Source organism: Castor canadensis, chromosome 4 (assembly GCF_047511655.1).
Source record: "Castor canadensis chromosome 4, mCasCan1.hap1v2, whole genome shotgun sequence".
Taxonomy (NCBI): Eukaryota; Metazoa; Chordata; class Mammalia; order Rodentia; family Castoridae; genus Castor; species Castor canadensis.
In genome coordinates, this window is record NC_133389.1 from 115,302,321 (window position 1) to 115,374,409 (window position 72,089).

General features: G+C 39.6%; 1 pseudogene; it reads right to left on the reverse strand.

Moving 5' to 3' along the window:
- Nucleotides 1-28,870: 28,870 nt before the first annotated feature.
- Nucleotides 28,871-49,741, reverse strand: LOC109679862 (ATP-dependent RNA helicase DDX18 pseudogene; annotated as a pseudogene).
- Between the last annotated feature and the right edge of the window lie 22,348 nt (nt 49,742-72,089).

The window sequence follows — 72,089 nt, forward strand, 5'->3', positions numbered from 1 at the left end:
TCTCATCACAAAAATGAGAAAAACCCCACAAAAATCTTCCATATAATTTTGGCAGTTCAAAAACTGTATAGAACTTATTTCTAAGCCCTGGGTCATAAATCACTATTTAAAAAAATTTTTTTAAATCTTAATTTCAAGAGGGGTATAATTTAATTATCTGATTTTTTATTTTTTAAAAAGATAGCTTATTCCTGTGAAACACAATTCCAGACAAATGAGGTGTCCTGGAATTCACTGGCCTCTCCCCAATCACCACCCCATCACTGGTTAGAATGGGTTTGCAAAGAGTAATGGTATTCCCATCTCCAAAGATTCCATGGCATGCTGCACCTCTCAACTTGGTTCTTTCAAGCTTTAAGTTTATAAGCACACAGTGGTTGAATCATTTTTCAACACTCTTAGAGTCCTTGCTTTCATGTCACTATTTTATTGCTTGTTGGAAAAATAGAAACTCATTGGATCCATTTTCTTTCTTTCTTTTCTTTTTTTTAACCACATCTACTCCTTTACTTTAAGTCCCATCTTGCGTTTGCTTAGAGAGACTCCTAGTTTGTGAGTAGTTATTATGTTTTTCATCTCAAGTTCCTGAACATTTATTTTGACAAGACCTTATTCTTGCATACAAAAAGAAAAGAAACCTGACAGTTATTGTTATAGATATCACAACAATTCAGTGTTTTGCAGCTGTAATTGGTAGACCTTAGGATCAAATTTACAAATTTTTAAAAACCAAGGTAGAAGTATAGCAATTACTCTTAATAAAATTATTAATGCCATGGTGCCATCACTATTAATAATAGTACCTTATTATTGTATCTTCAAAACACAGTTGTATTTTCAAATAAATGGTGAGCAATTATGATATTTTCCCAAAAAGGGAAAGAAATAACATGTGTTGTGTGTCCAGCATAAAATTTGACTTCTTAAAACACTTATTTCATTAAATCCCCAAGTCCCAAAGCACCTAATAAGCTAAGGAAAATCATCTCCACCTTATAGATGATGAGCATGAAACCAAAGGAATGAAGCAACTTTCCCAAACGATTGCACAAAAATTTAAATCCAAATCTGTCTCATTCTCCTACTCTTTTTTTCCTTTTGAGAATAGAAGTGAAAAGAAGGTTTTGATAGTCTATTTGAAAAAAAAAGATTGTTTTTAAAATAATCCAAAAGATGGGATTTATGCCAATGTGTAACTATAATAGAAGGCAGATTTTTGTTTAGTATTAGAATATAGAGGTAGTTTAAAAGGAAACCGGGCCTAAATTTTCAAGTTGCCTTATTTTACCACCACTTGTTGGAGTTCAGAGTTTTAGGCTCTTTCAGGGATACATTTTTTATTTTTTCTGGACCTTTCTGGAATAATTTTGCTTCAGCACCTCACCAATGGAGTCTTCAAAAACGTTTAATTCAGTCTTGACCCCAGAGTCTTTTCAGATGGCCTACAAAGAAAATTCTCCAAGAGAGTCAGTGGGCTGTCATCCAGAAACCTTGGATGACATAACTTGACCCTCACCCTCCTACCAGGCTCCCTTCCCCTCTACCAAAGGGTCCAGCCCAAGAGCAGGACAGAAGTGAAAGGGTCTTACAGGAGACTAGAGGGGACACTCCCTACAGGCAGAGAGGGGTCCAGACATTGTTATCCACAGGGAGAGAGCACCTGGCCAAGTTGAGAGCTCTCCAGAGCAACAGATACCCAAGAGACACAATTAGAAGGACTCAGAGTGAATCATTCCGTGTGCCACTCACATGTACCTGAAGTTACCACCTGTACCATGGCTGGGATCCTTCTGAGAGTGCTAGAATAAGGAGTGGTTATAACAGAGAGTAGAGTAAATTTAGGCTTAAATCTTTTTGTGGGGGTGGAAGGGGGTGGGACTTGGGTTTGAATTTAAGCATAAATCTTATACAGTTTTCCTTCTGGTAATCTAATGCAGCATGTTGAAAGCTATATACCACTAATTTTGAATAACCAATGTATATGATATGACCTTGTGTTTTCTTTCATCTCTTACTTTTATTTTCACTTTTTTTGGTATTTTTGGGTTTTGTGGGGGGTTTTGTTGCTGGTGGTGATGGTGGTGCTAGTGATCTTTTTCCACCTCTATCAATAACTTATAAGGAATCTGTGAAGTTTGTATATGAAAGAGTTCAAAATACTTTATTGTATATTTTGATTTGGCCCAAAGAAGCACTAATAGGTCTCAAGTATTTGTTTTAGATGCCTAAAGTCTGTGAAATGAAATATAACCTGAAGGGATGTGAGATCATGTGGTAGTCCGAGTAGAGTGTAATAATTTGGGTAGGTAATTATATTTTCTCATTTTTAAATATTTGGGTTGCTATAAAAGGAATTTCTGATGTTATTTTAATTTTCAGCATCAAATAAATCAAATAAAGGAATCAGCATCAAATAAAGGAACTTGTAAAAAATATTAGAATGTCGATAAGTGATGAAGGTCCCTGAATGGGGATATTATGCTCAGCAAGTCCTGAAGTTGATGGAAACAAGCCTTCTCATACACCAAACTGGGGATCCAAGCTGACAGAACAGCCTTATAATGACTGCCTTCTCAATGTCACCACCTAAGCAACCCAAGGAAAAGCAGAGATTGTACCAAGCTATTGGGCATTAGGAGCACAGAGGAAGATTTTCAGATTCCTAGTGCCCTCACCATATCATGGGGAATAAACCAGTGCATTTCCCTAAGTCCAAGGACAAGAGTTTCTTTTTCTTTTTTTTAAGTTTTAAATTTACTTTTTTTTTTATTGTTTTATTATTCATATGTGCATACAAGGCTTGGGTCATTTCTCCCCCCTGCCCCCACCCCCTCCCTTACCACCCACTCCACCCCTCCCTCTCCCCCCCACCCCCTTGATACCCGGCAGAAACTATTTTGCCCTTAAGGACAAGAGTTTCTAAGACTGAAGAGAATTCTGCATGTCTATGCCAGCAGTTATCAGTGTGCTTGCTTCCCAGGCCACTCCAGGGGTCACCAAGACCCACCCCCAGAATCCACAAGGTTAAAAGCATTTTCATAGTAATACTAAGAGTTGGCTGCACTTTTCATGCTGTTGGTATTTCCACTGATGATACTAAAGCAAATGTAAGTTAAACTGCTGGTTCTTTGTACAAATCAAAGCAGTGATATCAAACTCTGCTATTCATTGCATCCTTTATTACCACATACTTGCATTTTTCAAAATGCCTGTTGACTTAAGAATGTCTGATGATACAGCACAAATTGTTAATTGTATTAATTCTAATCTCTTAGGTAGAAGTGTTTTTAATATTCCATGTGACAGAATCCATAAGATGCATAAGCACTTCTGCAGCATTTCAAAGTATAACAGTTGTGTCAAAGAAAAGTGAGTGTGCAACTGAGTTGCAAGCTCAACTAGCTGCCTTTTCCATGCAAGAATCCCCAAGAAAGAAAGACAGATTATGATTCTTTAGATTTGAATCTTAGTTTTTGAGTATTTTCAAGTATTTTCTCAAAAATGAAGCAAATGAGCCTGACATGTTAAAGAAAACAAAGGGACAGAATTAGTTGTCCATAATTCAACCTTTCAAACCAAAAATAGAACTTTGGAAACCTTGTATCTACCACTGTAAGCTTGACAGCACCCAAGTATTTAAAGAGTTTTCTCAGGAAATAGATGAGTTTGTAGAAGGAAATGTGCCAACATTTAGAAGATCCACATCACTCAACAAACCAATTTTTCAAATGACCTGTGAATGTTATGAAATCATGCATGAATAAAAGATCCATTCAAAGTGCAAGGTAAACTACTGCATTTGAACATGACTGAATATGAAAAAGTTTACTTGTTGACTTTTGGCATACTATGAAAGAAGAATAAGGATACTTATCTGAAAAGGCCATTAAATTTTCCTCTCTTTCCAAATACTTACCTGTATGAGGCCAGATTGTCTTTAGATGCTTTAACCAGAACAGCGTACCACAGCAGGTGGAATGCAGAAACAGTATGAGAAACTAGTTGTCCTCTACTAAGCAAGATACTGAAGAGATTTGCAGAAATGTTTTAAAGCCACCTTTACCGTTCATTTTTTAAAATTTTCCAAAATAGTTATTTTCATAAACAATGTTACTTATGCAAAAATGTAATAGTTTCAGTTTTTAAATAAAGCAATGGGTAAATGTTTCAAAATTCTCTGTTGTAACTTCCAATACATAAATATTGATAGAACACCCCAAAAATAATTTGGCTCTGAATATTTTTAAGAGTATAAACAGTTCCTGAAATCAAAAAGGTTGAGAACTACTGGTGTAGGCTGATGATCTGACAAAAATTGAACATCATATTGGGTACCAGTATAAAAGGGGCTGTTGTCAGGAACAAGGCAGGTGCCAACACAGTGTGTTTCTCCAGGACCAGACACCTCCCAACTGCTTGACATTATAAACATGCATGACCTCAGGTCTGCCACCAGAGATGAATTTCATTGAAATGGCTGAGTTTAAAACTTGAAATGACTAAGAATCCTGAATTTTCCTTAATTATTTTTTCTGTCACTCAGTAGGGGCATAAGAGCGAAACTCCTATTCAATTATTGAGGAAACAAAAAAGTTATGTTGTTTATAGACCTCACATTACAGATTAAAAGCATCATACTCACTGGAATTACCAGCAACCTCCAGACAGAAGCAAATGACTTCTGGGTGTAAATAATGCAGGGCTTCCAGCCTGGGGAAATCTTTAGACTATGGGTTCTCAAAAGTCCTTTCCCAAATCTTCAGAATTTTATGTATTCTTTTGTTTGATGTTACCAAAACCCTGTGAAAGAGATAAGACATTCCTGGAGAGAGACAGAAAAGGAAAGTGAGGAAAAGCTCAAGACGCAGAAGGCACAGGATAGCAGAGGAAGAAGCCAAAGTAACAGATCCACCAAAGTCCCCGTTAATTAGACAGGAAATGTATGATCAGCTGGGGACTGCAAAGCCTGTGAAATAACTTAATTCTCTCACACTTTAGCTGAACAAATGTTTACTCATACTTATCAAGAGCAGAGAGAAAATTAAGATGGACCAGAATGGCCACCACACTGGAGAGGTTCTTGGCTCAGGTTAGACAAAGGATGTGCTCCACTAAACAGAGTAATGTGCTATAGGAACATGGAAAAAGAGGAATTCATCCTGACATTAAGAGTCCCACCCAAGCTCTCTCCAGCCAAGGCTAACTTTCAGTCCTGGGTCAAATAGAAGCACAGGATCACTGCTCCGTAATCCTCCAATGGTTGGTCCCTGAATTGGCTTTACACTCGCAAGAGTTCTCATGGAATTTAACAGAACACAGGTCTTTCAACTAGTGTCTCTGGAGAACCCTCCACAGAACTTCACTGCAACCCATCATTCACAGCCCACAACGACATTGGTACCCAAAGTAATTGGTGCAAGTAGTTATTTTTCTTTACATGCTCATGAGAATTGGAAGGAAGGTAATATATTGTGCATGGGGAAAATAACTGTTTGTTAAACCAAATTGCCTCAGCAGTAAGTCTGTGTTTTAGGACCTCAGGCTTTGTGACCTTGGTTGCCAAGCAGAGTACATTCTTTTCCTGGGATGAGTTACTGTTTCCCAAGTCCACCTCCCTCCACTTACCAAGGGTAACCAGCTGCTTTGTGTTCTGAAAATATGCCTCCTGGCTGCTGTCCCACCCAAAGGTTGCTATTCTTTGCTTTTCCAAGTGCAATTAATATTAAAACTATGAGTGTCATAGATGACTGACTGCATTAAGTTTTATGTTTGAGTCTTGGACACAGTAAATAAATCACAAATTTTCCTTTTGTTCACTAAAGCATAATTTGTGTTAGGAACCTTAGTCAGTCATCTGAAATATATATACATATATACACACACATATATATATGTGTGTATATATATATTGCAACAGCTGTATATTTTATATGTTGATTCAACCCACCCACCCTCACCTCTATCCCCACAAAAGAAAAAAAATGACTTGTGCATAGGTAACACAGTGAGATGAAGAACATATGCCCGTGGCTAATGGTATACCAAAAGAACACTAATATACATCTAAGAAAAAAAATTACACAAGATTTACTATTCAACTTTAATTGAATATTTGAGTCCCAAAAGTGTAAACTATGTTTTAATAAATGGAAAGAAAAAACTTCTTAGAATGGTGCCCTCTTTCTCCTTCAGATGTGTAAGAATCTAAACAGTTTATTTATACAGAGTGCTATGTATTGGTTACTTTATGTTGAATGTGCTAAAGTACTAACTACATTCTGATTTCTTCAAGTTGTGTTTGGTGCCCAAATAATCTCCGTTTTTTCAAATTCTGATGAAGTAATCCTATCAAAATTGAATTATATGGTTGAGTTAAAATTGAATATTTGGTTCCAACCTAGAACAAAATATTCCAAAAATACTGCCATAAACTATGGTTTTGATACGCATCTCTCTAATGACTAATAATATAGAGCATCTTTCCATGTGAAGATTAATATTTTAAGACACTAAATTTTGGAGTTATTTATTATGTAACATTATCCGACAAAAAAGTATACAAAATTAGATGGTCCTTTTATGGAGATAACAAGTCTAGCCAAAATGAAGCACTCTAATTTAACTGTACAAATAAAAGTAAGGTTAGAACTGTGGTAAGTTCTATGGGGAGGTTGTCAGCGCTGTGAGAACACAAATGAAGCTAAGGTAGAATGTCCTGCCCGAAAGAAAGAACCATTCAACTAAGATGTAAGGATGAGTAAAGGATTTAAGCAGATTGAGAGGAGAGTAAAAGGAGCATGCAATAATGCTATACTGTGAGGGAAGTTGGCAAGTTGGAAAGGTGGAATGAAGGTTACTGTGACCAAAGAAAAGAAACCAAAAAGTCCAAGATGTGACAGAGAATACACATAGGACCAGAGTATGTGAGGCCTTTATGGTCTAAGAAATTTTACCTATTCCCAAGAGCAATGGGACATTATCAAAAGTTTTTAAGCAGTGTGGTGATACAAAACAAATTTATGTTTTGAAAAGACCACTGCCATTTCAGGGTGGAAAGTAGATCAGAGATGGAAAGAGTATAAGTTGGGAAATCTTTTAGAAGATTGTTTTAATAAGGGAAAAGATTTGGTTTGGTAGAAATGGTAAAAAACAGAGAAATGACCGATGAGAAAATTCAAAAGATATTTCTATAAAATTGACTGACCTTGGAGATGAGTTAATAGAAGTTGGAAGACGATATGAAAGATGATATCAGCATTTCTGGCTTGAATAAACAGGTGCAAGCTGATGGTCCTCATTGAGTTGAGAACACAGATTAGGGATTTGGTTTGGGTCAGATATAGAATTTGATTTTATACACATTGAGTTTGAAGTATCATCTAATTGGAGCTCTAAGGTAACAACTGTACCTATGAGTCTGATGCTTAGATGAAAGCTTCAGCTAGAGCTACAAATGTGTGAGTTATGTCCATGGTAGGGATAATTGAAGGTACGGATGTAAATGAGGTCTCATAGGAAGACAATGTAGAATATCAACAAAAAAGGGCCAAGACTGAACCGTCAGGGACCAAATATTTATTATATAGAGGAAGATGAACCTGAAAAGGAGTCTGTAACAGAGTACTTAGAAAGGTGTAAAACTGGGAATGACAGAAGACAGAAAAAGAAATTGAGAGGCATCAGTATTCAACAGCACACGTGGATGAGATGCCAAGTCAAACAGTGGCAAAATATGTTTATGGATTTGTGACAATCAGGTATGGATAGCCTCGCCATGAGCTCTTCCTGGGGAGGGGGCCAGGAACCAAATTGGAGTGAGTTGAGAAATGAGTGCAAGCTGAGTAACTAACTCTCTAGAAGTATTGCATAAGTTACAGCTTCTTTTTCCTGGGCTCACAATACCAACCACTCCAAAACTAACTAGTCAGGGTCTGTTCTGAGATTTCCTGCCAACAACACCCTCTGAGACCAGCCCAGTCTAGACTTGACTGGAAGGCTGCAAGACAATCTTATACCAAGTGTCTTATAATAGAAGACTGTCATGTGCTGGGGAGCAAGTAATTTTAGTATAAAAGATTATGAGGGAAATTTGGTCTGAAAAATTAATTTCATCTAAATAGAGTCTGGCTAGAAAGAACACAGAACCCCTAAATGAAACACTGTCAAACAGATAAATTACCTGAGTATTCCAAAAGTTATCTAGACTACAGATAACTTTGGCCAAGTGTGAATTACCTCTATTCATTCAATAAGACATTGATTGAACTTCATAAAATTATCTCCCAAGAGATAGGGACTCACAGTAAATAAATCACAGGCCCTTTTTCCTGAGGAATTGATAATCTAGAAAGGAAGACAGAGAAGTAGGAAGACCAGCAGTTACTGTGTGAGATGATAACTTTCTGAGAACAAACACAAGGAAGGGGCAACTAAATCAGAGTAGGGTTTTAGAGAAGGCTTCTGAGAAGACATCACTCTTGGATGCATTTTGAATGGGGAGTAGGATGAGATAGGAGGCAAAAGAAGAATGGTGAAAAGCATTTGTGGCAGAAAGTACCATGTGTGCAGGACCCAGAGGCTTAAAACAGTGTGGAGTACTGGGGAACTCAACATAGCATATCAAAGGTGCAGGAGATGAGTCAGAAGCAGCAAGCCCATGCCAGAACATGGAGGACATGGCATGCCAGAGAGCTAAGCGGAATTTTTTTTTTATTTTGAGTCGTAGAAAAACAATACAAATAGCAAAAATAAGAACATTTATGATATAGAAAGGGAAAAAACACTGTCTAATTCATTTTATGGAGCCAATACTACATTATCCCAAAACTGAACAAGGACACATCCAAAAAGGAGAACTACAGGCCAATCTCCTTAATGAACATCGATGCAAAAATCCTCAATAAAATAATGACAAATCAAATCCAACAACATATCAGAAAGATCATTCACCATGACCAAGTTGGCTTCATCCCAGAGATGCATGGATGGTTCAACATATGCATAACAATAAATGTAATACAGCACATTAATAGAAGCAAAGACAAAAACCACATGATCATCTTAATAGATGCAGAAAAAGCCTTTGATAAGATTCAACACCACTTCATGATAAAAGCTCTAAGAAAACTAGGAATAGAAGGAAAGTACCTCAACATTATTAAGGCTATATATGACAAACGTACAGCCAACATTATACTTAATGAGGAAAAACTGAAGCCATTCCACCTAAACTCAGGAACAAGACAAAGGTGCCCACTCTCCCCAGCCCTATTCAACACAGTCCTGGAATTCCTACTCAGACCAATAAGGCAAGAAGAAGAAATAAAAGGAATACAAATAGGTAAAGAAATAGTCAAAATATCCCTATTTTCAGATGACATGATTCTATACCTCAAAAACCCAAAAAACTCCACCCAAAAACTTCTAGATACCTGCAATGTAGCAGGATACAAAATCAACTTACAAAAATCAGTAGCCTTTCTATACACCAACAATGAACAAATTGAGAAAGAATATGGGAAAACAATTCCATTTACAATAGCCTCAAAAAAATAAATCAAATACCTAGGAATAAACTTAACGAAGGATATAAATGACCTCTACAAGGAGAACTACAAACCACTGAAGAAAGAGCTCAAGGAAGATTATGGATTGGCAGATTATGGATGCTTATGGATTGGCAGAATCAACACAGTCAAAGTGACTATACTACCAAAAGCAATCTATATGTTCAATGCAATTCCCATCAAAATCCTAAGACATTCATCACAGAGATTGAAAAATCTACCCTAAATTTCATTTGGAAACACAAAAGACCGTGAATAGCTAAGGCAATACTCAGCAAAAAGAGCAATCCTGGAGGTATCACAATACCCAACTTCAAACTATATTACAGAGCCATAACAATAAAAACAGCATGGTATTGGCACAAAAACAGATATGAAGACCAGCAGAACAGAATAGAAGACCTGGATATGGATCCACACAGCTATGTCCACCTTATTTTTGACAAAGGGGCCAAAAAACATACCTTGGAAAAAAGACAGCCTGTTCAACAAATGTTGCTGGGAAAAGTAGCTATCTGCCTGCAGAAAACTGCAGAAATCCATGTCTATCATCCTGTACTAGTGTCAACTCAAAGTGGATTAAGGACTTTAATATCATACCGAAACCTTGCAGCTAGTACATGAAAGACCAGGGGCTAACCTGGAAACAATAGGTATCAGCAGGGACTTCCTCAGTAGAACTCCAGCAGCAGCAACTAAGAGAAAGGATGGACAAATGGGACTACCTGAAATTAAAAAGCTTCTGAACAGCAAAAAAAAAAAAAAAGGTCTCTAAATTAAAGAGACCACACACAAAGTGGGAGAAAATATTCACTGGCTATAATCAGACAAAGGACAGATAACCAGAATGTACAGGGAGCTCAAAAAACTAAACTCCCCCAAAAATCAATTAACTGATAAAGAAGTGCGCAACTGAACTAAACAGAACTTTTCTAAGGAAGAAATCCAAATGGCAAAGAAAACACATGAAAAAATTCTCACCATGCCTGGCCATAAAGGAAATGCAAATCAAAACTACCTTAAGATTCCACCTCACGCCTGTTAAAATGGCTCACTCCTGTTAGAACAGCTATCATGAAGAACACCACCAACAACAAATGTTGGCAAGGATGTGGGGCAAAAGGAACCTTCATACACTGCTGGTGGGAATGTAAGCTAGTACAACCACTTTGGAAAACAATATGGAGGCTTCTTAAAAAATTAAACATAGATCTTCCATATGATGCAACAATACCACTCCCAGGGATATAACCGAAGGAATGAAACTCAAGTTATTACAAACGCACCTGCACACCCATGTTTATTGGAGCACTATTTACAATACCCAAGCTATGGAAACAGCCAAGATGCCCCAATACCGACAAATGGATCAAGAAAAAGTGGTATTTACACACTATGGAATTTTATTCGGCCACAAAGAAGAAGGAAATTTTGTCATTTGCAAGTAAATGGATGGAACTGGAGAACATCATCTTAAGCAAAGTTAGCCAGGCTCAGAATGCCAAAAATCACATGTTCTTCCTCGTATGTGGATTATAGACCCAAAACAAATGCAGTAATATTATTGGACATAGATCACACACTAAGGGGAGAATGTACATGAGAGAAATAGGGAAAGGGAAGGAAACTTAAAACTTGAATGTGGTTGATGCGCTCACTGTAGAGGAACGAATATAGTAATCTTAAACTGGCAGAGGCCACTATGGGAAGGGGACTAGGAAATAGTAAAGAGGTCAGGTAGAGATGAACCAATGTGGTTGCAATTCACAAGTGCATGGAAGCAATGACAGGAATCTCTCTGTATGCCTACCTTTACCTCAAACTAGCAAAAATGCTTTGACTTTCTTATTATCTCTTATGTTTTCTCTTCGACAAAATCGGAGAACAAGAGGGCAGAACAGGTTCTGCCCTGAAGGGGGCAGGGGTAAAGTGGCACAATGTATACACATGTAAGTAAATGTAAAAATGATAAAACAAAGGAGGGGAAAAAAAAAAAAGAAAATTTATGAGGTAGTAACTTAGTTACTGAAGAGTTAGAGTTTTCCAACATGGTTGGTTACAGGAGTTAGCTCATCAGCAGGAATCTCTCTTCAACTCGAGCCTGACTCACATTGCCTGATTTGGATCTTCTGCTCAACCCTGAATAAACCTCTAGAACTTGATCACCCAGGCCTGGGTCACATGCCCACCCTTCAATTCAGGAATTTCAGTCACATTCACTCAAACTCAATGGGCTGATAGAAGTAAAAGACAAAATACTGGATGTCCAACTTATTATAGACATAATTTTTTCTTCAGAGCAAGGGAAGGCATTCAGGTTTGTAAGCAGGGCAATGAAATAATCTGATTTTGCATTTCAGAAAAATCCGTATAGCAACAGCAAAACAAATGGGTCAGAAGAATTCACATTTGAGACAGCTAAAACTCCTATAACTTTTTCAGAAGATACTGGTTAGAGACCAAGTGAAATTTCCTGGTTCCCTTCATTGGGTTATTATAAAGTCCATCAGTCAGTCATAATTTTCCAGTTTTTTCTTTTTATGTAAACCTTAGGCAGCAGGAATCTAAGCAAGCAGAGACAGAAGTCAGAAATCATTCCTCTTTGCTGGCAGCCAATTCAAAGAAATAGAACAGATTTTAAGTCTTTCAGATCCCTTGACCCTATGTCTCTGTGGGCCCAGGAAAACTCAACCACCATGCATATGCTTCATGTTACCAATGTGAGGATTCTTGACATAAGACCACAGCATTTCTCTATACACATTTGAAGTGCTATCTTCTAATTTGTTCAATTGGAAATAGAAACTGGAGCAACTGAGAGTCATTGCCTATCACCCAGCATGCTCCCTGAGTATGATTTTAGGGCATCATCCCATGAAATGCTGCCTTAGGTTTGGGGAAAAGGCAAATGCTGTACATGATGGTGTACAGCATTTTCCGCTTATAAAAGCATTTTCTATATGATGATTCATTGAATCCTCCAACAGCTCTATGAGATAGGCAATAGTATCCCCACTTTATAGATAAAGAATCAGAAGCTCAGGGTGGGGGAAGTGAGTTGCCCAAAGTTGCACACAAGTACATCTTTGGGCATTTAAAATCCTAATTCTTCATGAAGTCTGCTAGTTTTGAGTAATGATTCAAAGCAAAGATTACAGAGGCAGATTCCCAGGTTTAAAGTCTTAGCTTACTACAGATTAGTTGAGTATTTAACACAGCAGATTACTATAATTCTCTGACCCTCAATTTTATCAACTGTAAATAAACATCCTATAAAATAACCTGATTGTGAGAGGCATGTAAATAATATGAAATAAGTCAGGTTTACATATAATTTACTGTCCAAAACAACTACTTTTGGAAATGAAAAGTGGCACTCGAAATAAGTAAAGTACACTGTTAGAATTATCTAGTTTTATTGGTTTAGCCTTCTTTGTTGTTGTTGTCATTACTATGATACTATTTTTGTGCGGTATACTGAGCTTTAAAATTATAACCTTATTAAATTTTCCCTAAAGCCCCACCTGCTGTATTTATTTACTTTTATCTGCATAGCTCTAAAAGGCATTTCAGTTGGCAATCGTCAATCTAATCTGGGATCTGAATCTCTATGCTAAATTTTCTCTTCCTATTTTCTATACCTATAGTATTTTTAGTATGAAGCAGCATCTATTGGATATAATTTGGCTTGATAGCTTACATATTCCAGATACTTTGTTTTTGTTACCTCTATCCAAAGATTATATAAATTGGGGGTAGGCCAATGAATCAATTTCCATTCTCAGATACAAGCAATAGGAACCAACTCTGGCTAATTAAAGCAGAAAAAGAATTTACTAAAATATGTTACATCACTCACAGAGTCTCTAGGAGGGTCAAAGAACTAAGTGTAGAGGCTGTGTAGCCAAGAAAAAGGCCAAGATTACATCACAGAACTGGCTAATCCTATGAAGACAAACTCCTAGCATCACTAGACGTAGCTCTCCCAACTTGAGTCTCCGGTCTCCCCAGTGCTGGACACTGAACCCTGCAAATAGAACTGCATTCACTACTTCAGAACCTTCTGGGTAGCTGCTGCCATGACCACTGCTTTGCCTAGGATAAAACTTGAGGATTCTAACTTCTCTGTTCCAGATTCCATAAAAGAAGCAAATGCACCCCAGTTGTTAGAATCTAGTCTCCTGCCCTGGCTCTAGCAGCAAGGAAGACCATAAAAGCAAATATGTTTCATATTCAGCTTTCTTTGGTGATATTTCTTCATACAATGGTAATTCCCACAAACATAGGCAGGGTGTTTAGGTACTAGACAGTCAAAAAACATTGCAAATGTCTACTATATCCATGACTTAAATTTAATCAGTATTTCTTTCAGAACTGAGAAGACTTTCTCCCTGCTGACATTATAAATTATCAAAGAGATGCTGTGAGTAGCAATTTAAAAGGCAAGACTTCAGACAACTGTGGAAAATAAGACGGCAGCTATTAGCATTACAGAGCTCCTTCCATTCAAGTCTCTTTGACAATAGAGGGTTCAAAGTAGTCTTCACATTCAGATAAACTAAGGACAAAAGAGATGGTTATAACTACTATAGATTGCCTTGGTCTCCTGATTTTAAGGCAAAGGAGGAGGGAAAGTCTTAAAGGGAGGAAAAAAAGATGTCTCTTTATCCATTAATCAAGTGGACACTTGGCACCTTAATAGTCAGTGCTCAGTTAAGCTTCAACTCTTTCCCACCAAATCCTACTGATATCAGAACAACTGAGGATATAGAAGTCGATATAAGCCATCTTTAACACCATAATGCAATGTTGAAGAAAAAAAATCCAAGAGAAGTGATTTTTAAAAACACCCAAAGGCCATAATCTAAATAGAAGATTAAGAAGAACACACACATATAAGTTGATCCTGAACAACTTGAAATGAGAGGTTTCAACTCGTCAGATCAGCCAGAGTTGCAATACTGACTGGAACATGGGAACTTTACGGTGAGTTGCGAATTGCTCCTGGACGCCAGGCACCTGCTATGAAGCAGATGCTATTGAGTTTTTATGATGTCTGTGTGGGACATGGAAAATCCAACTCCCTAAGAATTTATGTGCCAGACACCTTGCTTATCATTTTGATGTAAATCCAAAGTGAGTAAAATGTCATCCCTAATGCCTCTAAAATGTATAAGCTATAGGAAGTGAAAAGTCAAGAATTCAAACGGCTAAAAGGCAGCCGTGATAAATGCCCTAAGGGGTATGCAAAGAGTACCTGGATTCAGTGAAGTGAAAGAGCAGAGAAATCAAGACAGGCAAACAGCAGGAAGAAGAGGACACAATGCCAGAAACCTTCTCACTGCAAGCCACTTTTATAAACTATTACAGTCAGTTGGAGCCAGAATGGATCCTCCTATGCACCATCTAACGTAACACCTACTTTTTCCCAGTTAAAGGAAGGGAGACTGGTCAGGTGTGGTGGTACACATCTGTAATCCCAACTACTCTAGAGACAAAGATAGGAAGATCATGATTCAAGACAGGCCTAGACAAAAAGCAAGACCCTATCTAAAAAACAAGCTGGATGTGATGGTTCATGCCTCTAATCTCAGCTACTCAGGAGGCAGAGGTACAAGGATCACAGTCCAATCATGGCCTAACACAAAAGCATAAGACCTTATCTGATAAACAAACTAAAAGGAAAAGGACTTGGTGGGGGAATGTGGCTCAAGTGGTAGAGCATTTGCCTGGCAAGCACAAGGCTCTGAGTTCAGTTCCCAGTACCACTGAACGAAAGGAAGAAAAGACAGAAAAAAGGAAGGAAGGAGGGAAGGAGGGAGGGAGGCTCTAGAGTGAATCACAGAATCAGAATTAGAACCCAGGGTGATCACTCCACAGAGATGAGACATCTAAGAAAAATTTCCTATCCTTTCTTATCCCCTAAACATCACATACATCCTCATGTCCTAAATATGGAGAAAGGCCACTTGATCTTGTCACTTGATCAAGTGAGCTGGCAGTGACCTGTGTATGTTGGGGGACTGAGGAGATGAATGCCAGCTTAGCTAAATGCTGACCAGACCCACTCTTCTAAGAAAAGCCCTGACACATAGATGCTGGGGACAGTCAGGAAGTAGGGAAGAATGCCAATATCTGATCCAGGGGATTGAGCCTTGGCAGTAAGAACTGAAAATTCAGTCTGATATTGAGATGGTCTGGCTGGTCGACTGAATGTCTCAGGTTCAGGATGTCATCAGGTGACCCCTAAGGACACAGCAGCATGGAAAAGAATAGGACATCAATACTTTGTTCACAGCCAAGAAATCCAAGCCATGGAAACCTAGTCATGCTTTAAAATTAGCACTTCACGAAGGGGAGATTGATTCCTGTCAGTTCTGCTCCCACCCCTCTGGCAGCAGATTCTGTCTAATAATTAGTTGGTAATAGTCCATATCATTTCCTTCCTAGGAAGCACCAGAGTTTCCTAAAGCCTTGATACACTTGTGCTAATTTTTCTTTTTCTCAACTTTCTTGGCATGGTGTTCTTGTGTTGTTGTGTTTGTTTTGGTCCCAAAGGGTATTAATTGGCCTGGGTTCCTCTCTTGACTTTCCATATGTTTTCATCTGTTTAATGTCAAGACCAAGAACCAGCTATTAACAACTATCTTGACCTAAGGATGGAATCTCTGGAACTTCCTGGTATCACTCAGCTACTTGTTGAAATGTAGTAGACACAAGAACAGTTGTCACTGCAAGGCTTTCTTGTGGGAACATATTTGCTATCAATAATGGGCTCGCTGTAGTTAGTTGTGACTGGTTGGGTTTGACTAGCACATTTGCTGCCACCCAAAACACAAATGATTCTCAAAACCTGCATCAGTTATCCTGCCTGCTAGTTCCCACATTCTTCCCACATTGTAAACATTGTGAGGATGAGCCTGTAATAAGCTCTACTGTGTGCTGAAATCCCCTTGGCATGTCTGTCTATGAAAGATGTCGTTAAGTAGGCATCACAGTCCAGCTTCCTTTCTTATGGACCAGATCAACATCAATGAAAAAGGAAAAGCAGCTTCTTTCTGAATACTAAATGTGCCTGGATTGTGATAACTAACTCTAGTGAAGGAAGCAACTTTCTTTTTTTGTGAATTAAATACTTAATTTTGCAGTACTGGAGTTTGAACTTAGGGCCTCATGCTTGTTAAGAAGGTGCTCTACCACTTGAACCATGCCCCAAGATCTTTTTTGGCTTTAGTTATTTTTCTGGTAAGGTCTCATGTTTTTACGTTGGGGGGTGATCTCAGACTGTGATCCTCCCACCATGGTCTCTTATGTAGCTGAGATGACAGGCATGATCCACCATGCCCAGTTTATTTGTTGACATGGGATTCTTGCAAACTTTTTGCCCAGCCTGACCTCAAAAAACAGGTTTCCTGATCTCTGCTTCCTGAGTAGCTGGAATTACAGATGTGAGCCATTACACTGGGCAAGGAAGCATCTTTCTAAGACAACAGTCAGATAGCAGGGCACTTTCTAAATGCCACTACAGTTTTGGATGCGTTGGGAGCAGCACATAAAAAGTTGACATATTCTTTGTGCTTTGTACTTGTGCCTTGCAGGCAATCAAGAAGCAAATTGTTGTCATGACTTGTAATTAGGAAACTACTTAAACTCCTAGCTGTGCATCTGACAGAATAAGTGTGCCTCCATTTCCTCCTCAATTCCCAATGCATAGTGCAAGTAAACTTTAAAAGGTCTTATCTCCAAAACCTTAGAGTAAGTGCAAGGATGTAAGTGCAAGAATGGCTTAGACAAGATGTTTCTCCTTTAGTCTCTGGCAATGGTACATACATTCCTCCCTTTCAAAGGCTTTTGGCTGAGTTCAGAATCAAGATGAGAATGACAGAGGGGTGCTTACTTCCTCACCCACCTGCAGACCTGTAGGCAAGCACAGAGTACTCTTCTGGCAAAAGACATGCACCAGCCAGGCCCCATTCTATACTAGGCTTTATGGTGCTCAGTCCCCACTTTGATGCCTTTAGGGACAGCCAGTATCAGCATAAGAATCAATTTTATCACATTTTACAGGAATTTGGATTAGATAACAAGTTACTGTAAGGAAGAATTTCCTAATGGGGGTTTGAACACTGAAATACAGGTATGATGTTTCTCTGAACTCTTAAAATGAAGGTCGATCATGTTTCAGGTGCAACAGAACCAGGGAAAAGGAGGAAAGGCAAGTCTCATCTTTTTGTGTGTAGACATTATTGATATGTCACACACTTATAAACATGGCACTGTGAGAAAGGACCCTGTAAGAACTGAACCCATTTCACAAATTAAAAAGTGATGGTTTTCTTAAATTTAGAATGTAAAGTGTAAAAGTTCTAAAAATCAAAATTCTAAAATCAGATCAACTGCAGTACTCATTCTTCCTGAGGTCATTGGCAGACTCAGAATCTGGAAAACTATTACTAGTCATCTGGAGTAGGCATCCCAAGGAAAACCCATGTTACCAAGTTGCCCTAGGGCCTACTAAATAGAGAGCCTTCCTTTCAGGTGCTGTTGTGTGGCATTCTCCCAGAATTCAAGTCATTGTTCACAGACACATGCAAATGTCAAAGAAGAGCATTGTTCTTTACTACAGTGAGAAAAAAGACTGGGAATGAGCAAAGCTCACAGTCTTTAAAGTACATCTGAATCACTTGGGCATTTGTTAAGACACAGATTTTAATTCACTAGCTCTGGATTTACTCCCTGTCTCTTAACTTTCCTTTTCTTAGTTTCTATTTCTTTATTTCTTTGTGTGGCATTTGGGAAATTTGGGGAGTGGGTATAACAGCGCAGTGGCTTAAATGCAAGGACTCTCCTTGAATTCAAGACCAGCTGTGACTTTTGGCAAGTTACTGTCTCCTCTTTGCCTTAATTCCCTAAACAATAAAATGGGAGTGACAAAGTGAACTGAACTTTATATAATTCTTGCAAGGATGAGATGAGATTTTACATATTAAATCCTTAGAGTAATGCCTGTCACATAGTCAGTACTCAATAAATATTAGATATATTAATATTTCTTCAGTTCAATTTGGTGGCTCACTAATTTACTTTGTGATTATATCTAGTCCATTATGTTGGGTCTTGTTATTTCAGCAAACTTATTTTTCATTTCTGTTATATCTAATTGTTTCTTTCCCATAATGGGCCATTCTCAATTCATGATATCATATTCTTGTATATCTAATTACAACTTTATATATGAATATTCTCACTCTTTTATCTCTTTGAGATTCTTAAATGTACATTTTTGATTATATAAAATTACTCTATGTTGTTTACTTCCCCAGATACAAGTTGGTTTTTCTTTTATTTTGTGTGTTTTTTTTAAACCTAGAGATTTTTAGCTATGTTTATGGTCAGGAGATTTTTTTTAAGGCTCTCTTCTGGATTATGATTTCACATACAGACTCTGAGCAGGGCATAGTGTCAGTATACAGGTCTTGTGGAATAGCTAGCTATGTAGAGTACTCTGCTGGGGATTCAGCTCCAGGCATGTTCCAACATGCGTGACACAATTTTAGCCCTTGGAGTTGACACAGGTGTCACTGCTCTGGCTTCTGGTGTTATGCTGGCTGCTCAGTCCTAACTGTGCGTGGATCCCACTCATAGACTGGCATAGTAGTTCTATCCCTAGCCATCCTCCGGCCTCATGCAGTCCTATGTTCTTGCAGCCCTTTCTTATATCTTCTAGGCTCATCCATATTTTAAACTGCTCTGGGTCCTATTTGGCACTTTTTCTTTTTGTAGCATTCTCAGACTCCTCTCATGTGCTTTATCTCTTTCATCCTCACTCATTCCACATATTCTCCCTTATTTCTGTCCCATTCAATGAGACAAGATATATACATATAGATATAGATATAGATATATAGATTACATATATATAATTTTTTTGGGTGGTACTGGGGTTTGAACTCAGGGCCTCATGCTTGCTTGGCGCTCTACCACTTGAGCTACTCTACCAACCTTTTTTTGTGTTGGGTTTTTTTCAAGATAGGGCCTCACATACTATTTGCCTGGGCTGGCTTCAAACCACAATCCTCCTGATCACTGCCTCCTGCGTAGCTAGGATTATAGGCATGAGCCATTGGGCACCCAGTTGAGATAAGATATTCTTTATCCGAGATACTAGGGACAAGTTCATCTTGCCCTCCCTATGTCTACAACCTGACACAGCAGAAGCTTTCAAACCTATCATGCATGCTGTAGTCTTTCCAAAACCCACCATCTCTCCAGCTGCCCATTTTCTCCACACTCTTTCTTGCAAGAGACACCAATACCCGAAGCTAGTTGGGCCTTGGCAGCACCAATCACTTGGCATGACAGCAAGTCTTGAATCCAAGAAGTGAGGGGGAAAGGAGGGCAAGAAAAGTGCCAGGGAGTGGAAAAGATTACCGTATTCATACAGATCTCAGCTTTCTGCCACCCCTCCCTTTGCTCCATGGCTTTCTCCTTATAATTGCTACAGAATTCTAAGATATAGCTCAGATACAGCACTGAAGAACACATCATGGCAATCTCCTGGTAGACATTTTTTTCCCTCTCTCATATAGTATGAACTGAATTTAGTAACTTTTTCTTCTTCCAAGCAGACATATATGAAAAAAGTTAGCTTGTGTGTATATACACACATGCACACACACACACATATTTCTCAAGATGAAATAATTTGTGTGGTAAGACTTGCTGCCTTCCTCCATGATTCATTTCCCCCTTTGCCATATGCTCTCTGCCTACATAAATACCTTTAGCCTGTTCATTAATTCCCTGGTAAATGTATTCAATACTTCCCTCTGTTCCTTTTTCCAACACTCCAGTTGCTTTTTAGAAGTTTTAGCTCTAACCTTATGCTCTCTGTCTCTCTAGCCCTGCAGTGATTGTCACTATCTTTCTGTGTTTCTCTTTCCTCAAAGTCTTGTAAAATATAACATACTGCAAAGCAGTGGTGTTCCTGGGATTTAGCATTTGGGATGGCAGATGGGGTGGTAACAAATCTGCTTGTGGGGGGCTGGGTACATCCCCCAGCATTCCCAGCCCATTGCATACATTTTGAATTAAAAATATTAAAGCTAATGGAATTAAAAGCACACTAATGTGCCATTTAACCTGTTTAGGAGCAGTTGAAAAAACAAACTCTTCACTAATAGTCCAACGCAACTAACAAATAGCAGAAACACAATTACTATGATTAACAAACAGGTATGAGAGATTTTGTGGTCTCACTACAGCGCAACCATTGGAGCAGAAGGCATTGGCAAAGGGATAGCTCCAGAGCAAGAAGCTGAAGTTGGCTGCCAACCATGGGCCCTGGTGATCACCATTCTTTTCACCCAAACTATCTACAGACTCATTTTTTTAATAAGACCAGCACAGATGTTGCTTACTCGTAGTGTTATCGTTATTCCTTTTCATGTACCCCCATCTAGATTTACACTCTCCTAAAGAGAAGGACTATGTGAGTCTGCTCTATGGAATGCCAGTTTGGATAGTAAGAAGGGGAGTCTCTTATGGCAACAGAGCATCTCCTATCTGGGAGTAGACACAGTGCAGGCACTTCACTTACATGTTCTCATGAAATCACCAGAACCACCTTCGACATTTCATAGGTGTCCATACGGAAACCCACGAAGGTGAATTAACTTAGTGGCGATTAGGAAGCTAGTAAGACAGCTTAGATGCAAACCCCAATCTTTGTTGTGAAGCTTGTGTCTTCACGCCACACTGTACCACTCAACGCTAAGTGAATGCACAATGTGTAAGGAATTAATCAACCAAACCTGAGCTGAGGCATTAAGTTCCGCAAGCCCAATTCTCTGATTGCGAAATAAAGCTGGCCACTTACCAATGGGTGTGAAAAATATGAGTAGTCTGTGAAAAAAAAAACACTGAGCTGTAAATTTAAAATTCAACTCCTTACAAGACTAGAAGCCGCAGTTGATTAAATGGAAACAGAGAAGTCACTGTCATGTGAGTTGCTGTAGTCAATCTAGATTCAGAACAAAGAGCCTTTGAAAGCTGCATCCTCTGTTCAGAAACCCATAATTTTTCAAATAGTAACGTACAAGCCTTTGCCCCAAGTACTAATGGAACCTGTGCACCAGAAAAAAGTCTTTATTATTAACCAACCATTATTGAATACATGCTGAAAATAGACACACTACATGGGTGCTATTGGGTTTTTATCGAGTTGGAAATCAGACTTCAGTTCTAGACTTCTTTGTGATGCAACCATAGTGAAGTTGGAGAATTGCATCAAGCATCGCAGATGAGGTAGAAGACCCTAACTACAAATCCAAATTGCTCTCCATGCTTTTCTAAATAGAAAAAAAAAGATAAATTAATTTGAAAGGACATATAATACTGCAGTCATGGAGAGATAAGCCTTTCATTAGTAAATCTTTCCATTTTGCCTGTCCACTTCTAAGTAACTTTTAGATCACTAAAGACACACACACATACACAACATTCTATGGCTTATGAGAAAAGAAAAAGCCTTTCCATTATGCTCTGTTTCTTTTGAAGGATTCCCTGAGGAATTCTTCTAAAGTTGAGGCAAATCAGCATACACAAATACATCCATTTCAAATCTCCTTGGAAACTAGAATTGCTGGCAAATTCAGGCAGTAAGCAGCAAAATGTTTTCTCCAGGTTTACTTGAAAAGAGAAAAATATTGTGAAAAAAATCAAAGGAAGGTATATATTGAGTTGTAGAGTTTGATGTGCTATCCTCTAGGGGCCTGCATTTTCATGCGCCAGAAAGACTACTGCTCTATGCCAAGTCTACATGCTGTGCCATCAAAATGAAATAAGCCAAAGAAAACTGATAATAAAAATGGCTACCATTTGGAGAACGCTTAGCAGGTACAGGCACTGCTCTGAGCGCTTTACTTACATTATCTTGTGTAAGTCTCACACTCACTGCTAGGAAACAGCATTGTTTTCCTTGTTTTAAAAATAGGAAGTAGACGCTGGGAGCTGGTGGCTCATGCCTGTAATCCTAGCTATTTGGGGGGCCAAGGTTGGGAGGATTGCAGTTCAAGGCCAATCCAGGCAAATAGTTTATGAGACTCTCCCATTTCCAAATAACCAGAGTAAAATGGACTGGAGGTGTGGCTGAAGTGACAGAGTGCCTGCTTTGCAAGCATGAAACCTTGAGTTCAAACCCCAGCCTCATCAAAAAACAAATTAATAAATACAGCTAAAGGATTCATAGCTCAAGTGGTAGAGTGCTTCTTAGATCACACAGGCTCTGGGTTCAATTCACTGAACTGCCAAAGAAAACTCAAAATACAGGAAGTAGTCTGGTATTGCCAAAAAAAAAAAAAAAAAAGGAAGTAGAGGCTCAAAGAAGTGAGGAAACTCACCTAGGGTCACACAGCTAAGTATGATGAGGCTTGGTGACCTTGGTGCGGTATTGTGACACAATGTTACCCATCCATAGGCACAACTGTGCTGTCAACAAGACAACCTTGACTTTCCCTCTCCAGTTCAATGGTATAGCTAATGCCAAGCTTCAGATGGGGATTTCCACTGAAAATACTTCAAAGGAACTGTAGGTTGTTGGCCAAGACATAAAATTACTAAAATAAAAATATAGGAACTGTTCCCACAGATCATATGGCTATTCATTTGCCTACTCTTCATGAATCACTTTTGTACAAATCTATACCATAAGGAAAATTCCACAATGAGGAAGTAAATTATTTGTGCTCTACCTCTAGATGGACAGAAAGATGAAGAGGCATACTGACACACTTGTGCACACACAAATGGAAAACACAGATTTGTTTTGACAACCTATTATACTACAAAAATATTTATGAATGTAAGCTACAGCAAAGTGCATCCGTCTTCCAAAAGCACCCACATCCCGCCAAAGGCTGCTTAGATTTGGGGAAGGTGAGAATACCCCATCAAAATTAACTGCCCCCAGGCTAAGGGGGGCATCAGAGGGAAGCCTCTAGTTTTCTACTATCAGGATTTCTCATAATGTTCTTTTCACAGGACACCTTTATTTTACACAGCCACTGTTAAGTGACCACCCTTTATTTTGCAATCAGAGAATCGAGCTGGCAGAACTGAAGTGCCTTGGCAGCTGCAGAGATGAAACTCAACTGAACAAACAGATTCTTAAGTGATGCCTAGATGGAAGAACTTGGACATGGTTCAGATTTTTTTTAAATTCATTTAAATGTGTGATTGAATCCTGCTCATTACCCTCTCTGCAGTATATTACATATTCAGCTCTTTACTGTAGAATAATATTGAGGGTGGAAAATAAGAAAGGTACAATATTACCAGCCCTTCTTATTATAGAAGAAAAGCAGCTTTGTTTATGTTATAAACAATAGTCAATAAATGCATATAACAAGTTAATTTTTCACAGCAATCTATACCCAGAACTTGAAATATGTTATTTTGTTCTTTGGTCCAAATTTCTTGAGACAAATAATACTAAAATCTTGGAGTCAACTGTATAAGAGCCTGTGGGTCTGATTAGAGAATGTTGCTTAAGACATGAATGTTGTCAAGACCTCATCTAATCTGCATTACTTCCTAAAGTCCCCACTTCCAAAAACCATTAGCATATGATTTGGGGAATTAGGTGTCCAATACATAAAACATGGAGGACACATTCACATTTTGATCCACTTATTTTCCGTGAACATCCCAAGCATTCTCCCACCTCAGGGTCGTTCATTTGTTATTTCCTGAAACACTCTTACTCCAGATAGTCACATGATTGAACCTTTTCTTCTTTCAAGTGTCTGCTTAAATGCTACCTTATATCTTTACTCTCATTCTTTCTCTTCCTAATCTGCCCTATTATTTTCTTCATACCTGCATTACCTGATATATATTTATTCTTGACTGTTTTCTCCCACTTTGTTCACCACAACAAAGCGTGAGCAAAGGAATGCCCTATCAGCAGCCTTCTTTGTGTGCCCACACATATCTCTTCTGTTCAAGAACCTGTAATGCTTCTCAAATATGCTTGCATAGCATCCAAACTGTTTTGGCATTCAAACCCCAGATCCTGAGAATATGTTGCCTTACATGTTAACAGAGACATTACAGATAAAAGTAGTTAGGGAGCTTAAATTAGGGAGATTAAGATACTATGTGGATTATCTGGTTGGGTCTAATCTCATCATATGAGCCTTAAAAGTAGAAGAGAAAAGCAGAAGAATCAAAGCCATACAGCTGAAAAGAAAGTCATAGGAGAAATGGGAAGTGTGAAAAAGACTTAAACCACCATTGTTGGCTTTATAGATGAACTGAAGGGACCTCACACAAAGAACAAGGTGTCTGGAAACAGAATAACCACCATCCAACAGCCAGCAAGAAAAAGGGTACTTCAGTCCTATAAACACACAAAAGTCAAGTCTACCAACAACCTGAAGTAGTCTGGAAAACTGTGCCAAAACCTTATCCTTAGTCTTATGAGTTCAAAACAGAGAAACCGTTGAGCCAATAGGACTTCTGACCTATAGAACTGTAGGTAATAAATTTGTGTTGTTTAACCGCCACATATGTGGTAATTTGCCATGGCAGCAGTAGAAAACTAGTACGAGAATCTGGATCTGATTTATGTATCCGAAACATCCCACATGAATTCTGAAACATGAATCCACTGCTCTAGTCAACCTGCTCTCCTTGCAGTCCATAAACTTGCTCATTTGTCATTAATCCCACACTGTCCCTTTGTTAAGCTGTTTCTCCTGCTACACCAATTCAAATTGGCCTTCCAAGGCTGAGTCAGTCCCGAGTCCCACCTCTTTTACATTTTAACATGGTTCCCTAACAGGGCAGTCCACTTAAGGACTTCCAAGTGTCACATTATGCTTTATAACATTATATATTATTGTCAAGTGTCTTCATTATTTTCTCTCCCCAAAACACTTTAAGCCCTTCATGAGCTGAAATCATGTCTCCTTTGTGCTTTCCAAAGCATGAAACAACAGTATATAGTAATCATTTTTTAGGAGCTTGTTTACTTTAGTTTAAAATGCCCAAATGGAGACTTTTACAAGTATTTTCTAATTTGCTGAAATAACAGCATCTACATTTTTTTGTAGTACAGTTGATTTCATCTTGTATCACAGATAATAGATGTGACCCAGGGACAAGAAGCACTTTAATTTCATTTTTATCTGTCACCTGAATAGGGAACATGGACAGGTTTCTCATCTAATGCCTACTTTTCTGCTTCATTCTGTTTCTAAGGACTTCAGTATTAACAAAATGAAAGTCATATCACACCATGTGGGGACATCTTACTAACCTCAGTCTTATGGTTTAAATATGAAACATCCCCAATAAGCTGATGTCCCCAGGTGGTGGCACTATTTTGGAAGGTGGAAGAAACTTTAGGAGGTGGGGTCTAGCTGGAAGAAAGAGATCACTGTGGGTATACCTTAAAAGGTTATTCTCTCTCTCTCTCTCTCTCTCTCTTTCTCTCTCTCTCTCTCTCTCATGCTCCCACTGCCATGATGTTACTTCCTCACCAGGAACCCAGAATCAATGGAGTCAAGAACTATGGATTGAAATCCATGAAACTGAACAAAAATAAGTCCTTACTTCCTGAATTGCTTTTCTCAGGCATTTGGTCACAAGGATATGAAGCTAACCAACACAAAAAATTGGTACAGTAGACGTGGGGTCATTGCTGTGGCTACCTGACAATGTGGAACTGGCTTACGGGAAGGATTTGGAAGAGCTTAATGAGGGATTCTGGGGAAAACTCAAAAACCAGAATGCTGAAAGGAATGCAGACAGTAAAGGTCAGGTTTGCAAGGCTTTAGATAAGAATAGGGACTCTTTTGGGAACTGGACTAGAAGCCATGCATGTTACATTCTGGCAAAGAACTTGTCTATATGTTGTCCCTCCCTTAAAACTTCAAGTGAGACTAAATTTAAAAGCAATCAATCTGCTGGAGGAACTTTCAAGGCAGCCCAGGGTTTAAGTTGTGGTGTGATTATTGCTGGCTGCTTTTACCCAGGTTTATAGTGAGAATTGGAAGCAAAAAAGCAGAGCAGAAAGATTTGAAAAACTTGCAGTTTTGTCAGAAAAGCCTGTTTAATGTTGGGGCTAACAAAGAGATTAGCACCATCAAAAAGAAGCAAAGTACTTTGCAATGAGACAAAAGGAAAGATGCCTTGGAGGCATCTCAGGAATTGGTCAGACCCATCCACAGCAGGATCAAGGGTATGAAAGAGAAATCTCCTTTGAAAGACTTTCCCTTGAGAAGACAGCACATCCAGGACACCCTGCTCTCACCAAGCAACCTAAGTGTTTCTCTAGGAGTCCTTTCGCCATACTCAGCTGCCTAGGCACTCAGAGGCCACTGCAACTGTGGTTCCACGGGGGCGTGACTACTGCTCAAGCTAGTGGTAGAGCTTGGCATTGTCCATGTGATGTTAATTTTGAAGAGATACAAAATGCGAGAGCTCCAGGGGTCATGGAAGCTTCTACCCAGATTTCAAAGGGAGGCTTGGGAGGCCAGGCAACTTGTAGTAGGGTCAAGATCATCATAGCCAGTCCCTGGAGCCAGTCCAAGAGACCGACCTTGTGGACTGAAAATGACAAGGCCACACAGACAGGGCTGCTCAAGCCATTTCTAGGTCACATTACGCCACTGTGTGGTCCAGATGCAGACACGGAGCTATAGGATTTTGTGTTTGACTTCCTGGGTTTCAGTCTTGCTTTGGTTCCATCTCTCAAATGTATGCTTCCATTCCTCCTTTTTAGGAAGGGAATATTTACTCTATGCCATTGTATCTTGGAAATACATTTTTTTATTATTATTTTATAGGGACTCACAGCCTTGAGTCTCAGAAGAGACTGTGGACTTGGACTTTTGAACAGTGTTGGAACTGTTAAGACTCTGGGAACTCGTGGAGATAAACTAATGATGCATTTTTTGTTACTAGATAGCCAGGAGCTAGTGGAGATCAGGGGAGGAATGTTATGGTTTGAATATGAAATGTCCCCCACATGGTCCCTAGTTGGTGTTGCTATTTTGGAAGGTGATGGAAATTGTAGGAGGTGGGGTCAAGCTGGAGAAAAGAGATTTCTTGGGGCATGCTTTTGAAGGTTCTGCCTGGTTCCTGGCCCTTTCATTCTCTCTACTTCTTGTCCTCCATGAGGTAAGCAACCTCCAACACATGCTCCCACCATCATGATGTTCTGCTTCACCACAGGCCTATAATCAAGGGAGCTAAGCACTATGGGCTGACATGTCTGAAACCAAAATAAGTCTCTCCTCCTTTAAGTTGTTTAGTCAGGTATTTTGTCACAGTGGCAAAAAGTCTGACTCACACACTTAGTGACAGCAGTCTATCTCTCATTGCCTAAATAATATCTCCAACTTTATTGCAGTGGATAGGCCAGATAAACAATGATATTTGCTCTCCTCTCAAAAATAAGGTCTCACTTTTCACAATACAGAAAACTTGGAGTTTCATCTTGATACTAAGATATTTCTATTTTTAAAGGTATAAAAGTATTTATGTTTGTTAAAACAATGACACAGCCAGGCATATTAGCACACACCTGTAGCTCTAGCACTTGGGAGGCTGACACAGGAAGATTGCAAGTTCAAGGCCAGCTTTGGCTACATAGCAAGACCCTGTCACAAAAAAAAAAAAATAAAAAAACAAAACAAAAAGTAATAATCACATAAATTGGTAAAGGATATTTAAAATTAAAATATCTTATCATCAAAACAAAGACAGAAAGATTTCTTGCTTTACCTTTGGACAACCAAGAGAAACTGAAGTCTGTTTTAAGTTCCCCCCAAATTAAAAAGAGACTTGCTGAAATCAGAGAACAGGAGGGAGGAACAGGCCCTGCCTGGGCGGGGGGAGCTTGATACCAGTGGAGGGGGGAGGAAGTGGGGAAAGTGTGTAAGAGGGTGCAATATAGTGCAAATACTATGTACACATGGATGTAAACAGAAAAAAGATACCTGTTGAAACTATTTCTCAAATGGAGGGAGGAAGGGATAAAGGAGAATGTTGGAGGGGGTGAATTCAAGTATGATCTATTGTAAAAACCTCTATAAATGCCACAATGTACCCCTACCCAGCACAACAATAAAATAAATAAAATAAAATAAAGGAAAAAAAGAGAGACTTACTGGAATAACAGTGCTCAATGCTTGCAAACCCAAGTCAACTTATAATTTTATTAAATCAATCTAAATTCAAGCATCTACAAAAATTGTTTTGTTATAACAAGGGGAAAAGTCCATTTCAGGACAAAGTTATTCAAGAGGGAAAGCAGAGTGTGTCTTCAGTGAGAGAACTGCTGCTATTGGGTGATTTTTTGCTAATGTTTTAAAGATTTTGGATTCCACTTTCTTGGTTTTCTGGTAGCCAAATCCACTGCCTTTTTCTCTCTTTTTATGCTTGCCTCCAATGCTGTTCATGTTTAGACCAACAAAAAAAGGCATCTTGAAGTTAAGTAACACAGCAAGTTTAGGCAAATTTAAGTTAACATTAAAGATTTGTTTCGGAGAAAAAGAACGATTGCTGGCAGGTATGGCTCATGTCTCCTGGGCTGACTTATGAAAAAAGTCATTCTTTTCTATCAGTTTTTCAAGCCAATAATGAATGTCAGAAATTTTACACCAGGAACTGTCAAATTCACTTAATGAAACCTTGGATTGCTCCAAGTAATAAGAGAAAACCAATTTTTCTGGATGAAAAATGAGCAAGACATGTCCTCCTCCATTTAGGCCTCTGGCTGTTCTACTCACAGGATGAACATATATCCCTTAGGGTCACCTGGAGGGTCATACTAAACAATCCAGTCATCTTCAGAATATCCAGCCCTGGCCCTGCCATGTCTAGTCACAATAATACTCCTGAGTCTGCATTGCTGAACTGGAAAAAAGTGGTTGTATGCATATTTTGCTCCTACTTTCCATGTGTAGCCCAAATAGACAAATATCAATACAGTGTAGCAACTAGCAGTGCTATTTCATGACCTTATAGGATGAAAACACCACCCGTTTCTTCTTTTGGCCCTTTTCAAGGAATGCAAAGTGCAGAAGGTATCTGTTTGCAAAGAGACAAACAGCAGATCCCTGCTTAAGGTCATTCACTGTCAAATTACATTTACCATCATCAATACCAATGTACAATGGCTCCTTTTTTTTTCATTTTTTCAGAGAAGTCTTTGCCTGGTCTTCACCTTTTCAAGTTGTGTGGCAGAAAAGAGAATGGTCTGTCTGTGTGTTGGCAGAAGTTTAATAATTTGCTTTAACTACTCTTCAAACCAACCTACAAGTTAAGACCAACCTAAGCAATAATCGGACAGGGAGTCATTGGATGGGATTCTCAGGAACATTCAATGTATGCATAGCCAGTTCTCTAGAAGGTGAGCAAACAAGGACTCTTGTTCCATTCCTGAGCATAAACTTTAACTTAACAGTGAGTTCAACTGCATGGATGAGAAGTGCCAGGGTTTGGGCACTGCCAGATTTTGCAGTTACTAATAGATCCCTGCCTTCCAGAAATGGTCTGACACTTTTATATTGAACTTCCATAGTTCATAAAGCCCATTTCTTTTGTTGCCTTCAGAGTGTTTTATTGATTGGATGTGTTAGAGAAGCAAATGAAGTACCCTCAAAACTCCTGTCAGTCTGAGGTCAGTCTGGGCACTTTGCTGTCATCTTCTTTATTATCTGACACTCCTCTGTGTTTTCTGATTCTTCATGAGCCCCAGTGGCTTCTTCAGATTCTTCTGTTTTTGGTTTTTGCTGTTTTTTTTTTTTTTTCTTTGTATGAGGCCCAGTATCATTCACCATTTTTCCTGCCTCCTCACATTCCACCTCCGCCTCCCTCTCCTCCTTCTTCAGTTCTGAACTAGGACACTGTTTTGCTGCTTATCTTTGGTTCACATGGTGGGTTTCTGGGTTGTGAATTTTTTAAAATTTTTACATTTTCCACTGCCTCTATTGACGTATCTCTATTTGGGACTTTTAATAAGCCCATATTCATAAAATGTGTGATGGATTTTTAAGAACTTTTCTACTACTGACTGTTTCCTCAGACACATCTCCTACTAGGCTCATCTACTAGGCTCATGTCTGTAGCTCACCCTATTGCTTTAGGTTTCACTGCCACAGTGTGAGGTTCCACTTCTCCTTCTTGCTCTGGAGTTTCTTCAGTTGGTAAGACGTGTTGGAGAAGCACCTCACAGAGATGCCACTCCAAGGCTGCTCAGTTCTCCCAGAGTCTCTAACTTGTACACATGACACTGAACAATCTTTTTGTGATATATTCTTGATACTGTTCTCTACTTAAAACCATGTATCTGAAAATTTTATTTATACCAACCTCATCATACTCACACGGATAATAACCAACAGATGTAAACATCTGTTCAATCAGAAAACAAAAATTTTAAGCAACAATGCTATTAGATTTTATTATCAATTAAGTCCATTTTCACATAGCGTCAATCAGGGAACATCCAGTGAGTACCTACTATGTATTAGAATCACAATGTGTGGTTTAACTTAGAGCTTAAAAGTGAAGATTCCTCTCTTCACCTTAATATTTGAAGCCCTCTTTGACCTGATCCTTCCCTCAGTTTCCAGCTACGACTCCATCATTATCACCACCACCAGGGATCAAGCAACTCCTGCTCCCTACACACAAAGTTCATCACAAGGGCTGGCCTCTGTGACTTGATCCACACTGTCTTTTTTTTTTTTTTTTTTTTTGTCTAAAATTCTTTCATCTCCTATTTAGTTAACACCAGTTCAAACTTTGGAACTCAGTTTAATGTCATTGCCTCTAGGAAGCCTCCTTTTCCTACCCTTCTCTTAGACTTCCTTTCTCCTTTAAAGACCATGACTTTGCTGAGGGCAAGAATGAAATCTTAACTGTTTTTATAACCTTGGGACCTAAAAAGAGTACCTAGCACACAGTCAAGTGTCAATAAACAACTATTGAAACAACAACAAAAAAAAGTTCAAACACAGTACTGCTCACTCTTCAAGTGACTTGGAAGAGAATTAAGGCATGGATACAAATATTAAAAAACATTATAAGATGTATCTTAGGGTGAGATAGGAAAGTTCATTTCCGAGAGCTGCCGTGCAAAATTACCACAGATGTGAAGGTTTAAAACAGAAACACTTTCTTTCACGGTTCTGAAGGTCAAATGTCCAAAATCAAGGTGCTGTCAGGACCATGTCCCTTTAGAGGCGCTAGGGGAGAATTATTACCTAGCTTCTCTAGCTTCTGATGACTGCTGACAGTGCTGGTATTCCTTGATTTGTAGGTATCTCATTCTGGTTTTCGCTTCTATCTTCACATTGCCTTGTCTGTCTGTCTTATAAGGACACACGTGATGGCAGTTAACCTAGGATAAGTGCATCGTCTCCCCCAATCACAACTTTTGCCGGGTGAGGGAACATTCCTTCTTTTACCATAGAGGTTAATAGCCACAGGTTTGAGAGATCAGGATGTGGAAACTCGTTTTCAGGGCTATCATTCACTCCATTACAGTAGGTATAAGTTAGAGGGATAGGGAAGTAGTCATGAGAATCCAGAGGGAAGAGAGCACAGTGAGCTAAAGTGATGACCACATGGTCTTAGCACTTTAAAGTGTCAAGACAATTTGTAGTTGTTACCATGGCTTCTCTGAAGCAGCACTGTGATACCAATTCCCTTTGAAGAAAGATGAATGCTATTCCCAGCTCCAAAATGGAAAGGATGTGTGCATGGTATAGAAGCCTAATGATGAAGTCAAGATTGTGATCTAACTCTTCTTCAAACTTTGATTTATTACCTATACTCTTTTACTATCCAAGATGAATTTAAGAAAGATCAAATGACAGACATACCACAGAGCTTCCAACCATTACTTAAGTGACAGATTTTGAGTTTCTTTATTTAATCCTGCTGAAATGTTCACAACAGAGATGCTAGTGCAATACATTAGACAAAAAAAGTGTAAAAGCTAGGGGCTTCCCTTATTCAGCAAATATGGACCCAACAAAATTATGAGGAACTTGAAGATGAATTAGGCATGCACTCATAGTCAGGGAACTACCATCTCATAGAAGCATAAAATCAGGTGACAGCACAAGCCGGGTATCTCATAAGGTTAGACAGAATGCTGTGGGACTTCAGAGGAGGAGTAATCATTCCTGGGTGAGGTCATCAGGAAAGGCTTTATGAAGCAGATGGCATTTGAACAGGGTATTGGAAAAAAGGAGGCACTTAGTAAACAGAAATGAAGGTAAAGACAATGGGAGAGATGGGCTAGGACAACTTAAGCAAAAAAGAGAATATATATGTGGATGTAAAAGCCTATAAAGTATTTTGGGAAGCAATAGAACATTCAAGTTTTATAGTTATATGCAGGAGAACAATGGAAGATAAAAATGAAAAAGAAAGGTGGTTATATGTGGTCCTTGACTGTTAAGTAAATGCTATGCATTTCATTAAGTAGGTATGGAATTTTTATTAAAGAAATTTGAAAGAGGAAAATGCATAATCATGTATAATCAGAGTTGTTTGAGAAGATTTCTCTGGCAGTGGTGTGAAAGGTGCACAAGAAGGCAGGGGAAGATAAATTGCTCAAAGATTATTTTGATAGTCCAAACAAGAGCAAATAAGGGTCTTGATTATGAAAGCAACCATGTGAAAGGAGACATGAGAACAATTTCAAAGGAAATCCCAGCAGGATACAACAACCTCCTGGGTATGTCTGATGGAGCTATGAAGACATCAGAGATGAGTGAGATTGAAATATGGCAATACAGAATAGCAATGCCATTGAACGAAGTTGGAAACTCAAGAAGAGGAACAAGTTTAACAGCACAAATGATTAATTTAGTTTACAAGTGTTAAGTTTCAAGAACCAGCAGGACGTAGAGATGCTAAGAAAGAAAGAACATGATTGGAATATAAATGGAAGAATCGTTCCCATGGAGAAAATAATTGGAGTCATAGAAATTTATAACATCACAAAGAGAAGGAGAAAATGTCCTAACACTTAAGGAATGTCCATAATTAATAAGTGGTGGAAGGTCAGAAGCTAGTCAAGAAGACCAAGGAGCAATGGGAATCCAAATGCTGAGGTGAACAAAATTTAAGGGAGAAGAGAGTTTCAAGGAATGATCAAATAACAAAAACTTTAAACTTCAAAAATATAGCATTGAGACATAGACTTGCATTTGTGTTTAGTAAATCATTTTTTCTATGGAGAAAGAGGCCAAATTAAAAGAAGACAAAGATTAATTGGAGATGATTAAGAACCATACAGATCAGTTTTTCAAGAATTTTGAAGATAAAATATCAGAAGCCAATATCAGAGGAGGAAATAGAGTCCAAAGAAAGCTGACATGTTTAAGTGTTTGTTGTGTTTTCTTTTTATAATAAATGGCTATTTTCCAATCAACATTTATTCAGTGCCCTTGTACTAGTTGGTGAGATCCAAAAATAATTAGAACTTGATCCTTACTCTCAAGCAGTAAACAAACAATTTAGTGGATAAAATTGAAATGCAAATACTTCTGTCAACAGAGTGGTGTTAACTGTGTGGAGGTGAGCAGAAGGCAGTGGGTGGGAGTATTGCAGAGGGATGTTAGACTGGTCTGGGCCAAGGCTATGTGATAGAGTGCTAAAGGACCCCTCAGATTAGATGCCTTTCACATCCTAAAAGACTCAAGGTTAGCCTGAATATTTAAACATAGAAATTGGGAGAGAGACACTGCATTGCTTTCTGCAAGGACAAAGAATCTTACAGGAGGGAAAACTTGAAGTTAAAGCGAAAAAGAGTAAATAATAGCACGTTGGGTGGGGTGGGAAGAGGACAAGATCAGACAGGTCAGTAAGGAATTAGCCTTCCCCAGCTGGAGACAGGGGTAAAAGAGACAAAAATTGATGAAGAAACATGGCCATATTCAGGTAGCAAAGAGAGAGGCTGACGGAACCAGTTGTTCTGTCTCATTTCTTAGAAAATGGAAGGGTAGCCATCTGCTAAAACAGCGTACAGGCTGGGAAGGGCAGAGGAGTGACGATTACCAGATTAATAGTCCTTCATTCTTTTTAAATGAAAACATTTGTTTACATCAAAGGTGATTCAGAGCTCAATCTCTTCCTAATGCATCGAATGTAAGAAACAAGAGGCGCAGAGTTTGGACTGTGGAGATAGACTGCCAGTGTTTGTCTTTCTATTCCACATAGTTAGGATCTAATGTGAGTGTATTTGTATTGTAACTAGGCTCTCTGTGCCTGTCTGCTCATCTAAACTCATACAGATAATAGTACTATTAAAACAAAACCTTTAGACAAAATAAATTTCACAGAGTCTAATTGAGCAAAGAACAATTCACCATTCAGGCAGCCCTCAGAACACAAAGAGATTCAGAGAACTCCACTCCACAAAGGGAACAGGCAGCATTTATGGACAGGAAACAGACGTGAGGGAACAGAACAACTTGATTGGTTACAGCTGTACCTTTGCCTCATTTAAATGTGGTCTGATCACTTGGCCACCTGAGATTGACTAAGACTTGGCTTCTGTGATTGGCTGAAACTTAGCTCTTTGTTACAAAAGTATGCAATGTTAGACTCTCAGTTATTTTATATACTGTATTATGTTACAGTTTGTTACATGAGGACTTCCCTACAGGAGCATCCTCAGGTCAACACTATCTAACCCATATTTCATAGCTTTGTTATAAAGAGTAAGAAAATTTATACACATAAAGTGCTGAGAACAGAGTCTGGAATGTAACAGGTACTCAAAAAAAAAAAGTCATCTTGTATTCTAATTATACAAGTACTAATTTGCCAGATTTTCTAAGATGATGAAAATATCACTCTGCTGTTTAATACAGTAGTTACTCCACGATGGGTGTTGAGTACTGCAACTGTGGTTGACGTAATAGAGATTTTAATTTATACTTACTTAAATTTAAAAAGCTACATGTTGCTCCCCAGAAGATGGAGGCACCATTTTAAACAGGATTTGATTGGTACAGAAATAGACCCTAAGTTCCATCTCCCATGGATCTTAGTCTTGAAGTACTATAGAAGAGACCCAACCCATTAAAGATATGGCTGTAGCTCTTAGAATATAGCTCCACTTTGTTGGTGCTGATGATCAAAGACAGCATGGAGAAAAGATGAGGCCTATCACTAGGCCTCAGAGAAGGTTTCGGTGCTCAGTAGGACATTTAACAAGAGGGAAGTCGCTTCCCCCAGCGAATAGAACAGAGGTTCTGCCAGCTTTTTACTGAAGTAGGTCAGTTGAGAGCCACTTAAGAACAGTTGGTGTTCTAAGCAGAATGGAGAGCTGCTATACAGATGTGTTCCTGAGCCCTGTTAATGTCTGATAACAATGGAGTAATTTCACGTGTGAGTCACCAAAATAGCCAGTAGCACAGTGTCTACAGTATAGATGAAACACAAAGGTAGAGGAGAGAAATGTTACCCGTGAATAATATATTTCCTTTTGTGGAAGGAGGAGAACAAATGGATTGATCATTGATGGGCTTAATGTGGTTAGGGTCCAAGGTGGAAGGGGGGGCCAGCATCAGTCCTGCCAGCAAGGGGACCAGCAAAGGAGGTTGCTATTGAAGTGGAGGAGAGGGCAGGAATTTGTGGTGCAATTCTATTTTATCTTCCCAATATTTCAAAGCCTCTTCTTGAATCCAAGATTAGTTATGCTATCTCTGTTTCTAGAACAAAATAGCCCAGCAATGCAAAACATTCCTGAGACCTTATGAAAAGGTATTATCACATTTGAAAAGCTTAGTTTAGGTGATAGTTTGGGGGAAATAAAGGACAAAGCAATCCAAATAAAAGAATGGGATGACCATGCGTGGTGGTACATATCTGTAATCCCTGCTACTTGGGAGGTAGAGTTTGTAGAATCACAGTCCAAGGTGGGCCTGGACAAAGTTGTGCAAGACCCTATCTGAGAATGTTAGAAAGTGAAAAATATTGAAACATTCCATCTATGTATGAAGATAATATAACACAATGCACTGTTGAATAATAGGGGAGCAGGGCAATAAAGGAAAAGTAAGGAATGGAGGGGTTAATCTGGTTAAAGCACCATATACACATGTGTGAAATACCAGGTGAAACTCGCTTGGACTATACACTTTAAAAAAGTGAAGAACAGGAAGGCAAAACAGTTCCTTTCCAGGAGTGGGGTACCAATGGGAGGGAGGAGGGCATAAGAAAGGGTGAAGGGGAGTGAATATGGTGGATGTAATTCTGTATTCATGTATGAAAATAGAAGAATGAAAAGAGCTGAAATTGTTCTAAGAAGTGGGGGAGAGAGAATGAGGAAGACCAATGGGTGGGTGAATCTAATTAAGATGTATTGTAAGCACATATGTAAATATCACAATGTATTCCCCCTATACAACTATTATATGCTAACCAAAAAGACCCTATCTAAGAAAAAAAACTAAAAAGGACTGAGGGTGTGGCTAAAGTGGTAGAGCACTTGCCTAGCAAGAGGGAGGCCCTGAGTTCAATCCCCAATATTGTAAGAAAGATAAAACCAAAAAGGAATGGGAAATAAGCAAGAAAAAACATTCTTGAACATTGTCAAAAAAAAAATGCAAAAATTGTTTTACATACATGGAAAAATCTTTATGATGCAACTAGTCATACCTAATCACCATCCACTGCAGGAATTTCTCCTCCTCTCCTATAGCATCATTGTGGTTCCTGGTGCCGGGTACTTGAGCATGAAACCTAATGCTCATATGAGTCCAGCAGAACTGGATTCAAACCAGCCTTCTTTTTTTTCCTTTTTCTTTCTATTATATTATTGTTGTACTGGGGGTACATTGTAACACTTACAAAAGTTCTTACAATACTTCATTGTTGAATTCACCCCCCCCCCCAATCATTCTCCTTTATTCTGCCTCCCCCCATTCCAGGAATAGTTTCTACAGGTCTCATTTTTCAATTTTCATAACAAGTACATAATATTTCCACTACATTTATCATCCCCCAGACAGGACCTATTTTTACCTTCCTATTCTCCATTTTTGGGGGTTTTTTTGTTCTGTTCTCCATGTTTGAAAAAAGGTATTTGTGTTTGTTTAAGATAGCCCTAAGGGAATTTCCTTGTGACTTTTCCATGTATGTATTTCCATGTATTATAATTTGAATTGGGTCATGCCCTCTATTTTTCTTCTTTTCTACCTTATTTCCTCTTGTATGGTTATTTCAACAGGTTTAAAAATTCTATATTCTTTCTTGTATAGAAACTACATCACCTATAGTCATCTTCTTAACTTCCTTCTTTTACCCTTCCTCTCCCATTAGTGACCTCCCCTTAGTTTCTCCTAATATTGCTTATATCTGTGTGTGTCTATCTTCTTCACATGAGAGAAAACATGCAGCCTTTGCCTTTCTGAGCCTGGCTTACTACTTCACTTAACATGCTATGCCCTCCAATTGCATCCATTTACCTTCAAATCATGTGGCTTCATTCTTCCTTATGGCTGAATAAAACTCCATTTTTTTCATCCATTCATCAGTTGTAGGGCATCTGGGTAGTTTCCATAGTTAGGCTATTATTAATAGTGCTGTAATATACACTGGTGTACAAGTGTCTTTATTGTATCTTGACTTACATTCTTTTGGGTATATCCCTAGGAGTGGTATTGCTGGATCATGTGGCAGTTTTATTTTTAGTTTTTTGAGCAGCCTCTATACTGTTTTCCACAGTGGTTGCACCAGCTTGCATTCCCACCAGCAGTGAATGAGGATTCCTTTTTCCCCTCATCTTCACCAACACCTGGTGTCCTTTGTGTTCTTGATGGTAGTCATTCTAACAGGAGTGCGGTGGAATCTTAAAAGTGGTTTTGATTTGCATTTCCTTTATAGCCAAGGATGGTGAGCAGTTTTTCATGTGTTTTTTTTTTACCCATTTGGACTTCTTTCTTTGAAAAAGCTCTGCTCAGTTCATTTGCCCATTCTTCATTGGGTCATTGATTTTGGGGGAGTTTAGTTCTTTGAACTCCCTATGTATTCTGTTTATTAATCCCTTGTCGGCTATATAGCTGGCAAAAATTTTCTCCCATTCTGCAGGCAGCCTCTTCAATCTGGTGACCATTTCTTTTGTTGTGTAGAAATTTTTAGTTTCATGTAGTCCCATTTGTCCATCCTTTCTCTTAGTTGCTAAGCCATTTGAGTTCTACTGAGGAAGTCATTGCCTATGCCCATTAATTCCACTGTATTCCCTGCTCTTTCCTGCACTAGCTTCAAAGTTTTAGGTCTTATATTAAGGTCCTTAATCTACTTTGAGTTGATACTTGTACAGGGTGATAAACATGGATCTAGTTTCAGTTTTTTGCATGCAGATATCCAGTTTTCCCAGCAATATTTGTTGAAGAGGCTGTCTTTTCTCCATCATATGTTTTGGGTACCTTTGTCAAAAATCAGGTGAGCATAGCTGCATAGATTCATATCTGGGTCTTCTATTCTGTTCCACTGGTCTTCATGTCTGTTTTTGTGCCAGTGCCATGTTTTATTGCTATGGCTCTGTAGAATAGTTTGAAGTCAGGTGTTGTGTTACCTCCAGTGTTGCTCTTTTTGTTCTCTATTGCCTTGGCTATTTGCCATCTTTTGTACTTCCAAATGACCTTTAGGGTTGATTTTCAATCTCTGTGATGAATGTCATTGGAATTTTGATGAGGATTGCAGTGAACATGTAGATTACTTTTGGTAATATAGCCATTTTCACAATATTGATTCTATCAATCTATGAAAATGGGAGACCTTTCCATCTTCTATAGTCTTCTTTGATTTCTTTCTCAATGGCTTGTAGTTTTTATTGTAGAAGTCTTTCACTTCCTGTGTTGTTTATTCCTAGGTATTTTTTGAAGCTACATGATTATACATGGAATTGTTTTCCTGTATTTTTCTCAGTCTGTTCATTGTTGATATATAGAAAGGCTACTGATTTTTGTAAATTGATTTTGCTACTTTGCTGAAGCTGTTTATGGTATCTAGGAGTTTTTTGGTGGAGTTTTCTCAAACCAGGCTTCTTACTGATTATGTGAGCTGGATGAATTACACTCCCTTGTTAAGCCTCAGTTTCCTTAACAGTAAGATGGCAACAATAATATGTATTCACAGAATGTCACAGAACTAAACATCACAAGGTAGCCTGTAGAGGATATCCATGAGTGCCTGAGTTCTCATCTGATGCTAAGCTTGTTCGCATCTAGAACAAGGACAACTTCCTAGTCCATCACACTTTAGGTTTTTATTTTCAAATATCATCTTTACACTTTTCATTGGAGAATGTATGTTTTGTACCATAGCAAAAGAAATAGAAGTGTATTTGTGGGAGGTAAGCTGCTAGTCTTTTCTGAGGCAGGCAATGGAGACACATAGAAAGCAAAGCTGGCAAGGGATTGCACAGAGGCATGGCATAGGTCAAAGAAGGTTAGGCATAGCTTGGAACAAGGACTTGTCCTAGAGTCAGTGAAGCCAGGTAGGATGTGGGGGAAAGAATGGGCAGACACTCCAAGCAGGGAGAGTTCCAAGTAGTGACAGCACAGCTCTTGCCTTAGGTTTTTATTAGAAGGGTTGACCTGAAAGCTTGTAGCTCTAGACTTCTAACCTCAGAGATTCAACATTCCTTCATTCACTCAAATTCCTCTTGGAACTCTCTAGATCTCAGCAGAAACGTGTAGTATTTAAAGTCCAGGTATAGTTCCCATGAAATTGGAAAGTCCCCTCATGCCACTGTGAATCTCTCATTCTGCTTAGGAGGAACAAACTTCTATCCTCATTGAAGTCTCCAAAGAAACTATATCTTCATAGATGCACACCCTCACCATCCTTACACAACGTATGAGTATTCAAATTGTCCCCAGGCTCTCCAATTCCTGAGGCAGACATCAAGCTAGAAACCCAAAAGCACATAGAAAATAGATGGTCAAAGGCTGTTAAACGCTTACTTACTAATGTAAAGCAATTGTCAGGACAAATATGGGGAATGTTTGGAAAAGATGCAGAGGCCTCTCTAATTCAACCAAAAACACATATCCATGGCTGTGATGCTATAATAGCAATATGTCCTGATTTTTAGGATGCACCCTAAACAGAAGACACAGCATCAGTGGTATGGATCCAGGAGGAGAAATCCATCTGGTCCTGATCCTTGATCATGAAGCCTAACATTTACATAAGAGTTCCATGAAGGAGAGCTCCACGGCAGAACACAATTTACTTTTAAGACTTGGATTTCACATAGAGATAAAAAGACACATTCACGTCATCTGAGAACTGTATTCCATTTTTACCTAGTGCTTCAGTGTTCTTCAAAAGCATCCAAGAGGGGCACCATCTCCCCCACAAAATGAATGAACGAAACACTACTGTAGGCCTTCCTTCTAACTGCTCACTTTCTGTCTAGATAAATTGGTAAGAATCTCAGTCTTACACTGATCCAATGAGTTGTATGATGAAACAAACCTCACCCATGTCCCCTTTCTTCCAAGTCCTTTTGGAAAATGCTCATACTATCACAGATAACTTGCTAACCTCACCAAGAGGACTTTAGAATTTCCAAAATTCTTGTGTTCTAAGAAAGCCCACATTCCTATGAAATACCCTAAACTAAAACTTCTTTCCATTTCAAGGGAAGTGGAATAAAAGGTCATTTTGAAATGTTGGAGCAAGATAAAGAAAAGAAACAACAATAAAAAAACCCTAAGACCAGCAGAGTAGATGTAGTATTTCCCTTTCAGTTGTAAATGCTTACAACCAGGTCTTGCTAGTGCTGGCGGCAAGCAAAGCCTGAATTACAATTCAGAACACACACCTTGACTGGAGCCTCTGAACTCTAACTTTGGCCCCATGTGGCTCTTTGTCACAGAAGGGCTGGTTGGTTCTTCCTCTTTGCTAATAGAATAGCATGAAGAAATGTGGTAAGAGTAGTCTCCTAGGAAAATTTAAAAGTAGCCTCCAGATTGTTCTAAGGGTGTCTCTCTGTCACCCCACGATCTCTGTGTCCTTATAAATTCTCTTTTTTGCTTCTAACAGGTATCTCTTTCCCTTGTTTCAGTCTTGGCATGACAATAGACTTGTAGGGAGGAGGAAGCCATGGCTCATATTTCTAGGACCTGGAGGTAGAAACCCATCAACTGCCTCACACCCACTTTTCTCTAATAAGTCATGGCTTCCTATCTACCTCTCAGTCCCTACTTACTGTAGTTATCATAAGAAGTGACCATCACACACTATGTGCAGTAGAGTACCCTAGGAATGAGTCCTTTTATTTCATTGGCTTAATAACACATTTACTGAGTGCTTACTACAAAAAGAAAAACAAAACATTTATTATATAGTTTTGTAGAACATACACATAAAATATACAGACCCATTCTTTGAATATTACTCATCTCTGGGCTATAAGAACTCAAAACAGCTCCAAGGGCAAATGACAGTTCTTTGTTCACGGCTCACCTGAATTTTTTTTTTTTTTTAATAAGTGATTGAGCAATCTAGTCAGCCATTTATCTCTGTCTTTATCAAAGGTTGGCCCAAATCCCCCTTCTTGCATTTCTTGGCTGTTCTTCTGTTTTTTGTGGGGGTTTTGTTTTTGGTTTTGCCATTTTCTTCTCAAATATGATAGACGTGGCAATTCACTGAGAATGCACTGAGGAGCCAATGCTGGCAGCAGTGTTACTGTTGCTGGTAAATTGCTTCTTTTAGCATGAGACAGGGCAGCCTGCACTGGCTGCAGTGGATACAACAGCCATTTTCATGCCTGTCCACAAAAATAAGCTGAAGTGCACATTTTTTTAAAAAACAAAACACGTTTCATTCTTAGAATGACAAATGAAAACATGACAGCTTATTTTGGAGGTGGAAGAGAGAAAATCCCAACAAACCACCATTAAAAGAAGCCCCCAGTTAGTGTGGATAGTTGTGGAGACTGGGGAGAAGAGGCACACAGAAGAAAAACGATTACCTATTTATTGTTTCTGTTGAATTATAACCATTTGGTAACCGAACCCAAGAACCTCCAAGTTCAAACTGACCTCAAGGTTGAACATGGACCAGGACTGCTAAATGTCAAACAATCGTGTCAAATTTTGTTTCATTAATTTTCTCTCTTTTCCCTGTTTCTTAATATTCTAAGAAGATCACCTCTCGAATAAATTTTCTAGGGCTCTCGTTCAGAGAGCTTGGTTCTTGCAATGTTTCCTTGTCAATTGTAGATCGATTGTAAAAGCCAGTCCCAGAAGTCTGGACTCCCCTTGTCCTGCACCAATTTGCATTGTGGCATTACCCACATTAGAGAGAGCAGCCTAGTCTCTCCTTTAGAACAAACCTCCAGAATTGAACAAAAGACAGGCCTCCTGCTCATTAAGAGCTGCACATCTTTTGAGTTAAAGGTACTAGCAACTGTGCCAATACAAAGCAAATGGTTTGCATTGCCTGCCCAATATAATAGCCTATGCAACATCCTGCCAGAGGGGTCCATTGCTAGTCCAGCAAGGCAGTCAGATTCCAGACAGTAATGATGTTCAACAGGCAAATGCAAATTTCTTAGGTCATCCTAAGTTTTTTTTTCCAAGGAGATGATGTTTTCAAATGTGGAAGAGATACATCTTTAACCTGCTCTGCTTGCCATCTTTGACTTTTTGATTCTGGCTACCAAATCCACAATTAGGCCACCAAGATGGACTTGCTGTTGTGATCTCCCTTCATTTTGACTTGCCTGTTTTCAGCATGACTGACTCTGGGTTGCCAGAGAGCAAACTGCAGTGTTTCCTCTGAGATAGGCAATGGGCACACAGTCATTGTCCCTCTGTTCTCCTTCCACATGCAATGTTTATTGCTGACTTGGTGGCACACCCCCAGAATGCCTGCACTGGTTCTTATTCTAAAAACCATTTAAAATCCTCACATTTCAAAGAGAAATGCCCCCTCTTGTGGTGGCTTCTGCATACTGCGGTCCTAGCTTGCCTCAAAAGTACTCTAAGATGCTCAGTAATTTCCTACAGAGACCTGCGGGGCTACTAAGATTTGCAATCAGCTGAAAAGCTGGGCTTCTTGGTGTAAGAGATGAATCCTCTATAACTTCATCTGGCTGTTTAATATAAGTTTAACCATTAAAAGACTGCTGATAGTCAACCATTTTTGACCTATAAAGCAGGAATTTTATACAATTCTATGTATTATATAGATAAGTCAACCAGGGAAACTGAATGTCAGTCAAAAATGGAAATCCTTGCTACTCTGATAACTATGGTAAGAAGTTTTAGACATAATAAACAATATTTTTCAAACCCAAAATACTAGAAACTTTGGCCAAGCTCTGAACTTAACCTTCTAGGGTTTCCTGCTCAATAGACAGTTATAAGGGGCAGGCTTGGGCCAGAGGCATGGCTCATATGTTAAAGTACCTGGCTAGCAAAAAAAAAAAAAAAAAGAGCAGGCTTCCAAGGTTGACTTTCTGTCATTTGTTTGTCAGGGAACATTAGAGAAGCAAATTGCAAAACTTCCTCTACTCCAGCACAAGCACCTGGTACTCAACAGGCTTGTTTATCTGAGGCAAAGCAAATATAATAACACTAAATGAGGTGCTATGATTCTTCTCATAGGTTTAGTTGCTTTGTAAATGCTCTATTTGATGTTTGTTTGTAACATAAGAAATTAGTGTGTGATGAAGTATGCTAAATACTCTTTTTCAGAAAAGTTAATTCATTGTGCTAGTAAAATATAAAAATAGGGTGCTATGTTTTAATTTTTCACTATTTAAAAGCATTGGTGTCAAAGGAGAATGCCCATCATGTCAGAGACTATACTATATAAAGAGCTCCTAGAAATGAGTAAGAAAAAAGGATCAACTCAGTATTGCTAAAGACACGATCAAACACTTCACACATTTTTTAAAAACTGGTTTTAAATACATGAAAAGGTATTTGACCTCACTCAGAATGGGAGCTATGAAAATTAAACCTTACATTGATATATCATTTTCACTTCTCAGACTGGAACAAAGCAAAACTTTGTTGATACACACTTTATAAGGTTATGAAGAATATCATAACATTTCTGCTATAAGTACAAATGGGCACACTTCCTAGATAGGACAATTTAACAACATTGTCCACATCACAAGTACATACACTCTAGGCCCCAACAAGTTTCATGTCTGGGGATTTATCCTACAAATATTCTTACTCACATATTAGCAACACATGTTTATTAATTGCAGAATTACTTGCAACAGCACAAAACAAACTAAAAGGCAGTCAAAAAGGATATAGTTTAATAAAGAGCACTCATTTAATGGAAGATTATCCAGCTGTTAAGGAAAAAAAAATAGGAACTCTCAATATACCAATATGGAGGATCTCCAAATTATTTGGAAAAAATGTATGGACCATTGCACATCAGAAGCCACTATCTAGTTACAGTTTGAGAAAGAAAAGCATATCTTCTTTTTTGTTTTATAATAATAATGAAACTTTAGAAGGATACCCAAGAAAGTAATAACATTGGTCAAAAGAAATGTATGGGAGGCAGGTTGTAGAAAGAAAATATTTTATTGTAGTCTTGTTTGATAGAGGGGAGAATGGTGAAAGTATTGTTTATACAAAAATTAAGGGGTTGGTGGGCAGTTCAGTGCTTGCCTAGCATATGCAATGCCCAGCATATGCAATGCCCTGAGTTCCAGCCCCAACATCACACACACACACACACACACAAAATAAAAGCTTAACTGAAAGAGAATTATTTATGTCAGTAGACTTTTTAAAATCTCATATCGTCAACAAATTAATTTAATGAAGTAAGTGTTGACATGTAGGAAGAGTGTAAGTAAAACTGTTTAAGGGCTTTGTAATACTTATTCCTTTTTTTTTTTTCATTTTTCTTTTATTATTCATATGTGCATACAAGGCTTGGTTCATTTCTCCCCCCTGCCCCCACCCCCTCCCTTACCACCCACACCTTCCCCTCCCTCTCCCCCCCAATACCCAGCAGAAATTATTTTGCCCTTATTTCTAATTTTGTTGTAGAGAGAGTATAAGCAATAATAGGAAGGAACAAGGGTTTTTGCTGGTTGAGATAAGGATAGCTATACAGGGCATTGACTCACATTGATTTCCTGTGAGTGGGTGTTACCTTCTAGGTTAATTCTTTTTGATCTAACCTTTTCTCTAGTACCTGTTCCTCTTTTCCTATTGGCCTCAGTTGCTTTAAGGTATCTGCTTTAGTTTCTCTGCATTAAGGGCAACAAATGCTAGCTAGTTTTTTAGGTGTCTTACCTATCCTCACCCCTCCCTTATGTGCTAAAGCTTTTATCATGTGCTCAAAGTCCAATCCCATTGTTGTGTTTGCCCTTGATCTAATGTCCACATATGAGGGAGAACATACGATTTTTGGTCTTTTGGGCCAGGCTAACCTCACTCAGAATGATGTTCTCCAATTCCATCCATTTACCAGCGAATGATAACATTTCGTTCTTCTTCATGGCTGCATAAAATTCCATTGTGTATAGATACCACATTTTCTTAATCCATTCGTCAGTGCTGGGGCATCTTGGCTGTTTCCATAACTTGGCTATTGTGAATAGTGCCGCAATAAACATGGGTGTGCAGGTGCCTCTGGAGTAACCTGTGTCACAGTCTTTTGGGTATATCCCCAAGAGTGGTATTGCTGGATCAAATGGTAGATCGATGTCCAGCTTTTTAAGTAGCCTCCAAATTTCTTTCCAGAGTGGTTGTACTAGTCTACATTCCCACCAACAGTGTAAGAGGGTTCTTTTTTCCCCGCATCCTCGCCAACACCTGTTGTTGGTGGCGTTGCTGATGATGGCTATTCTAACAGGGGTGAGGTGGAATCTTAGTGTGGTTTTAATTTGCATTTCCTTTATTGCTAGAGATGGTGAGCATTTTTTCATGTGTTTTTTGGCCATTTGAATTTCTTCTTTTGAGAAAGTTCTGTTTAGTTCACTTGCCCATTTCTTTATTGGTTCATTAGTTTTGGGAGAATTTAGTTTTTTAAGTTCCCTGTATATTCTGATTATCAGTCCTTTGTCTGAGGTGTAGCTGGCAAATATTTTCTCCCACTCTGTGGGTGATCTCTTCAGTTTAGAGACCATTTCTTTTGATGAACAGAAGCTTTTTAGTTTTATGAGGTCCCATTTATCTATGCTATCTCTTAGTTGCTGTGCTGCTGGAGTTTCATTGAGAAAGTTCTTACCTATACCTACTAACTCCAGAGTATTTCCTACTCTTTCTTGTATCAACTTAAGAGTTTGGGGGTCTGATATTAAGATCCTTGATCCATTTTGAGTTAATCTTGGTATAGGGTGATCTACATGGATCTAGTTTCAGTTTTTTGCAGACTGCTAACCAGTTTTCCCAGCAGTTTTTGTTGAAGAGGCTGCTATTTCTCCATCGTATATTTTTAGCTCCTTTGTCAAAGATAAGTTGCTTATAGTTGTGTGGCTTCATATCTGAGTCCTCTACTCTGTTCCACTGGTCTTCATGTCTGTTTTTGTGCCAGTATCATGCTGTTTTTATTGTTATTGCTTTGTAATATAGTTTGAAGTCAGGTATTGTGATACCTCCTGCATTGTTCTTTTGACTGAGTATTGCCTTGGCTATTCGTGGCCTCTTGTGTTTCCATATAAATTTAAGGGTAGATTTTTCAATCTCTTTAATGAATGTCATTGGAATTTTGATGGGAATTGCATTAAACATGTAGATTACTTTAGGGAGTATCTACATTTTTACTATGTTGATTCTACCAATCCATGAGCATGGGAGATCTCTCCGCTTTCTGTAGTCTTCCTCAATCTCTTTCTTCAGAAGTGTATAGTTTTCCTTATAGAGGTCTTTCACATCTTTTGTTAGGTTTACACCTAGGTATTTGATTTTGTTTGAGGCTATTGTGAATGGAATTGTTTTCATATATTCTTTTTCCGTTTGCTCATTGTTAGTGTATAGAAATGCTAATGATTTTTCTATGTTGATTTTATATCCTGCTACCTTGCTATAGCTATTGATGATGTCTAGAAGCTTCTGAGTAGAGTTTTTTGGGTCTTTAAGGTATAGGATCACATCATCTGCAAATAGGGATATTTTGACAGTTTCTTTACCTATTTGAATTCCTTTTATTCCTTCTTCTTGCCTACTTGCTCTGGCTAGGAATTCCAGTACTATGTTGAATAGGAGTGGAGATAGTGGGCATCCTTGTCTGGTTCCTGATTTTAGAGGGAATGGTTTTAGTTTTTCTCCATTAAGTATAATGCTGGCTGTAGGTTTGTCATATATAGCTTTTATAATGTTAATACTTATTCCTTAATGATAAACCCCTCCTCTGGCCCTGAGCAAATGAAGGGCACCGCTTCTAAGCCCACTAACAGCAACAGAATCTGATCTCCAGTACAGAATTTGGCCCCAAGATAAAAGCTCTGCTGAGGGCCTGACTTTTCTTCCAGACCTCAGGCCCCCCCATTTAGCATGAGAGCAGATATCTGACAGCCAGCAAATGAGTCAGTGTCACTGGTTTCCATGTGAAATAAGTTTAACTAATACTTAAATATTTTAAAAGACAAAGAGTTCTTAGTCTTTGATATATTGATTCGTAGTTCTGAGCACCTAATTATTAGGTGCTGTCAGGCTCTGTTCTAGGAGCCCCAGATGGACTCAGGAGCATACAGCAGCTTGAGTAACATGTTCCAGGGTTAAAACTTAACCCCAAAGCCAGCGCACAGCTTGTTGCTGACCTCCAAGTGGCTGAAACTTAGTTATTTATAGCTTCAGGGTGAAATGTTTGCGTAAATAAATTATATTAGTTACTTTTGCATCTCTGTGAGAGAACAACTTAGAGGGAAGTTATTTTAGTTCACGGTTTCAGAGGTTTCAGCCCATAGTCCTGGCTCTGTTGCTTCAGAGTGCGTGGTGAGCATCATGGCAAGGAACTTGTGGTGGACAAGAAGCTCAGAGACCTGGAGCCTGGAACAAGATACAGCCTCCAAGGACACACCACCAGTGACCTACTTACTCCATCTAGGCCCAACCTCCTTAAGTTTCAAGAACCTCCCAAAATAGTGTCACCAGCTGGAGATCAAGCATTAACACATGAGCCCATAGGGAGCATGTCACTCAAACTAGAACATAAGCCCACCTAAAAACCCAGAAAGAAATCAAATTAAAAGGGGAGACATCATGAGATTGTTAAGCTTGGCAAGGTGAAAATTGATTCATGTGCCTTTTTGTCCCTAACAATAGATTTTTTTAAATGTAACACAGTAGGAGTGAGGCAGTCAAGTTCACTTGGACTTTCCATATTTATTCCCTACAAATGAGGGAGCTTGAGTTAGAACAGTGTTTCTGACATTACTATCTACGAAGAATCCTTTTTCAACTCTTTTACCCTAGTCACCCTCTACCATAAAATGCTGATGCACATTTATAGCTATGCATATCTATATACAAGGTATGTCTGTGTCTCTACTGTATGTGTGTCTGTACTTAATACATAAAGAGAATTGCCTCCTTCAAGAACCATTTTTTGTCCCAATAAAAGTGAGTGAATTACATCTATAGGAAGACTCACAAGATTCCTTCGAGCTTTAAAACCAAGGGGATGGTGCAGTGTTATGAAAAAAAAATATCCATAGTTAGGTAATAGATGAGTTTGAGTCAAAATCCTGATCTATAGCTTGCTTAACATATGCCCTTGAGTAAGCTATTTAACTTCTCTCAGAAGTATCCTCATGTAGAAATCGGGCCTAATGATTCCTCCTATAGATTGTCATAAGCATCAACTGAGATAAACCCTGGCACTGAACGTTGTGCTCCCTAAGCCATAGCAATTGGTATTTTTTTATCTGCTAGATTTAAAACATCTATATCTTACATTTGTGTATCTAAAAAATGAAACACTGCTGCCACTAACATACAATTATAATCAATGACTCCACAACCTCAACGTACTTTCTTTTGTGCCTGTAATGTAGTACCATATGCCAACTCCTATTATCAACTACAAATTCTACTCCACTTTCAAGATCAAGATCAAACATTACCTGCTTCAATAAAACTTGCCTCAGTTTCACCAAATGCAAATCTCCTCAACTTTCCAAACCCCATCGTGCCTATAATACCTTAGAGTGGCAAATATATTCCACTTCATAATTTACATAGATTTTTAAATACCTTAAAGATAAGAACTCAGTTTTATTCCTCTATCTACACAATTCACACACACATACACATACAAATTCAACATAATAGTCAGTAAATGTTTATGGATCAATGAGTTAACACTGCAAAGTCAGATCCCAAAGTCTAAATATGACATTAGCACATAAAAAAAAAAAGCAAAAAGGTACTCAAGCTAATGTCTATATTAATGTAATAATCTAGAAGAGTAATTAAAATACAGACAGGATTGAACTTGTTTTGTCATTTTTTTTCATTCTTTCTTCTTTTATTTTATTGTTTTTACATTTACTTGTGTTTTGTCATTATTTATCTCCCAAACTCCTAAACATAACTCCTAAATAAAAGTTTATCCTAGCATATTGTAGAGATTGAAAAAAAATTTTTCTGGTAATAGTCAATTTATATAACATATGACATTTTTTAAAACAGGCAGTCCAAGAAGGGTTAGGGTCTCTTCTAATTCATATCTAGCTTGAGTTTAATTAAAGTGTGCAGGGTCTGTGCAACCACAGAGCAGTTTTCTGGAATTCTTACTTTATTACTATCATCAATGGTTTTTCTTTGTTGTGCTCCTGCCTCAGCTGGGGAAATTCTGTAATAAAAGAAGCACATACGTCAAATATAATCGCAGAAAGCAGAGAGGAGCCAGAAAGACAGAGTGACTATGTGAAACATTTGCTTTTTAGACCCTATGATGTTTTAAGCATATACCTAATGTTTTTTACACATGCTGAATAACCAGGCTAATTAAAAAGCCCATACAGCTCTGGTTAAAATCTGTTCAAATTTTTTGGAGCACCTGTTACAACAGAATGCCCACAGACTTGATAGTTTAGAGCAAAGACACCTGCTACCTTATGTCTCACAGTATGTTCAGTTTTATACTGTTAGCAAAAAAAGAAAAATAAACACTTTTTGACATTTAGCAATCTTATACAAGTGATATGAAATAATCGGGAAGGAGTGATAGATTAACCCTTCCTGTGCCGCTCTAGGAAACCACACCCTTTGTCTACATAGATGGATTTCTGATATTGTCCCCTAAAACTACTCACAGCTTCTGTAAGAAGTCATGTAAGAATTCCCTAGTCATGGAAGAATTTCCAAAGGACCCAGATTATCTTGAAGTTTGAAGCAGGAATTTTCTAGTTTAAAGAAGTTTTCAGTGAGCTTACTTAGATGTAAGCATTTAAGTAAGGGCTGATGTTCAAGTTAGCTTTTCAGTGAGTTCTTTAACAAAGCACATCATTATTTGGACTTTGTTAAATGTTAATGAAACTCCAAGACAGGTTTGATAGATCATGACTAGTGATATTTTTACCAGAGCTTTACCTGAAAATGAATTTAATTTTTTAAAGAAAATAATATAATAATTATATTATATAGAAAATTAAGGAGTTTTCAGAGTCCAGACATATGTATAAAGGAACATTTGAATATCTTTTAGATTCAGTTTTAGGGTTGATAAATCTTATGAAGATGATGTTAAATGACTGCATTTTGTCTGTAATATTTAAGTCTCTTGAGGTTTGAAATCATGTGATATTTGACTATTTTATCCTAGAGTTGGACAATTGAGTGAACAAATATATTACCTTTGTGAAAAAAACCTGTCAATTTCATTCTGTCACACAGTTTTTAAAACTTAACCCATGTTAATGACATTTCTATTAAGAAAAACCTGCCTTTCGTCTAGCGATTCCACTTCTAGAACTGTGCCCAACAACAAAGTCAGGTATATATAGAAAGTCTTAAATATAAGAATATCATTGCCAGGGTTGCCTCTGTAGCAAAAAAAGAAAAGAAAAGAAACAACATAAAAGTTCTTTGATAGGGAATCATGTAAATTATGATAGATCAATTCAATAAAATACCAAGTTGTTTTGTGAATGAAGTACCTCTGTATGATAATATGAAAAAATGCCCAGAATAGATTGTTAAATGAAAAACACTAAGCATAAGAGTAAATGACTAACCCTCCTATACACATACACACACATTTGATTATTTGTTTTTGGCAGTTCTGGGGTTTGAATTCAAGGCCTTGTGCTTGCCAAGCAAGTATGCTATCATTTGAGCCACACCCCCAGCACCTAGTTTAAAATTCATAGCAATGAATGTATGTTATCTTTGGAAGAAAACATAATACACTGATGATAGTGGTTATCTCTGAGGAGGGAGGGAATCCAAGGATTTAGAGGACAGGGATAGGAGAAATACTTATTTTTCACTAAAGAAAATCTTTTTGTAACTTTAGCTATTTCTGTTACATATCCATATTGCCTATTCAAAATTCTTTAACATGCAAATTAAAATAATGCATTAAATTTAGGAGAAAAAAAGAAAAATGTTATACCTTATCAGCAAACTTTAATGTAACATAATATCTGAAAGTACTTCTAAACTTCTAGACTGTTGCTGAGTTAACTCTAAATCAGTATTTAACAATATAAATCACAATTTAATGTCTAATTATCATGACGAAAACAGCTTTTGCATGTTGAATGTGTATAGCAGTATTCAAATACAAGCTGTTTTGACTTTTAACCAACATATCAGAACTGGGAGTGATTTTATTGCATAATTAGAAAACAACCGAGAATATATTTTCTAAGATGCTTTAAAAGATAATGAGAAGTAATTTTAAATATTCAAGACAAATGATATTTTAATTCCTGTACATCTCTCAGAACAGAAATTCTTCTTATACCAGGAACCAAAGGAACTATAGCTCAGTGTGTGCCTTGTCATTTCATGCTGGCATCCCAAACATGGCACCCCTGAGGCCTATTTCCTAAAATGGACAAGAACAGATCATGTGACTTCAATTGTGGAGCCATGCATGGTACACAGTCCTATAAATCCCCATACTGGCGGTCAGAACTTTCTTTGGGAAATTTAATAATGCAGATGACTTACCTTCAGATATCTTTCTCCCCTTCCTGGGAAGAGGCTCTAGCCTTTCAGGAATAATTTTTCGTCCTGGAAAACCCTCACTCAACCACTTCACCTAAATCATCAAATGAACACACTAAAATTACAGTATGCTTTGTGTTTATTTGCATTTTAAAAGAGAACATGAATTTATGATTATAATTAACATAAGGAATAAATTCTGATGAAGGAATAGTAGACTTTAATAACATAGATTGGGAAGAGAAAATTAGGGAGACTGAGTCTAGAACAGACTAAAACCAACAAATCAGACCAAGTGAGCACCTAGTCTTCTTGATCAATGTTGAATTGACTTTAAGGGCTCACAGTACTGCCTCATGCAAGTTGCAGCAGCATGCTAGTTATTGGTGATGCTCACCAAATATTTCTGGTTCTCACCTTTCTAGGCCGAAATAAGATACTGCTTGCTGGCTCCATGGCAAGGTGGAGCCATGTGACTGTCCCAGTCGTGGCTTACATTTCTAGGCCAGAAGCATTACTTACTCTAAGCTGATGTGAGATGTGAGATCCAGGAAAGCTCTCTTTCCTTCCGATGATCTGTCAACTGGGTCCTGGAGGAGGAAATAAGGCTATTTGAGCCAGTTTTATGTCACTAACATTTGGGGTTATTTGTTAATGAAAGACTGAAGGACTGACTGCAGGAGTTCCCAAAAGGCAATAAGTGGTCAAGGAGACACTTCTTCTCCCTAAGAAATGCCTGATTGCATCTGAAAGGCATCTCCTACCATCAGGCAATGCAAATAGGCTATAAAACCCCACTTCCCACCCTGGCCCAGGGGATCACTGGTTTCCAGGTCCCCCCGCATTCTCCAATATGCAGTCTTTCTCTTCTCTTTTCTCCAACTAAATTCTCTACAAATAAAATCTTTCCGACCTCTGCGGTTAGAGTCTGTCTGTGCTTTCATTCTCAGAGCAGGCTCAAGAACCCTGAGCACCTGAAATTCCTGTGCATGTCATCCATGCATCATATTTGGCGATGCACAAAGGGACCAACCATCACCTGAGGTCAGTATAGGTTGTGCCAAACTGGGAACGACTACCTAGGAATGTGACCATGAGTGTACGGCACTCTGGTGGAGTCTATTTTCCAGGAGAGACCCCCCCACCACCATGGCCTAGCTACAGTGGAACTCTCAGGCCGACCTTTTCTCCCTCTCGCTCTGTCTTGTTAAGGAGGGTTTCTTCCTTGGGAAACTGAGGAAAAGGTCCAAGCCCACTACAGCTGTATGGCAGGCAATCTGAGGAAACTCAGAGGCCGGGCAGGGGTTTGTACTGCACTGCCAGTGTTACGTGGGCAGAACTCGACTTCAGTGCACCAAGGCTTTTTCTTTTTTCCTCTCCTTAAACACTAAGACTCTTTCAAGATCTGACCAGTTTAAGGGGAGGTCCGAAAACAGCTGGGGAAAGGAAAGTTTGTCTTCAAGCCACAAAATGTGTTCTGGCCAGGGCACTCCCCGGTGTCACCCAAAGGCTGGAGACACAACTTTCTGATCCGCCCTGAGACCCCAAAGGCTGCTAAGTCTTGGACCTCCCCAGCCATGTCCCTGTCAAACAGACAATCAGATCTCTCATGCTTCCTTCATGGTTTCTGTGGCCTGAGAGTGGAGGTCACCTCTTGCTTCCAGTGCTCCAGTACTGCCTTTGACAGGATCAACCTGGACAGCAGGGATGATCAATAATCCCTCATGCGTTGAGCCTGGAAACTCTCTTTTTCCCCAACCCTCAGCTTCTCCTTCCCCTTTCCCAGGCAGTTCAGGATGAGTGTCCCCCTCCCAGCCTTTGCTGTAAATAACAGTGAGCTTCTTTCTTCAGGGAGTTTGGGAAAAATCCCTACAGGCATCAGAAAGTGCTAGTCTCCAATTTAGGTTTAACTGTCTTTGTCAAGCATCAGATTAACTGGTAAAGCAGGTTCCACAGCCTGCCCTCAGGGAAAGAAAAAAAAAAAAAAAAAACAGTTAAAAGGCAAAAACCTCAGGTCTCCATTTTTGCCCCTTACCAGAGCAAAAGCCTCCAGATGCTCTCTCTCTCTCTCCTTTCATAGAAAGCATATATGCCTCACAGGATATATAGGGGGAACAAAAGTCTACTTCATCAAGAGTGCCCATCCATGCCGCTAAAGGGGTCCTCCTTCTGGCCATGCAAGCCCTCTTGGTTACTTTGATAGAGTTACTTTTTAATTACAAGCGCTCAGCTGGTAGAGGAGAACTAGGCCTACTTGGGTCCCAGGGCAAACAGGCAAGTCAAATAGATGACAGATTGGTCAAAGATCGTCTCAGGGGGGTGGGTGCAACTGAGATATCTATCTGTAAGTCCTCCTCGACTCTACCCACGAGTGGCAGTAGAAGGAGCAAGGGAGAGCGGGACGCCCTCTCCCACTACAGTTTCTCCTCATCTGGGGACGCTTAGATAAAAGGAGAAACCTCTGTTAAGGTGACCAATTTTCCCTTGTTTCCCTTTTTAAATGGGAAATCAAGCCTCAAGGATCCAGGAAGGATCCCCCCTTGCCTGCTTATTAACACATTGGAAAGATCTTGATCCAGAAAGTCTTCAGCAAAAGTGACTCAAGTTTTACTGCACCCAGGCTTGGCCACAGTATCCTCTGGGAGATGAGGAAAGATGGCCAGAAGGAGGGAGCATTAATTATAATACCATTCTTCAATTAGATATGTTCTGTAAAAAGGAGGGAAAGTGGACCGAAGTTCTATACATTCAATTGTTCTTTTTCCTAAGAGACCACCCAGAATGGCTAAACAAATGAAGGCTAGATACCCAGACCATGGTAACCCTTTACAAAAAGCCCCCAAACTCCCTTGAGCAAAAAAACCCATCTAATGCTCCATCAGCTCCCCCTCTTCCCGTTACCCAGCCACCTCACACACTAGACACCGTCCCACAGGACTCTATCCCCTCCAGTTAATTCCTGGAGGGGATAGGGCTCATGTTCCTTTCAGAGTGAGTGAACTTAAAGAAATAAAAAAGGATTTAGGAAATTACACAGAAAATCCAGATCAGTACATCCAGACATTTAGAGAAGTAAGCCAAAACTTTGAACTGAGCTGGAAAGATGTAATGCTATTGCTGTCTCAGACCCTCACTTCTCTGGAGAAACAGCAGGTTCTAGATCAGGCAGTCACAGCTGGAGACAATTATCACTTAGGTAAAAGCGGTCCTACAGGCCTGTCTCTTACTGGGCCCTCACAGGAGGAGGAGGGGGAGGGAGACGAAAGACAAAGACATTGGACACCTAGAAGGGAGCCTCAATTCCCAATTAATTCCAACAGGAGATCAGGCAGTGCCTAGGTATGACCCTAAGTGGGACCCTGAAAATGACAAGGATAAATGGAGTCATAACCATTTCATCCACTGCATTTTGAGGGTCTAAGAAGAGCCAAGGTAAAACCTCTTAATTACTCCCAAGTCACAGCTGTACAGCAAAGACCCTTAGAAACTCCAGTAGCTTTCCTACAGAGACTTAAGGATGCTTTACAAAAGCATACCAACATTATACCAGAGTCACAGGAAGAGGAAATCGACCTAAAAGATACATTTCTAACACAGTCTGCACCAGCTATCTGAAAAAAGCTTCAGAAATTGGTGGCTGAAGGGAGCAGAGATCTGGACCAATTGGTCCATGTAGCCACATCTGTATACTATAACAGGGACTTAGAAAAAAAAAGGAAGGACCTGAAAAAGGAAAAGAGAAAGGATAAGTGGCAGGAGTCTCTGATCACAGCGCTCTGAGAGGCTCCCCTGGGGCAAAGTCCAAACTCGAGGACATGCTTTCATTGTGGACAGCCAGACCATTTTAGGAGGGAGTGCCCCCAGAGAAAGCTGCCTCCAGGACCCTGCCCCATTTGTCAGGGAAAACATTGGAAGGCACACTGTCCCCAGTTCCCAGGGTAAATGAGGTCAGAGCCTCCCACCCAATGACGGGTCCCAGGGCCTCCCATCCAGGCTTCTCTGACCACCATAAAAGCAGGGAAGCCCTGGGTTTTACTCACAATTGAAAAGCATAAGGTCAGCCTCCTTATCGATACTGGAGCCAGCATCTCAGCTATTCCTTTCTCTCCTGGACCCAGGTCATCCAAGAAAATTACTGTTAGAGGCATATGAGGCCAGCCTCTAGAACGTTATTTCACTCAGCCTTTAGCCTGCTGCTGGGGAGATTTCCATTTCTGTCACTCCTTATAATTGTCCCAGAAACCCCTACTCCTCTGCTAGGGTGAGACCTTCTATCCAAATTGGGGGTACAGCTACTTTTACCCCCAGGAGAGTACTTTTGCTTGCCACTATTAGAGGAACAAGTAGACTCCACGGTGTGGATGGATGGACACACTGTGGGATGGACACGAACAACTGCCCCAGTCCTAATTTATCTCAAGGATCCCTCCTGGTTTCCCCATCAAAAACAATATCCTTTATCACCCTATACCAAGATTAACTCAAAATGGATCAAGGATCTTAATATCAGACCACAAACTCTAAAGTTGATACAGGAAAGAGTAGGAAATACTCTCCTAATGATACCTCTCAAACTCCTAGAAAAACAAGAACAAGCAAATCCCAAAACAAATAGAAGGAGAGAAATAATAAAAATAAGAGCTGAAATCAATGAAATAGAAACCAAAAAAACCATACAAAGAATTAAGAAACAAAAAGTTGGTTCTTTGAAAAAATAAACAAGATCGATAGACCCCTGGCAAACCTGACTAAAATGAGGAGAGAAAAAACCCAAATTAGTAGAATCAGGAATGCAAAAGGGGAGATAACAACAAACACCATGGAAGTCCAGGAAATCATCAGAGACTACTTTGAGAACCTATATTCAAATAAATTTGAAAATCTAAAAGAAATGGACAGATTTCTAGATACATATGATCATCAAAAACTGAACCAAGAGGAAATTAATCACCTGAATAGACCTATAACACAAAATGAAATTGAAGCAGCAATCAAGAGTCTCCCCAAAAAGAAAGTCCAGGACCTGATGGATTCTCTGCTGAATTCTATCAGACCTTTAAAGAAGAACTGATACCAACCCTCCTTAAACTGTTCCACTAAATAGAAAGGGAAGGAAAACTGCCAAACACATTTTATGAAGCCAGTATTACACTTATCCCAAAACCAGGCAAAGACACCTCCAAAAAGGAGAACTATAGGCCAATCTCCTTAATGAACATTGATGCAAAAATCCTCAACAAAATAATGGCAAACCGAATTCAGCAACACATCAAAAAGATTATTCACCACGACCAAGTAGGCTTCATCCCAGGGATGTAGGGGTGGTTCAACATACGAAAATCAATAAACGTAATAAACCACATTAACAGAAGCAAAGACAAAAACCACTTGATCATCTCAATAGATGCAGAAAAAGCTTTTGATAAGATCCAACATCATTTCATGATAAAAGCTCTAAGAAAACTAGGAATAGAAGGAAAGTTCCTCAACATTATAAAAGCTATATATGACAAACCTACAGCCAGCATTATACTTAACGGAGAAAAACTGAAACCATTCCCTCTAAAATCAGGAACCAGACAAGGATGCCCACTATCTCTACTCTTATTCAACATAGTACTGGAATTCCTAGCCAGAGCAATTAGGCAAGAAGAAGGAATAAAAGGAATACAAATAGGTAAAGAAACTGTCAAAATATCCCTATTTGCAGACGACATGATCCTATACCTTAAAGACCCAAAAAACTCTACTCAGAAGCTTCTAGACATCATCAATAGCTATAGCAAGGTAGAAGGATAGAAAATCAACATAGAAAAATCATTAGCATTTCTATACACTAACAATGAGCAAACAGAAAAAGAATGTATGAAAACAATTCCATTTACAATAGCCTCAAAAAAAATCAAATACCTAGGTGTAAACCTAACAAAAGATGTGAAAGACCTCTACAAGGAAAACTACACACTTCTGAAGAAAGAGATTGAGGAAGGCTATAGAAAGTGGAGAGATCTCCCATGCTCATGGATTGGTAGAATCAACATAGTAAAAATGTCGATACTCCCTAAAGTAATCTACATGTTTAATGCAATTCCCATCAAAATTCCAATGACATTCATTAAAGAGATTGAAAAATCTACCGTTAAATTTATATGGAAACACAAGAGGCCACGAATAGCCAAGGCAATACTCAGTCAAAAGAACAATGCAGGAGGTATCACAATACCTGACTTCAAACTATATTACAAAGCAATAACAATAAAAACAGCATGGTACTGGCACAAAAACAGACATGAAGACCAGTGGAACAGAGTAGAGGACTCAGATATGAAGCCACACAACTATAAGCAACTTATCTTTGACAAAGGAGCTAAAAATATACGATGGAGAAATAGCAGCCTCTTCAACAAAAACTTCTGGGAAAACTGGTTAGCACTCTGCAAAAAACTGAAACTAGATCCATGTATATCACCCTATACCAAGATTAACTCAAAATGGATCAAGGATCTTAATATCAGACCACAAACTCTTAAGTTGATACAAGAAAGAGTAGGAAATACTCTGGAGTTAGTAGGTATAGGCAAGAACTTTCTCAACGAAACCCCAGCAGCACAGCAACTAAGAGATAGCATAGATAAATGGGACCTCATAAAGCTAAAAAGCTTCTGTTCATCAAAAGAAATGGTCTCTAAACTGAAGAGAACACCCACAGAGTGGGAGAAAATATTTGTCAGCTATACATCAGACAAAGGACTGATAACCAAAATATATAGGGAACTTAAAAAACTAAATTCTCCCAAAACAAATGAACCAATAAAGAAATGGGCAAGTGAACTAAACAGAACTTTCTCAAAAGAAGAAATTCACATGGCCAAAAAACACATGAAAAAATGCTCACCATCTCCAGCAATAAAGGAAATGCAAATTAAAACCACACTAAGATTCCACCTCACCCCTGTTAGATAGCCATCATCAGCAACACCACCAACAACAGGTGTTGGTGAAGATGTGGGGGAAAAAGGAACCGTCTTACACTGTTGGTGGGAATGTAAACTAGTACAACCACTCTAGAAAAAAATTTGGAGGCTACTTAAAAAGCTAGACATTGATCTGCCATATGATCCAGCAATACCACTCTTGGGGATATACCCAAAAGACTGTGACACAGGTTACTCCAGAGGCACCTGCACACCCATGTTTATTGTGGCACTATTCACAATAGCCAAGTTATGGAAACAGCCAAGATGCCCCATCACCGAAGAATGCATTAAGAAAATGTGGTATCTATACACAATGGAATTTTATGCAGCCATGAAGAAGAACGAAATGTTATCATTTGCTGGTAAATGGATGGAATTGGAGAACATCATTCTGAGTGAGGTTAGCCTGGCCCAAAAGACCAAAAATCGTATGTTCTCCCTCATATGTGGACATTAGATCAAGGGCAAACACAACAATGGGATTGGACTTTGAGCACATGATAAAAGCTTTAGCACATAAGGGAGGGGTGAGGATAGGTAAGACACCTAAAAAACTAGCTAGCATTTGTTGCCCTTAACGCAGAAAAACTAAAGCAGATACCTTAAAAGCAACTGAGGCCAATAGGAAAAGGGGACCAGGAACTAGAGAAAAGGTGAGATAAAAGAGAATTAACCTAGAAGATAACGCACACACACAGGAAATTAATGTGAGTCAATGCCCTGTATAGCTATCCTTATCTCAACCAGCAAAAACCCTTGTTCCTTCCTGTTATTGCTTATACTCTCTCTTCAACAAAATTAGAAATAAGGGCAAAATAGTTTCTGCTGGGTATTGAGGGGGTAGGGGGGAGAGGGAGGGGGCGGAGTGGGTGGTAAGGGAGGGGGTGGGGGCAGGAGGGAGAAATGACCCAAGGCTTGTATGCACATATGAATAATTAAAAAAAAATCCTTTAAAGCCAGAAGTTAAGGTGGGGCTAATTCCCATAATCAAACACTTAAAGAGACAGGGACTGCTAATAAAATGCTCCAGCTCATATAATACTCCTATTCTTGGTGTCAGGAAGGGACCTAACAAATGGAGGCTAGTCCAGGATCTCCACCTGATCAATGAAGCAGTAGTGCCTCTCCATCCTGTAGTTCCAAATCCCTATATGCTTTTAGCCCAAATACCTCTGGGTACTACTTACTACTCTGTCCTGGATTTAAAAGATGCCTTCTTTTGCATTCCCTTACACCCTAAAAGTCAACCTATCTTTGCCTTTGAGGATACCACAAGAAAGTCTGGACAGGTCACTTGGACTGTCCTCCCCCACCTCTTTGGGTTGGCTCTAACCCAAGACTTGGCAGAGTGGCAACATCCACAAGCTACTCTGCTACAATATGTAGATGACCTCCTGCTCTGTGGACCAAATGAGCCTGTCATTTCATGAGCCACTGAGTCCTTACTAAACTTCTTAGCAGATAGAGGTTATAAGATCTCTAAAGAAAAAGCCCAATTGTGTCAGTCTAGGGTTACATATTTAGGTCTTGTCCTGGAGAAAAAAAATGAGGTCTCTAGGAGAAGACAGAATTCATTCAATCCTGATGTTTCCTCTACCTAAAACTCTAAAACAATTGAGGGCCTTTTTGGGTGTCACAGGATACTGTAGAATTTGGATCCTGGGATATGCAGATCTAGTCAGGCCTTTATATAAATCCTTAAGGAAGCACAGAAGGATACCCAGCCCTTTATTGAATGGGATGACAAGTCAGAAAATGCATTCCACAGGTTAAAGAAGGCTCTTATGACAGCTCCTGCCCTGGGTCTCCCAATACAAGACAAGTTTCAATTATATGTCTATGAAAAGGGAGGACTGGCCTTGGGCGTGGTGACTCAGCTCCAGGGCATCACTCCCCAGCCAGTAGGTTACTTAAGCAAAGAGTTAGATCAGGTAGCCAAGGGATGGCCAGGATGCCTCAGAGCAATGGCTGCAGTAAGCCTTCTAGTGCTTGAACCTCAGAAACTTACCTTAAACTGCCCCCTAATGGTTTATACTTCACATGACCCAGGGGGAATTTTAAACTCAAAAGGAGAACTTTGGCTATCTGACAGCCATCTACTTAAATATCAGGCCCAGCTTCTGGGAGGGACAGAAATAACTTTAAGGACCTGTCAGACCCTAAATCCTGCATCTCTTTTACCAGAGGCAGAGGGAAATCCTGAGCACTCGTGTGAGGAGGTACTTATGGAAAATTATGCTGCCCGACCTGACTTAACTGATCAGCCCTTAAAAAACCCAGATCTAGAATTATACACTGATGGCAGTTCCTTAGTCAAGAATGGTGTCAGACATGCAGGGTTTGCAGTTGTGACAGAATTTGGCATCCTCACATCACGTCCTCTTCCTCCTAATACAAGTGCTCAATTGGCAGAATTAGTGGCCCTAACAGAATCCCCAAGACTGTCAAAAGAACAGAGAATCAACATCTGTACAGATTCTAAGTATGCCTTCCTGATCCTGTATGCCCATGCAGCCATCTAGAAGGAAAGGGAAATGCTAACTACAATAGGAACAACTTCCCATAGAGATAAAAGCGAGGTTACTCTAATGGTTTCAGGGATAACAGCATTAATTGCAGCGCTTGCTGAAATCAGCTGTGGGGCAATTGCCAATCATGTAACTGCAAAAAACCTAATCAAAATAGTAGAGGACACCTCAGACCAGGTAGGCCTTGCCATTAAGAACATGCAAAGGTCCTTGTTGTCCCTTGCCTGTATGGTAATGGACCACTGCCTGTCTTTTGGCCAAGCAAGGGAAGGTATGTGCCATTGCCAATACCTCCTGTTGCACATATATAAACACTTCAGGCATTGTAGAGGAACGTGCAGATTACATTCTCCAACAGGCTAAATGGCTCTGGGAGCAATCTCTTGAAACTCAGGTTTCTACTCAGGTATGGGACCAAATAAAATCCTGGCTCCCCTCCAGGGCTTGGCTCCTACCCTTTCTGGGGCTTATAGTTGCCATTATTCTCTTGCTTGTGTTTGGGCCTTGTATTTTAAACTTATCAAGTTTGTTTCTTCTCGCCTAGAATCCATCAAACTACAAATGCCTCTGGTGAAGATGAAAATGACCTACTACCCCGGTCCCCTTGACAACCCCTCTCATGGTCAGCCCTGACACTGTGGGCCCCTTCATCGCCCCCTGTCAGCAGGAAGTAGTTACTGAATAGACCTTGTCATCCCTATCCCTAACAGTAGTTAGGGCGACCATTGAGAGGGGGAAATGAAGGACTGAAGGACAGACTGCAGGAGGTCCCAAAAGGCGATAAGTGGTCAAGGAGACACTTCTCCTCCCTAGGAAATGCCTGTTTGTATCTGAAAGGCATCTCCTGCCATCAGGCAATTCAAATAGGCTACAAAACCCCACTCCCCACCCTGGCCCAGGGGATCACTGCATTCTCCAATATGCAGTCTTTCTCTTCTCTTTTCTCCAACTAAATTCTCTACAAATAAAATCTTTCCGACCTCTGCGGTTAGAGTCTGTCTGTGCTTTCATTCTCAGAGCAGGCTCAAGAACCCTGAGCATCTGAAATTCCTGCGTGTGTCATCCGTGCATCATTACTACCATACAATCCAGCCTCTTCTTACAGATACATATGGGAGACAGAGTAAACATACACAAATGACTCAGAATAGCCTTGAGGGTTACAAAGGCAGTAATGTCCATCCGGTCGTTACAACTGTTAAGTTGAACTGGTTTTTTCTCCTCTAGTTATATAAAATATTTTCATTTGTTCATTTAGGCCTTTACCTAAGCACAAATTTTGACTACAGCCTTGAAAGTTGGTAGAATTATGCAATTTAGAGATGGAAGAAATTAGACACAATGCCTCTCTTTTTCTCTTTACCCCTCCCTCTCTCCTATAGTTTGATAAGAAATTCTCATTAGGAAAATGAAGTTGATATCTCTAAACAATTTAGCAAGCAAGATATCTTAAATGACATCTTAAAATGTTTCGTTAAAAACTTTCTATTCCCATGAGTTATACAATTCCACCACACTATAAATTCCCCTTCTTGCCATATTGGCCTCATTCAGGAGGTCATACAACCTGGAGTAAAACGTTATATTTAGAGAAAGTCTTGGAAAACACAGAACTTTATTCTTAGAACATTACCATCCCACGCTTTCCAATTTGAAGAGTGCTTTCTTCAATAAGATCTTTCTCAGGCTCTTTCTTTATCACATATACTGTAACTTTTTGTGTGTGTCCACACAACAACACTGTGCATTTTCTAGGACGAGTTATCTTAATTCCATATTCTTTACATAGAACTAGAGCTCAGAGACTCTGATCAATTTGTCCAAGATCTCACAGGCAATAACAGAATCAAGATTCAAAAAATCAGATTTTCTAACTAAGTCCAGGAAAGTCATTCACTGTTCCACTCTGCTCCATAGAAATAGACATGAGGGAAAGAAAAAGTTCAGAACCTCCGCAATCTACAGTTAGGAAAAGCTTCCTGCAGGATGCAATACCTGTGTGAATGCCCAGGTACCTTTGCATGTTGCTTTATATTTGTTGAGTGAGTGGGCAAATTATTGGCAAGTAAGATGTTACTTTTAGATATACATTGAATTTTCATTCCCAAGAGAATATACATTTACTTCCTGAACTCAGAACACTAGGCCTTGACTCCTCACGTTTTCAGAATCCAGGGTAGAACATAAATAGGAGCTCACAAACCATATGTCCAATTATTTCAAACTAGAAGTCAAGATAACAAGCAGTTAGATAAAATCCGTTCTGTTTTTCTACCTTCACAGATATATCCTCACATTGATTTTTTAAAATGTTAAAGTATGTAAAAAATCACACGTGACTTTTATAAATTGAATTTTGACAAAATACTAAAAAGAATGAATTTAATTTTTTACCACACATGTCTGTTCATAGGTCAGTGATGTTTGAATAAGAAACAAAATTAATACATATATAATTTATGAATTACCATATTTATTCCATAAAATTTTCCTGTCTTGCTTTAATTTTAGTAGAATCACTAATAATATTATAATTGAGATTTTGACATTATTTTGCCTTATTGACAATAATGCCAAATTAAACAAATCTTCTAGATTCATTGCTGTTTTTAGTAAATTTTTATTAATTCCAGTTTGAAATTTTCCCCTGCTAAAGCTATAGAGACAGAAACCTATCAAATTAATTATATTTAGAAATGAATAAGTTGTACATATCTTATTCAAACATTATAGTAGTGATATATAATATATTACTATTATAGAGAATATAACAAAATATTCTTTATTTCACTATATGCATAGCTATCACTTATATTTCAACTTTCATCATCTCTAGAACAATATACAGCTCTATTTAATAGTGCAAAAAATACTATTTACATGCTTTCTGACTTTTAAGGTTAGACCTGTATATACAGGTTGAATATTCCTTGTCTAAAATGCCCAAGACCAGAAGTCTTTCAGATTTTTATTTTTTTTCAAAACTTTGGAATATTTGCATATACATAATAAGATGTTTTGGGGTAAGGAGCCAAGTCTAAAGATAAAATTCATTTATGTTTCATGTACATCTTATATACATAGTCTGGAAGTAATTTCTTACAGTATTTTTAGTGCATTTTGACTGTGACTTGTCACATGAGGTCATGTGTAGAATTTTCCACTTGTGACATTATGTCATTGCTTTAAAAAGTTTCAAATTTTAGAGCATTTTTTATTTTAAACTTTCAGATTAGGGATGCTCAACTTGTACAAATTTGCTTAATATGAATTATTTGAAATGCAGAATTTCTACAGTCTTTTTCAACTACTTCAACTATTGCACCAGTTTATGCATACTGCTGGAACTATAAAATAGAGTAAGAAGTGAAGCACAAAAACTCAATACTACTGGAATACTTCATCATAGCAAGAATCTATTTCATTCATGCTAATGAAGAGAAAAAATTTGACAAGTTAATACATTTATATTTTCACTTATCCAAGTATTTCCTCTGCTTAAATTATCGCCTGGCTTCTAAATAATGTGTATCTCCAATATCCATAATGACTTAAGTGACACACCTTTATGACATTTGAGCAGCTGACTTTTGTTTTGAGGACATCAAGCAGATTTAGAGAAAGATTTCTCTGAAGACTGAATGATGGTAGTCATAAGAATGAATGTGTAATGTTGCCAAATGACAAAGGTATGCGTGTGTCCTTTAAAGGATTTATTTTGTGTTTAACAAAAGGGCCCTCTGAGGTAGAGATCTGTCTTGCCTAGACTAAGAGCTGTACCCATTGCAAGAATACTGAGGAACATTCAAAAAGAGTTTAGCCAATTCCATGAAATCTTCAGGGGAGATTTTACCAGCACCCTTTTCACTTTACCTGTTCACCGTCAATCATTCATGGTTAAGGAAATGTTAAGAAAAAGAAAACAGTAAAATTTTACTTCACGCATATTATATTCTCAAGCATTTATATAAGCATTATCAAATTTTATCCTGATAATAACCAGTGATGTAGATAATCTCACTATTTTTCCTTTCATAATTGAGATACACAAAGTTTAAGTAACTTGCAGTTCTGTGACTTGTTCAGGACACAGAACTGCAAAGTGTGGAGTGGTGACCTCCACCACTTTCTCTCTTAGTATGTAAATTAGTCATAATCTTTTATCCCATGACTTCCTCCTTCACGTCTCAATTTTGATTTGGTTTTACATTTTTTAATTTAAATTTATTTTTAACTGATAACATAAAAACTGTACATATTGCTGGAGGTGTGTGGCTCAAGTGGTAGAGTGTGAAGCCCTGAGTTCAAACCTTAAAAAACCATAAAAAGAAAAGATATGTATTATATTGGGAGGGGTAGTCAGCGGGAACCAGAGAGGGAAAGGAAAAGACACTGAGAGGTGAAGAGGATCAAAGTATGCTACTCATGTACCTGTGAAGGCAGCATAATGAAACCTACCAAACACTATTCAAAAGAAATGGAGGAGGAAGGGGGAAATGGAGACGTAATGGAGGGAGTGAACTTGTTCAAGATACCCTATATGCATGTATGGAATTATTACAATGAACCCCTCCCTCATAGTATTAATGTATGGTAATCCAAATATAAATTTTTTTAAAAAACAACATATTTATGAGGTACTGTTAGGGTACCTTTGAGGCTTGCAGCCCACTCAGCCTGAAACCGGCCATGGCTAACATGACCCAAGCTGCCACTTACTGGAATAAAGGGAGGTCGGATGGTTTCTGGGAACAGGGACTGTTTCTGGTTAATCTTGCTAAAATGGTATGTGAGTCAATGATTTAAGACACCTGGTGTTTATCAAGTTCCTGATAAGTAATCTTCAAGTAATCTTGCCCCATCACCAGGATGTGGGTGATATCCGAAATATGTGACCCCAGGGGCTATAAAAATTGCTGTGTGACCATGACTAATGTCTAAAAAAATATAAAAGCAGCCTGAACTTTGCATTCAGGGTCCTCGTTGAAACCCACTGCGTTGGGTGGATACCCGGACCCCAGCTAGCTGGAAATAAACCTCGCTTTGTGGCTTACATTATCATGAGTGTCTTTTGTTCCTCTGAGGGGTGGTCAACCTCAGACCCCAACATCTGGAGGTCCCACTGAGATATCAGCCCTTCCCTGAGAGGAACAAATGGCCTCCAATACTGAGGTTTCGTTGAGAAAGACCGAAGAAGGAGGATTGGCCACCTCCGTTTGGAGGGACTTAGAGTCCCCATCTGAATTTGGTTGAGAATTCTCATTGAGTGGAAGGAAGGGGTTACAGCTCTGGAGGCTCCACTATTGGAAGTCATGGGAGACATCCCTGATGGTCAGGAACCACGCCAATGTCCTCAGTGGATGTCATTTGGGTGGTCTTTGGGTAAGGATCCTGAATCTGGTGTGAATGGAATTACGCTGGTTGACCGGCTGGTACTTGTGCATGTTAGAGAGTCCTGTGTGAATTTGTTTGTCTGCTGGAATTGTCTCTCTTGTTCTTTGTTGTCTCCTCTGTCCCTCTCTCCTGATCATCATGGGACAGGCTCAGGTAACTCCTAAGACCCTCTTTCTGAGTCATTTTTCAGAAATCCATGCTAAGGGACACAATTATGGCATGGAAATTAAGAAAGGTAAGTTTAACATACTTTGTTCAGTGGAATGGCCAACCTTCAAAGTAGACTGGCCTCCTCAAGGCACCTTCTCCTTGGGCACAATTAAGAAGGTCCAAGACATCATTAATAGACCCAGTCTTCACGGCCACCCTGATCAATATCCCTATATCCTTATGTGGCAGACTTTGGTAGAGGACCCTCCTTCTTGGCTGCAGCCATTTATCCATGAGTCACCTGCAGACCAGCCTATGATACTGGCCATGTCGGGGAACACCCCCACTCCCGTTACTTCCCCTAAAAAGCCTATTCTACAGGAAGAACTAATTCTCCATCCATCCTTGATAGACTTAGATTTTGAAGTAAATCCCCCACCATATGCCACTGCCACACCGCTCCAGCCAGAGGCAGCTGGTCCCCCTGAGCCTCCCCACTCATCAGCCTTCCCATCTGAACCCCCTGCCCTGGTCTCCAGACCAGCGAGGGGACTCAGGCCCTGTAGGCAGCAAGAGGAAAGCCCAGAGGAGGAGTCCTCCTCCACTTCCACTGGGGCCCCCATCCTCCCGGTGCAGGCCTTGGGTGGTGCTGGTCCTGATGGGGGACGCACCTATCAGTATTGGCCTTTTTCAAGTAGTGACCTGTACAACTGGAAAACCCAGAATCCTCCTTTTTTCTGAGGACCCTAGAGGCCTGACTGATCTGTTTGAGTCCATTTTGCATACTCACAGTCCCACATGGGATGACTGTCAGCAGCTCCTTAAGACTCTATTCACCACCAAGGAATAGGAGCGAATTCTCACTGAAGCCAGAAAGAATGTCCCTGGCGGCAGTGGATGACCGACCACCCTGCCAAACCTGATTGATGATCGTTTTCCTTTGAACAGACCCGACTGGGACTATGGGGACGCAGAAGGTAGGGAGCATCTCCGGGTCTACCACCAGACTCTTATGGCAGGCCTCCAGGTGACAGCTCGCTGCCCTACCAATTTGGCTAAGGTAAAGACAATAATGCAGGGGGAAAATGAAAGCCCGGCCGCATTCCTTGAGCGTCTTTACAATGCATACAGACAGTAGACCCCCCTAGACCCACTAGCAGAGGTGAATCAGTCAGCCATGATAATGTCCTTCATAAATCAGGCTGCCCCAGATATCAGGAAGAAACTATATAAACAGGAAGGACTTGGGGAAATGACTATACTATTACGGCCCTGCCATTCTGCTTGGAACACTCCACTCCTCCCCGTTAAGAAACCCGGGGGAAAAGACTATAGACCAGTCCAAGATTTAAGGGAAGTAAACAAGAGGGTCGAGGACATCTACCCCACAGTCCCCAACCCCTATACCTTGCTGAGCCATTTGCCCCCCTCCCATGTTTGGTATACCACTTTGGACTTGAAAGATGCTTTTTTTAGCATAGCCCTGGCACCCAACAGTCAACACATTTTTGCCTTCGAATGGCATGATGAAAATACGGGAATTCCCGGACAGCTAACATGGACTAGACTTCTACAAGGTTTCAAAAACTCCCCTACTCTGTTCAATGAGGCTCTTAATCAGGATCTGGACTCGTATCGCTGGAGCAACAGTTCCATCACACTTTTGCAGTATGTAGATGACTTGCTTCTGGCAGCTGCATCTGAAGCTGAGTGCCAGCAAGCCACTGGAGACCTCCTCCAGGAGCTGGGGAAGTTGGGCTATCGGGCCAGTGCAAAGAAGGCTCAAATTTGTAGACAAACAGTCACCTACCTGGGGTATGAACTAAAAGAGGGAACCAAATGGTTGACGAATGCTATGAAAGAAACTATTCTCAGACTTCCTGTCCCTGCCTCGGCTCGAGAAGTCCGGGAGTTCCTGGGGATGGCGGGCTACTGCTGGCTGTGGATATTGGGGTATGCTGAACTGCCAAACCCTTATACGAGGCAACTAAGGACAAGGCCCCTTGGGCCTGGGGGCCAGATCAACAAAAGGCCTTTGAGGAGCTCAAGACCGCCCTCCTGAGAGCCCCGGCCCTGGCACTGCCAGACCCTCTAAAGCCCTTCACCCTCTTTGTAGATGAAAGGAGGGAGATAGAGAAAGGGGTACTAATGCAGTGCCTAGGGCAATGGAAGCGTCCAGTTGCTTATCTATCCAAAAGGTTAGACCCAGTTGCAGTGGGCTGGCCCCCATGCCTGCAGATCATAGCGGCAGTTGCCCTAATGGTAAAGGACGCAGATAAGCTCACTTTTGGGCAATATCTGAAGGTGGTAACCCCCCATGCAGTAGAGGGGGTCCTAAAGCACCCTCCAGGTAGATGGATGACCAATGCCCGACCGACTCATTACCAAGGGCTCTTGCTGGATGCTCCCCGCATCCTCTTCTCCGAACTAGTCTCTCTGGACCCGGCCACCTTGCTGCCAAATCCAGACCTGGAAGCCCCTCTATGTGACTGTCAGGAGATCATAACTGAAATCACCCAAGTGCACCCCGATCTCCAGGACTCAGCCCTACCCAACAGTGAGCTGGTATGGTATACAGATGGGAGTAGCTTTGTCTCGGATGGGGTGTGTAAGGCAGGCCCAGCGGTGGTGGACCAAGGTGGGAACATAATTTGGAGTGCCTCATTGCCCCCAGGGACCTCAGCCCAGAAGGCTGAATTGATCGCGTTGGCAGAAGCACTTGAGCAGGCTGAGGGAAAATGAGTGACTGTTTATACCAACAGCCATTACGCTTTCGGCACTGTCCATGTACATGGCGCCATCTACCAGGAAAGGGGTTTCATTACAGCGGAAGGAAAGGAGCTATGTAACCTCCTGGAGATCCAGAGACTATTGACTGCAGTGCAGAAGCCCCAAGCTGTTGCGGTAGTACATGTTCCTGGTCACCAATCTGCCCAGACTATGGAAGCTACAGGAAACCAGCATGCGGATGAAGTGGCCCAAAATGCTGCTTTGGCCTCCACGACCCTAGTGCTGCCCTTACCCATGCCCAAGCTTCCACGCTTGCCACCATGACCCAAGTACACCCCAGAAGACAAACAGTGGATCCAAGATCACTGATGCCCGGAGCCAATCAGCAAGGCTGGTATCATGATATCGAAGGGCGGCTGATCCTTCCTGAAAAGTTAGGACTGTTTCTCCTCTCCAATTTACATCGAGCCAACCATTTAGGCAAGAAGACACTACTCACCCTCCTCGAGTCGGCCCGCCTCCGGTTCCCACATCAAACAGCCCAGATTCAAAAGATTGTGGCTATGAAACCCAGCAAAAAGGGACTCCTACATAAAGGTACAAGGGTATGGGGTAGGGCACCGGGACAGAGCTGGGAAGTGGATTTTACTGAAGTGAAGCCGGGAAGGTATGGGTATAAGTATTTGTTGGTTCTGATAGACACCTTCTCAGGCTGGGTGGAGGCTTTTCCTACAAAACGAGAGACTGCTCAGGTTGTAGCTAAGGTTTTGCTGGAGGAAATCACACCCAGATATGGCATCCCTGAAACTCTAGGCTCTGATAACGGTCCGGCTTTCATCAGTAATGTCCTACAAGGGCTGGCCCGGGCAGTGGGGACTAATTGGAAACTACATTGTGAATATAACCCCCAGAGCTCAGGGCAGGTAGAAAGAATGAATCAGACCCTGAAGGAGACCTTATCTAAATTAGCCATCGAGACTGGCGGAGACTGGGTGGCCCTCCTACCCTATGCCATCTTCCGGGTTCAAAACTCACCATATGTACATAGATTGACACCTTTTGAAATTCTATACGGGGCTCTGCCCCCCATTGTTGTCCGAATCCTACCGGACCAAGACCCCAGTATGGCCCCAAATTACTTGGCCAGCTTAAAAGCCCTACAGAAGGTCCAACATGAAATCTGGCCCATAGTGCGTGCCTTGTATGAGACAAAGGACACATCAAACCCGGAACATGGCATCGTCCCAGGGGATTGGGTATGGGTAAAGAGGCACAGAACCCGCACTCTGGAAGAAAGATGGAAAGGTCCTTACCTGGTCATTCTGGTTACCCCCACTGCTCTTAAGGTTGACAGCGTCGGGCCTTGGGTCCATCACTCCCACGTGTGTCAAGCCAGTCAGCAAGAACAGAAAGACACTAGAGAGTGGACCGCATGGTGGCACCCAGACAACCCATTGAAGCTGAAGCTTTTGTGGCCCTGGGAACATGCAGAGTCTTCAAGAGCAGCCACGGATGGGTTGGCTGGTTGCTCTGATCTTGCTCAATGCCTAGAGCAGGAGCCTCACAGAAAACAACCCT